Here is a 71,054-nt window from a genome sequence, read left to right as displayed (position 1 = left end):
TCCTCACCTGGACAGAGAGACGGAGGCCGTCCTCACCTGGACAGAGACGGAGGCCGTCCTCACCTGGACAGAGAGACGGAGGCCGTCCTCACCTGGACAGAGACGGAGGCGTCCTCACCTGGACCGAGACGGAGGCCGTCCTCACCTGGACAGAGACGGAGGCCGTCCTCACCCGGACAGAGACGGAGGCGTCCTCACCTGGACCGAGACGGAGGCCGTCCTCACCTGGACAGAGACGGAGGCGTCCTCACCTGGACCGAGACGGAGGCCGTCCTCACCTGGACAGAGACGGAGGCCGTCCTCACCTGGAGAGAGACGGAGGCCGTCCTCACCTGGACAGAGACGGAGGCGTCCTCCAGCTGGGTGGACTGGTGCCACTGAAACACCTGGGATCCACACGTCTCTCTGCTCGGTGGGAGACAATGGGGAGGAAATTGCCTCTGAAGCTGCGTCTCAAGCTGCTTCACACTGACTCTCTCTTTCACTGGAGGAGTCAGGGCGCCACAAAGACATCAAAAAAACGTCCAGATCTTCTTCTCAGCTTCACTTAAACGCTCAAAACATGAAAAGCAATCTTCAAAAGCTATCTTTATCCCCCTGCAGTTTGAAGTGCTGAAATTAAAGTTGCATATGGATGGCATGGAGACGCGAGCCACTCGGGGAGATTAGCGGCACGGCGAGGCATCTGGGCGCTCCGGAGCGTGAGCGTGGCGCTCCAGCAGCTGACAGGCCGACAGCCGCTCTGATCGGGACGCGATAATCTGAAATTGGCTCTTTTCACAGACCTCTAAATCCAGACCGGGCTGCTGTGGTCAGTCTGCAAAGTCCTAATCTGCATGTTTAATAATGCGTCAACGCGGCGTAGATTAACAAAGAGATAAGTGATGAGGCTTTACCGCCTTAAATCTGTGTCAGGCTGCAGGGGAAGGAGGTTATTTCATGCATGGAGGCCAGTTTACATCCATAATTTCTCTTATTAGTTCTTACTAGTACTGATGGAGCTTCTCTTGAAGCAGCTGCTCTGACGGTTTAATGCTGTTCAATATGACATGAGCTGTAATTTAAAATGTGAGAGAAAGTGATGTGATGTTTTCCGGACGTTATCGTCCGAGTTCACATGTTTTCATGAACTTCAGAAATACAATCTGACTTTTATTTTGTTGATCATGATGGGCTCTCCCGCTTTATTGCAATTATTTACTTTTTTATTTAATTTCACTCAAACATTGCGTTTTAAAGAAATGTTGGTTAACCTTTTCTTAATCGTCACAATCAGCTGCCCCCTAGTGGAGGTTTATAAACGTACTGATTTAGGTTGTTTGACCCGCGTCACCTTATATTAATGTTTCCCATAGTTAAGAATCCTAAATCACCAATACAAGTTTTTTTTGTGTAGCTTGTAACTTTTAACACCTAAATGTAAAGATTGTATCTTGACTGCCTGTTTCAGTATAGAAAATATGTTTCATAGGCTGAAGGGATTTTTTTTGCTGTGTTTAACAATTCTGATAATCTGAACGAGAAGAAAGGACCTCCATCAATGTTTACAAACTAAAAGCACAGTTTGTAGCTAAAATGTCGTTTTTGCTTGAGTTTGCGACTAGATGATGTGACGTCTCTGGCTGGCGGTGCATTGTGGGAAGTCTTCAGCCAACCGAAGGAAATATTTCACAATCAGACCCCCGGCGGGGCGACGAGGGCAGGAGGCGAAACAAATGCACCTCTTTTGCAATGTAAACAGGATTTTCATCCAAAGTGTGTACAGAGTTCAGCTGGAGAGCTGCGGCGCTCAGCAGGAATGTGGAGATCACTCACCACGCCAGTAAATACACGCCGCTCCATCTGTCCAAGGTAACAATTGAGGTTGTGTACGATATGATGAAATGTGGCCCCCCCGCTCCACCCCCATTAAACACTACTTCAAATATTTAGATTTCTTTTTGGTATAAATATAACAGAAAGTTTCATTCTTCTCGTATTGTTTGGAGGGCCGAGGAGCGCCGGCCTTATAAATGACGGCGTGTGACAGGTGGCGCTGTGGAGATGAAGAGCGTCCTGCCTGGACGTAAACAGCGCTGGACAATACGGGTTTCACCACAAGGTCAGAGGAACTCCACCTGGCTTCACATGTCCACCCAGGACACATGTCCACTCAAGACACATGTCCACCCAGGACACATCTCCAGTCAGGACACATGTCAACTCAAGACACATGTCCACTCAGGACATATCTCCACTCAGGACACATGTCCACTCAGGACACATGTCCACTCAGGACATATCTCCACTCAGGACACATGTCCACTCAAGACACATGTCCACTCAGGACATATCTCCACTCAGGACACATGTCCACTCAGGACACATGTCTACTCAGGACATATCTCCACTCAGGACACATGTCCACTCAGGACACATGTCCACTCAGGACATATCTCCACTCAGGACACATGTCCACTCAGGACATATCTCCACTCAGGACACATGTCCATTCAGGACACATGTCCACTCGGAAACATGTCCACTCAAGACACATGTCCACTCAAGACACATGTCCACAGGGAAAAGTCTTGTTTTTGGATTTTCGTTTCAGAAAAGTTTGAAAACGATGTCCGTTTGCACAGAAACACTGAAACGTTACTACAGGAAACTTTGTTGTGATTGTCACTACTGAGCATGTGCAGAACGATGAGTTAGCATGGCCGCGCTGCGCGAGTGGCGTCCCGCCGTTTCCGTGGAGAAACGTTTCCAGAAGGTTGCGTTTCCACGGCGACAGATTTTCTAATATTTGAATGCTTAAATTGTGTAACTGTTCAAAGTACTTCCTGCTTCATCCACTGAACTGACGCCACAAACATTTGTGTGAATTGGTTGTGAATGTCTCTCTGAGGTTTTCACGCTCGCAGCTGAACGTCGTCGTCGTGACGATGACATTGTTCTTCTTCCCCCTGAGATCAATGGAAGGAGGTTTTGCTTCATGAGACTGTCTCCGACCACATCAGAGGCCGGCGGCTGTGCGGAGCGTCTCCTCCTGGTAAACACGTGCTGATTGGCTGCAAGACGAGACCAACGAGGTTCCAAAGCCTGTTAATTTGCCCGTCTGAGGAAAGTGTCAGCTTTTAGGAAGCATAAAGGAGGAGGACAGTGTTGATTTAAATACGACGTGATGCGTCCGAGAGCCATGACCGAGCCGCCGCCTGCACCTCACAAATGAGGTTTTTGTTGGCGGAGCGCAGCAGATCTCTTTCATCGGCTCACATTTCTGTGGAATTGTCAAAAAAAAGCGGAGAGATTTTGTGTGAATGGAGCCACATGAAGGTTTGATGCCACTGGATAATCAGCCTTCATAATAAAAGCAGAGCTGGTAAACACGAGTCGTCGGGGGACGTTGGATTTGCGATGCTAAACTTGAAGACGGCGACGGCGGAGGCTTGACATGTGGAGGTGTCATGTCAGCCATCGATTGATGGGGTGTCGGTGTCAGAGCACATTGACATTCTCTCATCTTACTGACGAGGAACTTGTTGGATCTGTTTCCTGAGCCGGGAACCTCCTTCTTCTTCTTCCCTGCTTTCTGGGAAAAGGTAACGGATCTCACAGCGCCAGCGGCTGCTGACGTGGAAGCGGCTTCATTTGAGCTGCCGGTGAAACAGCTTCACAGTTTTGAAGCAGTAGTTTGTGCATCAACCCTTTTAAAAATGGAAAAACGTAATAAGCATGTCTCATAACTAGCTTTGTGCCAATCAGTCTCTTTATCCAACACTACAAAATGTTTAGGATCATTTTGCGTCCCACTGAGAACAAAAGTCTAAAAACAATAGTAATGTTAAATAGAAAATTGAAATTAAAGTACGTTTATTCATGTACAAATTTCAACAGGCAAAGAAAGCAGTGCAGCAATGAACAAACAAGGATTCTGTTACGTGTGATATTCAGGTAGCGTGAATAACGTAGTATTTCCTCATGACACAGAAACAGAACAAGTTCATGTTGCTGGCCTCTGTTGAAACAATGCAGTTCCTGAGAGTATTCCATGGATTCCAACACAAACTACAGAGAACGTTGGAGGAAAACACAGCAGAACCAGGATCGTCGTTCATTTGAGCAGAAGAAAGAAGAAAAAGGTCCAGAACCAGAGGTCATGTGACTTGTTGACTCACCCAGTCAATGAAACATGGTGGTGATGTATTGATATCTAGAACACAGTCATTTAAAAACGTGTAAAACCTCAGAATTAGTCTGCTTCCCTCTGACCTGTGACCTCTGACCTGTGACCTCTGACCTGTGACCTCAGCCACGCCTGCACACGGTACATTCTCCTAAAAAAAACCTCCACGAGTGGGAGAGGTGACAAGTCAGCGCCGCCTCTCTCCTTCCCCTGCCGCCTCGTCTGTACCAAAATAAAAGCGGGGGTGGGGGGGGGGTAGGAGGTAAACCCCTCCTGCCCCCCCCCACCCTGTCGCTCTTAGCGGGGGTTATCGATTGTGACTTTGGCTCGCAGTGCACCTTCCCAGTCGCCTGTCAGCCAGATGCATGCTGGCAGGTCCCCCCCCCCCCCCCCCCCCGACAGCAGGGAGGGTGTGGGGGGGGTCGTTTGTCAGCTGGCGGGGCCGTGGCCCCCCGTGCTGCCCCCGTCGCTGCCTGCAGAAGGTGAAGCCCCGCCCCCGATGTTGCCACAAGGTGAGAGCGGCTGGCGGCGGCGGCCCCCCCGGTGTGAGGACACTCAGGTCTGTCACTCTCCATCTCTTCTGTTTTCAGCCCAAACAGCCCCCCAGGACTCGCCACACTCTGCATCGCCGCCACGTTTACTGTGACAGCCCCCCCCCCCCCCCGCTCGCCACCCGCGCAGCTTGTTTAGCGCCGGCGCCTCCAGAAGGTGCATCCGGCGCCGGCCGGCAGCTCGCTCAGGTAATGACTTGCTCGAGGGAGGCCGACTTGACTGCACGCGTGTGAGAGTGTGAAATTACCTGCCGCAGCCTCGCCGGCGCAAGGTGCCCCCCCCGTCTGGGCGCCGCCGCCGCCGTGGGATCCTCACACATGTTGCAGCGTGGAGGCGGGAGCAGGCGACATATGCCGTTTGAAGACGGCTTTAATCGGAAGAAGCTGGTGGCGCCGCCGCTTCGCCGCCATCACATGAACGGCACAACATGCAGAGCGCCGCATTTTTTTTCACGCCGTAAAAACACAAAGCTGTGAGGTCGGCCACACGCCGCAGACCTGCACCGTCAATCACACCTGGACACGCCCCTTTCTAACGGCGGCTCCTGAAGCTAATGTCTGGTTTCACCTCTGGAACAGGAAGACAAGTGCTTCTTCTTTGAGCTCAGGAACACTGAGCACAACCTTCACTTCACTTCGCTCTGTCTCCAGCCTGACGTGAGCCAGAGGAGAGATTACATTCTGAGTTACTTTCATACTCAGTTACTAAGTGGACGTCTCTTCACTCGCCATCACAGTGACTCTCACTCTGGTTGTGTCCACTTCCTGTCATTGATGGTAGAAAACCTGGAAGTCCAGTCCAGCACGTCCTGCAGGACATCAGTTTGTCTGGAGGAGGAGGTGGAGGAGGAGGTGGAGGAGGAGGTGTTTCACTGGTTCAGTCTGGAGGAGGAGGAGGAGGAGGAGGAGGAGGAGGAGGAGGTGGAGGAGGAGGTGGAGGAGGAGGTGTTTCACTGGTTCAGTCTAGAGGAGGAGGAGGAGGAGGAGGAGGTGGAGGAGGAGGTGTTTCACTGGTTCAGTCTGGAGGAGGAGGAGGAGGAGGAGGAGGAGGAGGAGGTGTTTCACCACGGTTTGCAGAATCATAACCAGGAAATGTTCCTTGCTGATCCAAGGTGAAAGTCCGGAGTTGAACTTTTCCGTGTTTTAGTCACATTGGCATTGAGCCAACGATGGAATCTGGAGACGCTTCACATCTTCAGTGATCTTCTTTCTGTCCTCAGCTTCATTTGTTATAAAAGAATGTGACTGTTCAGGATCTGCTACTTTTGACCTTCATGTTTTCACCTCATTGGAAAAGTGCGCCTGGTGGAATTCCCCTGATAAAGCGTGTGGACTTGAAGTTGTGTAACTGGAGCGTCCTGAAGTCTCTGCTGACCTTTAGTGACCTGCAGACGATGACGCCGGCCCTGTGGGACCAGGAGCCCGAGGTTTGTGAAGATGGACGGAGAGTAATAACCAGCATGTTCCAGGACAGGCCTGAAATACTAAATGGGTCATAAGTAATCATCAGCCCGGGGTTGCAGACAAGAACCCCCCTCTTCCTCTCCGTCCTCTCTGCTGCGTATCTCCATCCATTCGTCTTGGAAAAGGAAATTACTAAATCCAATACAGTTTGATAACAATCTGGCCCGTCTGGATCGCTGCTGCAGGATCATGCAGCCTGATAACGCCGCTGGTTTCCGGGCGCTCGCCATCCGTCATCCGGGGGTCGCCCTCCTGGTCAAGCTGTCTGCTGCTCCACGGATCACTGCAGCCTCGCTCGCCCCTCTCTCCTCTCTCACCTCTCTCGCCCCTCTCACCTCTCTCACCCGTCTCGCCTCTCTCTCCTCTCTCACCTTTCTTGGTCCTCTCGCCCCTCTCGCCCCTCTCACCTCTCTCACCTCTCTCGCCCCTCTCACCCCTCTCGCCTCTCTCACCTCTCTCACCTCTCTCGCCCCTCTCACCTCTCTCACCTCTCTCACCCCTCTCTCCTCTCTCACCTCTCTCACCTCTCTCACCCCTCTCTCCTCTCTCACCTCTCTCACCTTTCTTGGTCCTCTCGCCCCTCTCACCTCTCTCACCCCTCTCACCTCTCTCACCTCTCTCACCCCTCTCTCCTCTCTCACCTCTCTCACCTCTCTCACCCCTCTCACCCCTCTCTCCTCTCTCACCTCTCTCACCTTTCTTGGTCCTCTCGCCCCTCTCGCCCCTCTCACCTCTCTCACCCCTCTCGCCTCTCTCACCTCTCTCACCCCTCTCGCCTCTCTCACCTCTCTCACCTCTCTCACCCCTCTCTCCTCTCTCACCTCTCTCACCCCTCTCTCCTCTCTCACCTCTCTCACCTTTCTTGGTCCTCTCGCCCCTCTCGCCCCTCTCACCTCTCTCACCCCTCTCGCCTCTCTCACCTCTCTCACCTCTCTCGCCCCTCTCACCCCTCTCGCCCCTCTCACCTCTCTCACCTCTCTCGCCCCTCTCGCCCCTCTCACCTCTCTCACCTCTCTCGCCCCTCTCACCTCTCTCGCCCCTCTCACCTCTCTCGCCCCTCTCACCTCTCTCACCTCTCTCGCCCCTCTCACCTCTCTCACCTCTCTCGCCCCTCTCGCCCCTCTCACCTCTCTCACCTCTCTCGCCCCTCTCACCTCTCTCGCCCCTCTCACCTCTCTCACCTCTCTCGCCCCTCTCGCCCCTCTCACCTCTCTCGCCCCTCTCGCCCCTCTCACCTCTCTCACCTCTCTCGCCTCTCTCACCCCTCTCGCCCCTCTCGCCCCTCTCGCCTCTCTCACCCCTCTCGCCCCTCTCACCTCTCTCGCCCCTCTCACCTCTCTCGCCCCTCTCACCTCTCTCGCCCCTCTCACCTCTCTCACCTCTCTCGCCCCTCTCGCCCCTCTCGCCTCTCTCACCTCTCTCACCTCTCTCGCCCCTCTCGCCCCTCTCACCTCTCTCGCCTCTCTCGCCCCTCTCGCCTCTCTCGCCCCTCTCGCCCCTCACCTCTCTCGCCTCTCTCGCCTCTCTCACCTCTCTCACCTCTCTCGCCCCTCTCGCCCCTCTCGCCTCTCTCGCCTCTCTCGCCCCTCTCGCCCCTCTCGCCCCTCTCACCTCTCTCGCCCCTCTCACCTCTCTCACCTCTCTCGCCCCTCTCGCCCCTCTCGCCCCTCTCACCTCTCTCGCCCCTCTCGCCCCTCTCGCCCCTCTCACCTCTCTCACCTCTCTCGCCCCTCTCGCCCCTCTCGCCTCTCTCGCCCCTCTCACCTCTCTCGCCCCTCTCACCTCTCTCGCCCCTCTCGCCCCTCTCGCTAACTGCAGTTGCTTGTTGTGGACACTCGGCTCGGCGCTGATCAGAGCTTTGCTTTTTGTTCTTAATGTGTGTTTTTACGTATGAATACACTTTAATTTTTATTAGAACTCATTATCTTTGTTACATTCCTTCAGTACTGATTCTTTATTGTTTGAAATGATTGAATCTTAATGCTTCACTGGTGAATGTGAGTGTGTTTGTCCTGCTCTGTCCAACATGTCCAGGTAAACCCCCCCCAGCCTCACCTGTCCAGATAACCCCCCCCCAGCCTCACCTGTCCAGGTAAACCCCCCCCATCCTCGCCTGTCCAGGTGTGACCTTTGTACATTAAATAATCTACAATATTCTATATAATCATCTGTTCTGATATTTTAGTCTCCGTGTTTCATTTAAAAGAACTTAAGAGCAAATTTATTTGAACAAAATCTTGTGATGAACATTTTCAACAGGATCAGTTGATGTTTCACTAAACGGTTCAGCCTGCAGGGGGCAGTAATGAGCTGCAGGGTGTGTGTGTGTGTGTGTGTGTGTGTGTGTGTGTGTGTGTGTGTGTGTGTGTGTGTGTGTGTGTGTGTGTGTGTGTGTGTGTGTGTGTGTGTGTGTGTGTGTGTGTGTGTGTGTGTGTGTGTGTGTGTGTGTGTGTGTGTGTGTGTGTTCAGAGAGGAGAGGTAGAGGAGGATGGCGAGGCTCAGCAGGTGAACATGTCCACATTGGGATGAAAGCAGTAAAAAGAAGAAGAGTGAGTTCAGCAGGAGGATTTTATCGGAGATTTACCAGCAGATTCATGGTTTTCTATGAGTTTTCAAAGTAAAAGAGGAGGACTTTGGACTTGACCTTGTGAATCGTGTGTGTTGAGGTTCAGCAGGACGGAGGTGAAGTCCAACATTTAGAGGACAGACTGGTCCACATGGATCAATGTTCACAAACAACATTTGTTCTTCATGGAGGACAAACATGTGATGAGACGTACTGAAGGACTTTTAATTACAAATAAATGAAACCAGTCAAGGTGGAAATACTGGGACTCTTCTGAGAGCTCCGCCTCCTCCTGCTCCTACTCCTCCTTCTCCTCCTGCTCTTCGTCCTCCGCATCCTCCTCCTCCTGCTCCTCCTCCTTCTTCTGCTTTCCTCTCCCATCACCTCCTCTCTCACTGCCGTGTGTTTGCAGCCATGTTGGAGTCAAGTTGACACACACACACACACACACACACACACACACACACACACACACACACACACACACACACACACACACACACACACACACACACACACACACACACACAGAGCGGAGGAGGAACTCCACCTTCTCTCTTCTGCTTCTCACCTGTAATGCAGCTTGTCTTCCTCTCCAGCCTTTCCCTCCTCCGTCACCTCTGATGGAGACCATCAGCCTCTCCACCTCCACCTGCTGCTGCCTGGTCATCGCCATGGAGACCTGGGAAAGTTCTGCAAGTCTAAAACACAATTTCCAGGCCCTGGAAAAGTCATGCACTTTTTTTGATTAAAAGTTTTGTAAACGTCCTGGAATGCAGATGTGACATATATTGGAATTGAATATATTTATTTATTGCTGTCAACCGTCACCTTGATTTGCAGGATTGTGCTGAAGAGTCGCAGCACGTGTTCATCTTTTTCCTCCTCTCAGTTCAAATGATTTCTTTGAAGGGGAAAATCAGCCTGAAACGTAAAAAACAAAGAAACTCACATGTGATGAGAATTAGAATATTTGTGACAAGATTGCTTTTATTCACAGATGAAGAATATACAGACAATCTGTAGCGTCATTACAAGGTGAGGCTGAGTTGAAGTCAGAGTTCATAGGTCAAACTGGGGTTTGGCCTCTGTTTCCTGATCCTGCACTGCCCTCTGCTGGCGGCTCAGGGGAAGTGCTGCTCTGCAGCTGCTGCTCAACTTCCTCTGCTGAGCATCAAGTCCAAATTTGACTTCTCACAATGTTGATTGACTGAAGCTGCTCCACCCTGGTCCTGGTCCGGGTTCTGGTCCTGGTCCTGGTCCTGGTCTGGGTCCTGGTCCCAGACCAGCCTGAAGGCTGCTATCAGAGCTACCTGAGCAGGTTGACGGCCTCATAGACACCCAATACTTTTCAAAAGTCTGACATTTTTGTTTCAAATATTCGTTTTCTGAGACACTGAATTCTCTCTAAGTCATCATTTTCAACACTTCAAGAATTAAAGGCTTGAAATATTTCACTCTGTCATGACACGATATCATGTATGGCTTTGACTTTCTGAATTGAGTGACAAAAAATATTGAACATTTTCATGTACCTGTATTTGTAATTTAACACGTCTGCAAAGGGAGAGGAAGAAGTAGAATTGATTTAAATGTGAAACATTAAGCAAACACATTTTATATCATCCTGCTTCCTGAGTCCAAATACATTTTCTTGTCTTTCATTCTGTCTTCACGGTTGTGAAAACGTCATTTTTGTTTTTTAATCCAAAGTTTTCAATATGCAACGTGCAGTAAAGAAATGGAAAAAGAATGTGAACACATCTCAACAATTTGATTATTTATTCATTGTTCAATTGGCCACCATGTTTTCTGCCTATATTTTTTTATGTATTTATTTCTACAAGCTTCGTGAAACAAAAGATGTTTTTCCTCCACAGTCACTTGGGAACTTTCCAAACGGCTGCAGGCTTTCAGGTAAGGTAGGGGCGGAGCCTCAAACAGGTAAGGGACGGGTGGAGCCTCACCAAGTAAGAGAGGGGCGGAGCCTCAAACAGGTAAGGGAGGGGCAGAGTCTCAGCAGGTGAGGCAGCAGCTCACTGAGTGAAGATTCAGATGGTGAACAAAGCCAAGTGGAGCACAGTGACCTGTGTGTCCGTCCACCGTCCTCCAGACCGTCTGCAGGGGCTCCATGATGGGATCCAGACCCACTGGGTTCAGTGCAGCGCTCCATCACGTAACGTAACCATCCAGAAACTCCACTGCTGCCTCCCGTCCTCCACCTTTCCTCCACCTTTCACTTCAGCAGTTCGGCCTCCATATGCTCTCTGTGAGGATCGTCTCGCTCTTTGTTTGCTTGTAAATTGTGACCATATTGATGCTTTCATGCCAAAAACAGGCCGGCTGCCAGAATCTACATGACCTGCCTTGTTTGTGTTTTCATGGCGTCCACACTACTAATGCTGAATATCAGCCTTGTTCATCACGTCATTCATGTGTTTTCATGGCGTCCACACTACTAATGCTGAATATCAGCCTTGTTCATCACGTCATTCATGTGTTTTCATGGCGTCCACACTACTAATGCTGAATATCAGCCTTGTTCATCACGTTATTCATGTGTTTTCATGGCGTCCACACTACTAATGCTGAATATCAGCCTTGTTCATCACGTTATTCATGTGTTTTCATGGCGTCCACACTACTAATGCTGAATATCAGCCTTGTTCATCACGTTATTCATGTGTTTTCATGGCGTCCACACTACTAATGCTGAATATCAGCTGCAGGAAGTGAAGGATTTTCTCCTCAGTAAGAGTTCGAGTACTTTGTTCTGCTCAATGTGGAAATGAGACATTGAGCTGAAAGAAACGGCGATCGTGTTCGTTTCCTTGTTACCTTGTTTTCTTGGATCCACATTCTGTTGGACCATGTTCATCAAAAGACGAATATTAACAGGAAGTGATTCCGTATTGTTTTGGATTTCTGTCGGCTGCTGTCAAATCCCGTTTAAGATAATTTTCCTTATATTAAACAGTGTATATATACATTCCCCTGTCAGTACAGTTTTTATGATGTGATTGTGTTCACAATCACAACTAAAAGTTAGTGACTATGACGTAGCTCACCGTGCATTCTTGTTATTATTGACTATGTTCAAAATAAAGGAAATATTGTCAATCAGTCATAGTGATTTTTTTTTTTGTTTCACAATTATGTGGGTTTAGTGAAGTCCATTAGACACTTGACAAGCATGGCGAACTTGATATTTATAAAAGCTGAACAGCAGAAGTCCCACGACAGGCCGTGCTCCTGGCAGCTGCGCTGTTTTTAGATAACGATAACGTCACTACGCGCACGCGCCTGGCAGAGAGCCTCATAAAGTATAGATATAAAACCTAGATCTAAAACTCGATGCCGCGCGGCCTCGCGCCGCCATATTGGAGAGGTCTCCCACTTGTGATCAACATAAAGATCAAGGCTAGCAAATGTACAAAAACATTAGTAAGAGTAATTGGAAGCGTCTTCTACGAGATAGAGCTTTTCTTCAGGTTTAAAATGAGGTATTATTTGTGTTGCTACGTGGGCTAACAAGCGAGCAACGAATGTTTTTTGTGGAATTTGTAACCTGGGATCTTGATGTTTTGCGTTAGCAGGTGACCTCTCCAAGATGGCGGCGCTGTAAACACACCACAAGCGGCGCATATTGCCATCTGTGTTTAATATCTATGCTCATGTTAGCTTCCGGAGCTAGAAACGGCTATTAGCTCGAGCGGCGCGGTGTCGCGACCAGATCTGTCGGGGGGGGGGGGGTCACACCACGTTTCGCATTATTACTGGCTGTAAGTTTCTCCTGTCACAGTGTGAAGCTAACGTTAGCTTTCACAGTTAGCTTCGTAGCTCCGTGGAAAGCTACCATGGCTGTGTCACGTGAACGGGATGCTGCGACTGGTTTTATTCCTCTGAATGTCCCGAATATGTCTTATCTATCATCACGTATTGTAGTTGGTCCATGTAGACTTGCCGCAGTTTATATTGTGTGTGACGTTTTCGGCAGCACAAGCCCCGCCCCGGACAGATCTGGAACCTGCACTGGTTCCTCGCGCTCAAACTGCAGTTACCAGGTTTGTCCACCAGAGCCATGACCAGCAGTAACACACTGTGACCACTAGGGGGAGCCAGACTAGCAGTAACACACTGTGGCCACTAAGGGGAGCCAGACTAGCAGTAACACACTGTGGCCACTAGGGGGAGCCAGACTAGCAGTAACACACTGTGGCCACTAGAGGGAGCCAGACTAGCAGTAACACACTGTGGCCACTAAGGGGAGCCAGACTAGCAGTAACACACTGTGGCCACTAGGGGGAGCCATACTAGCAGTAACACACTGTGGCCACTAGAGGGAGCCAGACTAGCAGTAACACACTGTGACCACTAGGGAGAGCCAGACTAGCAGTAACACACTGTGGCCACTAGGGAGAGCCAGACTAGCAGTAACACACTGTGGCCACTAGGGAGAGCCAGACTAGCAGTAACACACTGTGACCACCAGGGAGAGTTAGACTAGCAGTAACACACCCTGACCACTAGAGGGAGCCATACGAGCAGTAACACACTAACCACCAGGGAAAGCCAGACCAGCAGTAACACACTCTAACCACCAGGGAAAGCCAGACCAGCAGTAACACACTCTAACCACCAGAGGGAACCAGATCAGCAGTAACAGACTAAAAGGCCATCAGAACCGCAGTCCCAGTATAATATAATACAGGCTCCCGCGGCGCTGAAGATACAGCCGCCATCTTGGGCCGGTCGTCAAGCCCACAGACACAATGTACAGAGACGCCTCTGACTGGTGCGGCTTATCGAAGCTGACGTCACAGCGCGACGCCATCTTGGATGAGGCACCCTGTGCCTCGAGTCCATGTATTTCAACTGAGGAAGGTGCAGTCCAACTGTAATAATTACTTGCTGAATTTTCACGCACAAAAAGTACGGGCTTTCATGCTGAAATTATTTGTAAAACATTAGTATTTAAATGTGACATTTTTTTATTCTTATTTATTTATTTATTTTACTGACCAGGTGACCACGGAGTTGATCCTAGAGTTGACCCTGGTGGAGCTGGTGACCCCGGTGGAGCTGGTGACCCCGGTGGAGCTGGTGACCCTGGAGTCGACTCTGGAGGTGACACATCTTCTCTCTTTGCTTTCTGACTCATGTGCTCACACTGGGCCCGGTGACCTGATGGGTCACCCTGGCTACGTCAGGTCAACAAAGTCACCTCAGTGGACAAGCCCCAGGTCAGAGGTCACCTCAGTGGACACGCCCTTTGTTTTGGTTAGTTTCGGGTTGGTTTGGTTCCGACTCCTGTATGTTTCTTTGGTTCTCCTTTGTCTTTCTTTCTAATTTTACCATCTGATTTTACTGGGGAGCCCTTTGGTCACCTTGGTGCTGTAGAGCTGCATTGATTGATTGATTGATTGAGTGATTGATTGATTGATCTGGAGGAGACTCCTGATATGTAGAAGTTTCACGGCTGACCTCTCCTCTCTGGGATCTCCTGTTATCTAAACTGCTGTTTTGGTTCTGAGGGTTTTTCCACATAAAGACGTTAAAAGTTATTTAATCTGACCTCAATTAAACTCCTGTTCATTAACGTTGGCTGCAGAGCTTTATTTTCCTGTTTATCCTCTTGTAAAGTGAGTTGGAGAGCTCCCTTCACATGATTCCTGCTCTCAATTCAATTCTGCTAATCTATTGGCTGCTGCCACACTGGACTCTTTGTCCACGACTTACCTGTCACTCCATCTGCAGCCTCCTGCAGCTACTAACAGCTCATTGGGGTCATACTTCATTTATAATTCATCCTGTGTGAGGACGGACAAACACGTAACTCTGAAGGGCAGCTGTCTGGGCTTTAAAGTCAGATTGACAATATTCAGGAGATAGAACCTGGCTCCACCTCCGTCAGGTGACGTGGTTACAGGATCTCTGTAAAGAACATGAGGGTCATATGGTCTGGAAACCAGCAGGTCACTTGATGTGAGCCACAGTGTCCACTAATCCAATCAGTTTATGCTTTTTCCTGCACATCGAATTTTCTGGAATTTCCAGCGAGCTCGGAGTCAATAGAGTCAATAGAGTCAATAGACTCAGTAGAGTCACTCGAGTCACTCGACTGACTCGAGTGACTCGAGTCAGTCGAGTAAGAAGAAAGTGCTTGAGGCGTCTGGCTGCTTTTCCAGTGGAGCTTCACTCCACGTCAGCCGGACTGAACTCCAACCTACAGAAGTCCAGCTTTCAAAGCAGATTCCGGTCCTGGTCTTCATTCCTACTGCAGGATTCATCAGCTTCTAGTGTAGAAAATGAAATGAAAGTTTTGTTTGAACACAATGTAGTGACGACTAATTCAAATGGTAGAATGAGCTGAAGGTGACGGAATTGATTCTTCGAAAGTCACCAGGAGTCATGACCAATAATGATCCTTAAAGATCCACAATGATCCTTAAAGATCCTTAAAGATCCATAATGACCCATAAAGATACATAATGATCCTTCAAGATCCTTAAACATCCTTAAAGATCCATATTAATCCTTAAAGATCCTTCAAGATCCATAATGACCCATAATGGTCCCTTATGATCCATAAAGATCTTTAAAGACCCATGAAGATCTTTAAAGTTCCATAAAGACCAGTGACTCATCACAATGAAGACTTGAAGAGATTGAACTCCACATGAGTTGCTGGTGAGTCGAGAGGCTCGTTGTCCCACTTTGAAACCAAAGAATCTCCATTTAGTTCAGAGATCAGAGTTTGTACGTTTGGCTGTAAATAATTTTGAATAACGTAGAATGTGTGCTGTGATTTGACACGAGTCTGTTTGATGACCCATGAATGAAGTCACTGGAGAGGAAAGTGAATTTACTCTTGTAAATGTCTCACATGGATTTCTGTGAATCCTAAGTGTTTTGATGTGATTAATGTGAAGCGTCCTGCCCACTGCGTCACGCCACCTTCCTCCACTCGGCTTCTATAAAGGACAAGTCCACACCAACCCTGGACTCTCTCTGCCGCCTCGCTGCTCCGGTAAGTCTTCATTCTTCTTGGCCGTCACACATCCTGTCCAGGCTTCTTCTTCATTCAGGGTTTTCACATGCAGAAGTTTCTGCTGGAGCCTCGTCACTTTGTCCTGGAAAACACAGGAAGTGACAGGAAGCAGGAAGACTTACTGTCTGACATGCTGCCAACATTCTACATCTTTGTATTGCAAACATGGTGGAGGAGGCTGGGTGGAGGGGGCTGGGTGGAGGAGGCTGGGTGGAGAATCTGGGTTCTCCATCAGGTCACATGACCTAAAGCTTCACCAGTTTGATCTCCAGTTTCCGAACACAGGAAATGTGTCCCTCCACTCACACTTCTTCAGTGACGACCTTTGACCTCCCCAGACGACCCCTGCTCACAGCTGAAGACCAGGAACCCTTGTGCTCCTGCAGTTGGGGGACGTGTGCACTACTTTGTTTTATCAGGGTTTTCACTTTGATAGTTTAACGTTTAGTTAGGGTTCTGGTCAGGGCTGGTTAGGGCTGGTCAGGGCTGGTGATAGCTGGTCAGGGCTTGTTGGAGCTGGTCGGAGCTGGTCAGGGCTGGTTGGAGCTGGTCAGGGCTGGTTGGAGCTGGTCAGGGCTGGTCAGGGCTGGTCAGGGCTGGTGATAGCTGGTCAGGGCTTGTTGGAGCTGGTCAGAGCTGGTCAGAGCTGGTTAGGGCTGGTCAGGGCTGGTCAGGGCTGGTCAGAGCTGGTCAGAGCTGGTTAGAGCTGGTTAGGGCTGGTTAGGGCTGGTTAGGGCTGGTTAGGGCTGGTTAGGGCTGGTCAGGGCTGGTCAGAGCTGGTCAGAGCTGGTCAGAGCTGGTCAGGGCTGGTTAGGGCTGGTTGGAGCTGGTCAGGGCTGGTTAGGGCTGGTCAGGGCTGGTTAGAGCTGGTTAGGGCTGGTCGGAGCTGGTCAGAGCTGGTTAGGGCTGGCCAGGGCTGGTCAGGGCTGGTCAGACGGAAAACGTTTCACTGGCCTTATCTTCTCTGGTCCTGCAGACGGATTCCAGCTCTTCTACTTTACAGCTTATTTTCATTAGATGTTCCTCTCAGAAGAAGAAACTCAATTTCAGAGTCACATCGTGTCCATTAATGAAGAGGAATTTACTCTGTAGTCTAAAACATTCCTCTCTAATTGGTTGAAGGCAGGAATCAATTAAGTTCCTCAAGTAGATTAAAGAGGCTGCTGTTCATGAGGAACCGCGGTTTTACTCTTACTCAGCAGCGTCACTCTACTAACACTGATCTTCTAACTGATCTAACTCTGTTCTACTAACGCTGATCTACTAACTGATCCAACTCTGTTCTACTAATGCTGATCTACTAACTCTGATCTACTAACGCTGATCTACTAACACTGATCTACTAACACTGATCTACTAACGCTGATCTACTAACGCTGATCTACTAACGCTGATCTACTAACTGATCCAACTCTGTTCTACTAATGCTGATCTACTAACACTGATCTACTAACTGATCTACTAACTGATCCAACTCTGTTCTGCTAATGCTGATCTACTAACTCTGATCTACTAACTGATCTACTAACTGATCTACTAACACTGATCTACTAACACTGATCTACTAACTCTGATCTACTAACTCTGATCTACTAACTCTGTTCTACTAATGCTGATCTACTAACGCTGATCTACTAACTCTGATCTACTAACTCTGATCTACTAACTCTGATCTACTAACTCTGATCTACTAACGCTGATCTACTAACGCTGATCTACTAACGCTGATCTACTAACTCTGATCTACTAATGCTGATCTACTAACGCTGATCTACTAACTGATGTACTAACTCTGGTCTACTAACGCTGATCTACTAATGCTGATCTACTAACGCTGATCTACTAACTGTGATCTACTAATGCTGATCTACTAACACTGATCTACTAACTGATGTACTAACTCTGATCTACTAACGCTGATCTACTAATGCTGATCTACTAACGCTGATCTACTAACTGATCTACTAACTCTGATCTACTAATGCTGATCTACTAACACTGATCTACTAACTGATGTACTAACTCTGGTCTACTAATGCTGATCTACAAACTGTGATACTGTGTGGCTGCAGGAACTCCACCATGACGGAGTCCTACGACTGCACCCAGTGTGCACAAAGCCTCTATGGCCACAAGTACATCCTGAAGGAGGGCGCCCCCTACTGCCTGGCCTGCTACGAGCAGCTCTTCTGCCACCACTGTGAGGACTGCCACAAGCTGATTGGCTGCACCAGCAAGGTGAGGGCTGTGGTCCTCTGTGGCTCCTCCTCCTTCAGGAGCTTCTACACCTCTTCTCCATCTCCTCTCCACTTCTTCCTGGTCTCCACAGATGCCATCCTGATGTTTAGAAAAGAACAGAGAGGATCTGCTTGTCTTTTCTCTTCATTGTGGTTGAAGGCGGATGTTGTTCAGTTGAATGCTTTTTCTTGTGGTTCAGAGGAAAAGACCCTTCATGACTCGTAGACGTACTTTGTACCTCAGTAGGTGTTTGTGTCTGCAGGACTTGTCATACAAGGAGCGCCACTGGCACAGCGAGTGCTTCCTGTGCAGTAAGTGCTCTCGCTCGCTGGTGGAGCGGCCGTTCGCCGCCCGGGACGACCTGCTGCTCTGCACTGAGTGCTACAGCAACGAGTTCTCCGCCAAGTGTCACGCCTGTGTCAAGACCATCATGCCAGGTGAGGCAGTACATGGAATACATTGACAGTGTCAAGAACACCAAAATGTTCTTACAAACAAATGCATTGCTAAAAGACAAGTACAGGAAATACAATAAAAGTACCGACACAGAGAGCTCATGTCACATGACTGAAAAATGTCTTTTATCCAGTAAAACATCGAAATAGTCAGTGATGTTTTTACTGCAGCGACTTGTTTTGGACACTTTCTACATTCCTCCGAGGAGAAACTCAGCAGAACATCCTCATTACATCATTAGCTCAGCATGACGTCATCGGCTGATCCTGACATCAGCACTACGTGCAGCTTGAACCGACGTCATATTTACAGTCACTCTGTCACTTCCTCCTCCAGGCTCCAAGAAGATGGAGCACAAGGGCAACAGCTGGCATGAGAACTGCTTCAGCTGCACCCGCTGCCAGCAGCCCATTGGCACCAGGAGCTTCGTGCTGAAGGACGCCAACAACTACTGCCTGCCCTGCTACGAGAAGCAGTTTGCTCTGCAGTGTGTCCACTGCAAGAAGGTACGCCACCTCCTCTCTGCAGGACGCTCTACAGGACAGCTGTCACTGAGTGCAGAGGCTTGCCTTGGTTCATGGTTCATGGTTCTTGGTTCATGGTGAGGACAGGAACAGGATGGACACTCCAGTTAAACACTGAGACACCCAGTGGGAACAGGAGGACGCTCATATCCACTGCTGCTCACTTTCTCCAGAGGGACCCAGGATTGTTCAGCGTTGCACATTAGACCAAACCTTGTTACCTGATGGAGGCCAACAGTCAAGCGGGAGCCTAGGAGCCAGGAGCCTAGGAGCCAGGAGCCAGGAGCCAGGAGCCAGGAACTAGGAGCTAGGAGCTCTGCCAAGATCACGTTTAAAAATAGAGTTTTATTGAGGGATGCTTTTCTTTATAATGTTGGGTGCTCTATAATGTGATGTGTGAGGAGGAAGATGCTCTATCATGTGAATGTATTTCCAGCCCATCACCACCGGGGGGGTGAACTACCGCGACCAGCCGTGGCATAAGGAGTGCTTCGTCTGCATCAGCTGCAAGCAGCAGCTGGCCGGCCAGCGCTTCACCTCCCGGGACGACTTCGCCTACTGCCTGGACTGTTTCTGCAACCTGTTCGCCAAGAAATGTGCCTCCTGCACCACCCCGATCAGCGGTACAGTCTCTCTGACCCTGGAAACACACTGTTCTCTTCTATTGACAGCTGGTGGTCTGGGAAATCCTCCTGCTTTCATTTGTACAGTGACATTCTGTCTCCAATGAAGGAATGAACATTATTGATGATTCATGCCCTTCATGTAGGCTAATGCAAGGGTTCCAAAAGTCATCAAGTAACAACAAGAAAATGTTAACACAAGACAAGAAACGACAAAAAAAGGTGATCTAAGAGCAACAAATACTTAAAATATCTACAGAAGTATAATGAACCTAAACATTTGGATCAAATTCCTTCAGCTTCATCCTCTTCAATTGAGTAGTGGAGGAATAAAAAGGTTTTTTCAAAGAACTCCTGCGACACGCTGGGAAGTTGCTTCCTACAGTTCTCATCATGTTGCTTGGTTTTGTCTTTGTAAGGTCACAACATCACGACTTGTATTTGTGATACATTTACTGGACTCCAGGAAAACTAACTGACAGTAGGAATAGGAACTCCCATGAACTGTAACCTTAACCAAAAACAAGTCCGTCCAGTCTAAACAGGTCCAACAGGAAGTGAAGTGTCCAGTCTAAACAGGTCCAACAGGAAGTGGGGCGTCCAGTCTAAACAGGTCCAACAGGAAGTGGAGTGTACAGGTCATGTGTTCCCTCACTGTGCAGTGTCCCGTGATTCCAGGCTTGTTGCACGTTGTCACCAGGCCGGTCTCTGTGTCTGCTGCTCTCAGGTCTCGGGGGAAGTAAGTACATCTCCTTTGAGCAGCGCCAGTGGCACAACGACTGCTTCAACTGCAAGCGCTGCTGCGTGTCTCTGGTGGGCCGAGGCTTCCTCACCTGCAAGGACGACATCCTCTGTCCCGACTGTGGCAAAGACGTCTGAGCATCTGACTGCGGTTCCACTTCACCTTTGACCTGTGCTCCATATCAACCTTCTGCTCTGTCGCTTGCATGTGCTGATCAAGCTGTTTGTCATGAAAAGGCTTTAACAGCAGAAACCTCCAGTGGATCTGAGAAACTGGGTTGAATTGTTGTGTGGTAAAGCTACAAACATTCTACTTTGAACTGAATTTTCAGTGATATCAGAATAACAGGTTTTCTGTGATGTTACTAATGCGCTTCGCCTCCACTTACTGGCTCAATAACAGTTTATTGTCTTCACTCTGAGGACGCTGTAACCTTTGACCTGTGGAGAAAACAGGAGCTCAACATGCTTTGAAACCACAATGTTGTGAACATTAATTCCAGCTTGTTGCTGAATTTCAATTTAACCCGTTGCACTATTACTAACTCACAAATCATGTGTTGGCATGTGGCGATCCTTCCCTTGTAAATGCAGCTAATCAATCTATAAGGTGTTCCACTAACGGTTACTTTACATCAATGTTCAAAATGTCTAGAATTCAATAAAAGTTGTATTTATCTGTATGATGTTTACAGTTGTGGTTGTAAATGAGTGTTTTGGATTCTAAAACTTCTTCAGAAGAAGCTAAATAACCTTCAAATGACAAACGGATGAAAGCAGCAGTGATAAATCCAGTGTGTGCAGGTTTTCCTGCCTCAGCAAATCCGGTGGTGAAAAAGAAAATGCTCAGGAAGGAGGAAGGAGCCTGAGATCTGTGTGTTTCTCTGTTTGTACTGTGAAATATAACCACACCGTTTGTAATGATGTAAATGTTCCATTTACCAACCAAAGTGTTATCACACACGGAGACGAAATACCAACTTTTACTAAGTGAAACTGATATAACTGATGACCTACAAATAGTTTCATAGATACAAATTCATAATCACAATGGTGTTTCTCTAATATTTAATACCTAATATTTTATGCATTGTGATGGTATTGTATTTTGTTCTTGTGTGTTTATTGCCGCCACAGAGAGTTGTCACTGCATTTCACTGCTGCTAACACTGTTTTAATATTGCCTTCAGAGTGACAAAACATCATTCTATTGTAATCTAATCTAATCTAATCTAGTTTTTACCTCAAAACACAAAGTATATATTCAAATAGTGGGAAATGATGGTTTATGTACAAAAACAAACCAAGCATTAACTATTCAAGCAAGATTAAATAACACATTTGATAAAAAAAAAAAAAAAGACACTTTGTTGGAGCCCCATTCTGTCACTGGAAGTCAAACCAAAGTGTCTCTACTGCCCCGGGGGCAGATTGGCTCTGGTTCATTCCAAAACAACTTTTTCATGGCTTCATTCCAAAACAAAACACAATCTGTTGAGTCTTATAGCAATGACCGCAGCACGGGACCGACGGACCTCCCACTCCGTTCCAGATTTCTCCAACTTGATTCACGATGGCTGACGTGACGTCACCTGGAGAAAGACACCATCTTTGTTTGGCGTACCAGAAGTGGGTCAAGGATTTTTTTCCAAGTGGGAGATTGAAACAAGTGAAAATACGAAATAAATATTGTAGGACAGGGGTGTCCAGCCCTGGTCCTCCAGGACACCTGTCCTGCAGGGTTTAGCTCCTCCCAGTTTAACACACCTGATTGCAATGAGGGCCAATTATTGGGGTTTTTCACAACCTTGGTGATGACATCATCATTAGATTCAGGAGGTGCTGAAGCAGGGTGATGACATCATCATTAGATCCATGTCTGCTGAAGCAGGGAGAGAGTAAAACATGCAGGACAGGTTCCTGCAGGACCGGAGTTGGACACCTCTGTTGTGGGAAAATGGTGATTGAAAATGGAGAACCTGAAGGGAGCATAGTGAGTCCACTGTTGTTCTTTATAATGATAAATACATATTGATGGTTATAGAAAATTAAATGGGGGTGTCACTCTTTGCTGATGATGGGACTGTGTGGAAGAGGGGAGGGAATGTGGGAGTTTTCATTAAAAGTGTACAAAGCACAATCACAAAAATGGAGGAGTGGTCCTTTAAATTGGCTTTTACATTGTCAGTGGACAAGACAGAGGTGATAGTTTTTAAAAAGAAAAGAATTGGCACTGCAGGTGGAAATGGGAGAAATGCCACTAGAGATCAGGAGGTTGCAGGTATCACTGCGAGATTGGGTGAATCAACAGGGGCATCGTCAAATCATACAACAAAAAGCAGTTTAGAACCGTGTTGGGAAAAAGGGAAAAGAGACATAAAAAGTTTTGGACAATGACAAAGAACACACAAGACATTGAAATAGCACATGTACGTATCAGTCCTACAGTACCACTCCCAATTGTACCACCATGGATTGTGCCAAGTCCTACAGTCGACCTCACTGTCAGCAAAAAGAGTCAAGACACAAAATCTGTCTGTAATCCTGAGACAATACAATGATACATCAATGAATACAACAGTTCCATCCAGATATATACTGACGCATCAAAGAACTCAGCCAAGTCAGGGGGAGCTTTTATTGTACCAGAGGTTCAGGGATATCACTTGATGTTTGACTTTCTTCTGGAGAGTAAGTTAGTGGAGAGGATATCATTTTATTGATTTGTCGAGGTTTTTTCTTTTTTGTATGTTTTTTGAGTGAGGGTGTGGACGGCATGATCCACACTCCAAACCAGTAGGTGGCGGTCATGCACCGAGACGTCGTTGGCCAACCATCATAAAACAATAAGAAGAAGGCGTACCGGGTCACAGCGCAGACAAGACTTGTTATTTTAGGTAAATGTCAAAACATTCAGAGGCTAAGGAACAGGGAGCAGAAATATTTTTTTGTGTGGGTTCCTGAGCATGTTGGCATAACTGGGAATGAGAAGGCTGACAGGCTGGCAAAGAAAGCAACAATCACAACAAACACTGGCATAAACATCATGTTGGCGAGAACAGAAGGGAAATCTATAACAAGGAGAGAAACACAACAAATATGACAAGAACAGTGGGACAAGGAGGAAAGAGGACATCTTCAGTATTTAAAATGGAGTGGGAGGGATGAGGAGAGGAGGAGGCAGTAGGGAAGAGGAGACCACGCATACTAGATTAACAATTGGCCATACTTATCTGAAAAGCAACAAACACATAATGGGGAAACATCCAACAGGCCGTTGCAGTTTATGTCAAGCACCAGAGACAGTGGAGCATGTGCCAGCGACCTGTAGGAAGTCTGGGCAAGAAAGAAGGAATATAAGATAAGATAAGATAAGATAAGATAAGATAAGATAAGATAAGATAAGATAAGATAAGATAAGATACGCCTTTATTGATCTCACAGTGGAGAAATTTACTCGTACATTCAGCTCTTAAGGACACACATGAGGAAAGGAAAGACAAGGAATGTGCAAACAGTTAGTAGAATAGAGGTATCTCATATACAATGACTATCAAATAGGACTAAAAAGAAGATAAAAAGCACAACCTATAATAAAGTATAATAAGTTCCAAAACAAAATATACAATAGGATGGGGGGGGGGGGGGGGGGGCGGCAAAGTGTAGAATAAGTACAATAGACATACTATAGTAAGAAAAAGAAAAAAATATCAGTGTTGGCAGTGCAGGGTCAGCCCTAAGTGGTCAATTAAGTGACGAATAGATAAGGTGACTTAGATAAAGTGGCACTGATAAAGTGTCATAGATGCAGGGGTTGTTGCACAGAATATGATGGAGGGATTGAGGAGAGAAGGACTGGAAAGAGGAGGAGTGAAGGAGATACTGGTGTGGGGAGAAAGTGGAAGGGCAGGAAATGTCCTAAAAGCAGCGGGTTTATTGGGGAACTATGGAGCGCTGGGTCGTGATATGGAGAGGTAGAACCAGCAGATGGCGGTAATGCAACATACATGGATAGTAACTGCGATGAAACCAAGCAGAAGAAGAAGAAGGCGTACCGGAAGTAGGCTGCAGGTGCAACCGGAAGTGCCCCAACCCGTCTGAAGAGCTGAAGCTGACGGCGTTTATCTGCAGCGTCGCTCTGAAGAAAAACCAAGAAGAAGCAGGAAACCGCCACCCGGAGAGTAAGCACCTGGTGTCTCGCCGGTTCCCGGACCCTCGGTTGTTTGATGAAGACTAACATTGTGGCGCTGAACGTTTTTCTCCGGATGCTGCGGTTCGCGAGGCGGCTAACGTTAGCAGGGCATTGTTAGCCTCCCTGCTGCCTGAATAAACGGTGAAAACATCCGGGAGGACGTTAGAAAAGGCTGGAGAACAGGGTTCAAACTCCGCGGGGAGCTTCTCTCAACACTTTAAACCACAGACCAACATCCAAGGGAGAAATGAGCTCGAATGTCCCTTAACCCAGGGATCCGTTACTCGTTACTTTCTCAATATAATAACGGTGAACTGTACGTAAAATCAGTTCTGTTGACATCAGGAATATTCGAGTATTATTGGGGATATCGGAGTAGTATTGGGAGTATCGGGTTTGTTTTAACTGTTGAAGGTTTTATGAAGCCTCATACTGACCAGGTTTCCAAAACAGACGACGGAGAATTATGACATTACAAAGTCAGCTAAGCAGATTTTAACTTTTTCTTCTTCTCGGAAACTTCAGAATTTATTTCCATCTGTTCCTTTGTTCTTCCTATAATGAGTGGATGTGTACATGTTTGTAAATCCTGAGTGTTTCGTGGACATCAGCGGCCACAGTGGTACTGCAGACCTGCAGCTGTGCCTTGTTTTCTGACTTGTTACTGTACAATGCAGGAGTCTTCAGTTCCAGGCACCTTTTAGCTCCCCGGAACTGAAGACCCGTGCACACTTCTAACACTTGTCCTTCTTTGTTTGGATTGTCATTTGTCTTCAGCTGAAATGAGTGCTGCTGTACCCAACCATCGACGGACCAAGCCTGGAGGTAAAAGTGACAATCACAGTATTCTCACGACATCTTTCTGCAGCAGAATACACATGCAATGAAACGTTCACAGTTCTTTTCCTCAGAACCAGTAGTAGAGCTGAATACTCTAATACTTCTTTTCAACCACAGCTGTGTCGTAACACAAGGCACATATCCAGAGGTGTTTGTTTATTCATTTGTACTTTTAGTACTGTATGAGGCGAGAGCGCTAATCAGTCTGCCACCTCGTGGTTAGCAGGCATGAAGCCACATGTCCAGAGGTGTAATAAACCATTTGCCTGCAGGCATTAAGCCTGGAGCTGCCAGCAGCGGTGTGACCGGGCCGACCTCCCAGATCCCCGGCTTGTCGCAGACCGCCACTGAGACGGCTCCAGCAGAGAGGACCAGCGGCCGGCGGGTCGGAATCTTCGAGTCGGACTCCGACTATGTCAAGCTGGCTAAAGGAGGGGGGCACAAAGGTAAAGGAGGGGGGCACGGAGGTAAAGGAGGGGGGCACAGAGGGAAAGGAGGGGGTCCACACAAAGGAAGAACATGAGTTCCTGTGGATGATCTCACTGGAGTTGGTGTTCAGTCTCAGCTCATGCTCTGATGTTGGGTGACCCAGCTTTAGAATTACTGGCAGTACTTTTATTTTGAAACGTGGTTTCCTGTGGTGCAGGACTCCTGAGCCACGACCTGGACGATGCGGACGACGCACCAATGAAAAACTACGAGCCTGCCAACTGGTTTGGAGACGAGGATTCCAACAGGTAAGAGTCCTCTGCTCCGTCAGCTCCTCCACCCTCTGCTGGTCCTGGGCAGGTCCATTGCTGGGCTGCAGTGTGAGCAGCTTGACGGTTCCAGAGGAGGAGGCTGTCAGGGCGTAGGCGGAGAACGGGCTCAGCTCTCTCTCCTCAGCCCTGATCTCACATGGCGTGTCCCCGTGGTTTTGTGCTTTCAGTGGAAGCAAAGCTGTGTCTCCTGACAGCCAGATGAAGGGCGGCAGGCAGCCTCTGACTGCTCCGTTTGGCACTGATAACGGTTCGTCCTGGGAGAAAGACTCTGATAGCTATTCCCCTAATAAGGAGAAGGTGAATGGACCCAACCAGTCGCTCCGGCACAGCTCCATGCTGCTGTCTCATCTTCTCATGATTGATCTCATTTGGCCTCAAGCGTTCCTTATGTTCACCTTGTTTTGCCTCATCCTCACGTTGTACTTTGGTTACAATTCATTTGTGTTTGAGTTCCTGTGAATGCTTGGTGCCCATGTGATTTTCTTTCCAAGATAGAGGAGTTCAGAACAGACTCATTTCCCTCTGAGTCACAATCCGGGCCACGTAACTGTGAGCTGCTCGGAACGACAAGCGTTTCCACAATATGTTCAACTCTTCATTTCTATTGTTGCTGTTTGGGTTGAAAGCAGTTCAGTCCTTTTCCATTGCATGACTAATCATTCCAGGCTCCTCCCCTCATCCCACCTTTCATTTGCCTGGGTTCCTCCAGTGTGGGCTGATCGTCCTCCACTGTGACGGAGTGAAGCTAACGTGTGAAGCCCTGTCCCTCCTGCAGGTGTCTCCTGATGGTGTGTCCTCCCCCTTGGAGCAGCTGTCCTTAACCAGCAAGTACAAGAGAACGTAAGCCACTGCTTCACTCCTTCACTCCTTCACTCCTTCACTCCACAGTGAGTGGAAGCAGGTCTAAGAGCTGCTGTGTTCCACAGGTCCTATGAGAAGAAAGCTCCTCCTGTCAGCATGACCAAACTGCTGAGTCATGGTTACATGGAGGACAAGAAGAAGTCTCCCAACGATGACGACACATCAAGTATGAACTGAGACCTGTCCCCTACTGTCCTCTACCGTCCTCTACCGTCCTCTACTGTCCCCTACTGTCCCTACCGTCCCCTACTGTCTTCTACCATCCCCTACTGTCTCCTACCGTCCCCTACTGTCCTCTACTGTGTCCTACCGTCCCCTACCATCCCCTACTGTCCCCTACTGTCTCCTACCATCCCCTACTGTGACTGGACATTCCAGCTCCAGCCTTTCGTCAGCACTGTGGATCATTATTTAGCAGGAATAATGAACCCTGAGCTCAGCTCCAGAGTCGTCACATTTCAAGTTTGGTCATTAGAAGATTTGAAAAGTTTATTTCTGACATGTTGGAACAACCACAACAAAGCAGAATATAAGTACATACAAACAAAAACAGATACAAAATAAATAATGGCTCAAAAAGGAGCAAAGCTTATTGACTCCTCCCCTTTTCCTCCTCCACCATCAGTCATGTAGTTATTATGACATTTACCATAAACTCTATATATCCATATTTACAGGAGTAAAAACAAAACCAGACATGTAAATATGAATCAACAATAAAGTAATTTGAAAGTAGTGGTCAGATATACTCAGACAAGTCTCAGCTCAGATGTGAGTGTAAATGATTGGACAAGTGTGGTCCTCCATGTCGTCCTCTCCCCAGGTGTCACCTCTGAACAGACCAGCACCATGGCCACGGAGGACGGAGACGATCTGGAGTAGTGTGGCGTCGTGGCCTGGAGGTGGCGTCGTAGCTCCTTCCTCCAGGATCTCTTGTTTCTTGTACATCCACTGACTGTTAGGTTTTGTACTCATGTTAATGCAATGCTACCGTCCTCTATTTATTTGCTTCAGTTGGTTGTGAGTAGGCGTGTCTGTGACTTTAAGTTCTTGTTTCTCCATTTAAAGACGAGTTGGGGCTGGAAAGCAGCCAGCTGATGAATTGACACAGGTTCTAGGTCTTTGTGTGCAGCCTGAGGGCTCTCTGGAGGGCAGGCTTTTTGGAAGGGGTCCATTTCCATTGTTGCTCTTGTCTCTCAGACGTCCAGCGTGGTCTTTAACGCTCCAGCTTCTTCTCTACTAACGTCAGTGTTGGAGCATCAGCACTGCCAACAATGTCCTCTTCATCACAGTGGCTGGAAGTCCCTTCAGCCACCTTCAAGCTGAAAGCACAGGACTGCTTCCTGCTGAGTAGACGTCAGGACAAGTTGGACAGCTCCGCTGGGCCCCGTGGAGGGACACCACCAGTTCCACCAGTTCCACTGCTGCTCTGTACTCAGTCAGCGTGACGGCATGAATCATGTTGAACAACCACACCATCAGTCCATTGTCCCCAAACGCCAGCAGACAATGACACTCCACTGCTTTGTCCACTGTCCACCACAGGGTGGAGTGGTGTGTCTGTCCTCCACCGTCCACCAGAGGGCGCAGTAGTGTGTTGTCCTCCACCGTCCACCAGAGGGCGGAGTGGTGTGTTTGTCCTCCACCGTCCACCACAAGGTGGAGTGGTGTGTCTGTCCTCCACCGTCCACCAGAGGGCGCAGTGGTGTGTTGTCCACCACAGGGCGCAGTGGTGTGGTGTGTTGTCCACTACAGGGCGCAGTGGTGTGGTGTGTTGTCCTCCACCGTCCACCACAGGGTGGAGTGGTGTGGTGTGTTGTCCTCCACCGTCCACCACAGGGTGGAGTGGTGTGGTGTGTTGTCCTCCACCGTCCACCACAGGGTGGAGTGGTGTGGTGTGTTGTCCTCCACCGTCCACCACAGGGTGGAGTGGAGTGGTGTGGTGTGTTGTCCTCCACCGTCCACCACAGGGTGGAGTGGTGTGGTGTGTTGTCCACCACAGGACGCAGTGGTGTGTTGTCCTCCACCGTCCACCACAGGGTGGAGTGGTGTGTTGTGGTGTCCTCCACCATCCACCACAGGGCGCAGTGGTGTGTTGTCCTCCACCGTCCACCACAGGGTGGGGTGGTGTGGTGTGTTGTCCACCACAGGACGCAGTGGTGTGTTGTCCTCCACCGTCCACCACAGGGTGGAGTGGTGTGTTGTGGTGTCCTCCACCATCCACCACAGGACGCAGTGGTGTGTTGTCCTCCACCGTCCACCACAGGGTGGAGTGGTGTGTTGTGGTGTCCTCCACCATCCACCAGAGGGCGTAGTGTTACATCCTGAGCTCTGCTATGAACACCAGATCATGTGGTGAGATGGAGTTCAGTTGGCTTCATTGCAGCCAGTGTACTGCAGTGTACCTGTCCAGTGTACTACAGTGTACCTGTCTAGTGTACCTGTCTAGTGTACTACAGTGTACCTGTCCAGTGTACTGCAGTGTACCTGTCTAGTGTACTACAGTGTACCTGTCCAGTGTACTACAGTGTACCTGTCTAGTGTACTACAGTGTACCTGTCTAGTGTACCTGTCTAGTGTACTACAGTGTACCTGTCCAGTGTACTGCGGTGTACCTGTCCAGTGTACTGCAGTGTACCTGTCCAGTGTACTGCAGTGTACCTGTCTAGTGTACTGCAGTGTACCTGTCCAGTGTACTACAGTGTACCTGTCTAGTGTACTACAGTGTACCTGTCCAGTGTACTGCAGTGTACCTGTCCAGTGTACTGCAGTGTACCTGTCTAGTGTACTGCAGTGTACCTGTCCAGTGTACTACAGTGTACCTGTCCAGTGTACTACAGTGTACCTGTCCAGTGTACTGCAGTGTACCTGTCTAGTGTACTGCAGTGTACCTGTCCAGTGTACCTTTCCACCCGTTGGTACAGTCAGTTACAGTCCAGGTGTATTCAGTACAGGCAGGGAGTACTCGGTGAGGAATACAGTGGTGTGTTTTTTCAGGGTACTCAACAGGAAGTGGAAACTGGTTGTTTTCCTTTCCAGTCATGTTCAGTGTTTAATTAGAAATGTTAGTTCTCCAGAGACTGAGGCTCATGTTTACCACTGCTCTGACTCGTCTTCACAATAAATGGGCATGTGCATGTACCCTGGCTGCTGTCATCCTTTCTGTCCTGCAGCGGGACGCTCCTGCTGCTCCTGCTGCTCCTGCTGCTCCTCCTGCTCCTCCTGCTCCTCCCTGTGGATACCTGTAACTACACTGAACAAGAATATAAATGCAACACTTTCATTTTTGCTCCCATTTTCATGAGCTGAACTGAACTCAAAGATGTAAAACTTTCTATAGATGCCAAAGTCTGCAATGTGGTTCTACACTTTTATTTTGGTAGGATTCCAAATCCAGACCTCCAGGGGAAAATCGAGTTGATTTAATTCATCATTTTAACTTACTTTGTTCTCAACACACTCTACTTTACGTTGAATAAAGCCTTTCAACTGCAATATTTCATTTGCGATCTAGGATGTTATTTGAGTGGTCCCTTTATTTTTTCAGCAGCATATGTTGAGAAAGACCTCAAGAGCATCTTCAGGGTCATTTCAGTCCCAACAGGAAAACTCTTCTCCTCAGGGCCCATGACGCTTCTGAGCCTTTTCACAAGAAAAACTATGACAAGTCAAATGTTTACTACATTTTTAGAGTACAATCAAATGGCAACAACTTGTGTAAAGAGGACCATGGTCTGAGTTTGAAGAGCCATCTGCTGATTGGTCAGTGATTCAAAACACGCCCTCAATATTTTTACATGTCAGCTGTATGAATCCCCTGTTGACATATTCAGCTTTGCACTGGTTGGTTGTTTTTTTAGGAAGAAGATGCTCTATAATCTGGTGTTAGAGGAGGAAGATGCTCTATACCAGCGGTGGGGAACCCTGGTCCTCACACCGACACAGCTGACAGCGATCAGTGGCTCGTTATCAAGCTTCTGGAGCCTCATGGTGAGAACTCAGGTGTGTTTGAGCAGGGAAACATCGAGAATCTGCAGGACTGCAGCTCTCGAGGACCAGGGTTCCCCACCCCTGCTCTATAATCTGGATTAGAGGGAGACTGCAGCAGCTCCACAACAGTTCCTTCAAATTAAACTGACTTCATTTCCCAATAAAAATCAGTCACCGGAGCAGGACTCAAAACAAAACAACCGTTTTTCTGTTGTTTGGGTAGGGTAGGGTAGGGGTAGGGGCAGGTTGGGAGGGGGCGGGGCTCAGGCCCACAGCCGTTCGTGCACGAGAGGAAACACGCACGCGCGCTGCAGCTGCTCCTGCTCCGCATCGATCCTCTCCTGCAGCTGCTCCCGGATCGATTCCTGTATCGGAGGGTGATCCATCACCGCATGATGACGTCACGTTGCTGATCGGTAGCCGTGGCTGGCTGGGCAGGTTGCTGGTTGCTGGTTGCTGGTTGTCGGGTGCCCTTCGGATCAGGCTGGACGCTGCATCAAGACCCGCTTCGGATTAAATCAAGGAAAAACGGAGCACCGGGAGACTGAGGACGTGAAGGAAAGCGCCTGTGTCTGACGGGCATGTAGGAGTGTCACGGTCTCCTGCAGCACCGGGATGGAGGCGTAGCAGCACGGACCCAGCTGTGGCCTGCTTCCAACATCTGGCGGGTGAGTCGCTCTGACAGCCGCCGCCCGACCGGAGCCCAGGGCACCGGTCCGGATCCTTGGTGTCCGGTCCTGGTGCCTGGGTCTCCGGTTCGGTGTGACGTCATCTTTGTCCGGGTGCAGGTCGTTAATGTGTAGCAGCTACGGGACGGAGGCTCGCTGTCTGGAAACACTGGCGGTATCCCGAGGCTCTCCGGTGCACCGGGTACCGGGTGTCTCTACCTGCAGGCTCCTGCTCTCCGGTGCACCGGGTACCGGGTGTCTCTACCTGCAGGCTCCTGCTCTCCGGTGCACCGGGTACCGGGTGTCTCTACCTGCAGGCTCCTGCTCTCCGGTGCACCGGGTACTGGGTGTCTCTACCTGCAGGCTCCTGCTCTCCGGTGCACCGGGTACCGGGTGTCTCTACCTGCAGGCTCCTGCTCTCCGGTGCACCGGGTACCGGGTGTCTCTACCTGCAGTACCGGGTGTCTCTACCTCCTGCTCTCCGGTGCACCGGTACCGGGTGTCTCTAGGCTCCTGGTCTCCAGGGAAACGAGGACAGATGATCAGTAGATCGATACAGATTTTAGATTATATGATTAATATAAGCTTCTTATTGAGCCTCATTATCCAGACTGTTGTTGTAGGTCCTCCTCCACCCACTGAGTCTATACAGGAAACCTCAACCCACTGAGTCTATACAGGAAACCTCAACCCACTGAGTCTATACAGGAAACCTCAACCCACTGAGTCTATACAGGAAACATCCACCCACTGAGTCTATACAGGAAACCTCAACCCACTGAGTCTATACAGGAAACATCCACACACTGAGTCTATACAGGAAACCTCAACCCACTGAGTCTATACAGGAAACCTCAACCCACTGAGCCTATACAGGAAACATCCACCCACTGAGTCTATACAGGAAACCTCAACCCACTGAGCCTATACAGGGAACCTCCACCCACTGAGTCTATACAGGAAACCTCCACCCACTGAGTCTATACAGGAAACCTCAACCCACTGAGTCTATACAGGAAACATCCACCCACCGAGTCTATACAGGGAACCTCCACCCACTGAGCCTATACAGGAAACCTCCACCCACTGAGCCTATACAGGAAACCTCCACCCACTGAGTCTATACAGGAAACCTCCACCCACTGAGCCTATACAGGAAACCTCCACCCACTGAGCCTATACAGGAAACCTCCACCCACTGAGTCTATACAGGAAACCTCCACACACTGAGCCTATACAGGAAACCTCCACCCACTGAGTCTATACAGGAAACCTCCACCCACTGAGCCTATACAGGGAACCTCCACCCACTGAGCCTATACAGGGAACCTCCACCCAGTCAGTGTAGAGGTGGAGCATGGTGGTGGTGTTGTATAAAGGTTCACAGGGACAGGATGGGTCCTGGAGGATCAGTAGAACAGGGTCAGACTTGGAGGACTCAGGAAACTAGTATCCTAATCCTGCTCCATGTGGATCTTCCTGGTCCAGATGGTCCAGATCCTGACCAGCTGTAGTCCTTCTGCAGGGCCAGAGGGGACCTCAGGACCGGCTGTGGACCACCACCAGTAGGTGGAGGAGATGGAGGAGGGAGACCCTGAGGAGGGACCTATACTGGTCCCAGACCGACCGAGGGGTGCTGGTCTGCCACTGGACTCCACCACCACCCCCACCTCCACCACCACCTCCACCCTGCTGGCTTCTGTCAAAGAGCAGGTAGGACACACCTCCACCTCCACCTCCACCTCCACCACATTCACAGTGCTGTTTCAGAGCTCAGCTTCCTGTCAGCTCCAATACATACTGAGGAGGGAGATGCTCTATAACCTGACGTTAGAGGAGGAAGATGCTCTATAACCTGACGTTAGAGGAGGAAGATGCTCTATAATCTGACGTTAGGGGAGGAGGATGCTCTATAATCTGACGTTAGGGGAGGAAGATGCTCTATAATCTGACGTTAGGGGAGGAAGATGCTCTGTAATCTGATGTTAGAGGAGGAAGATGCTCTATAATCTGACGTTAGAGGAGGAAGATGCTCTATAATCTGACGTTAGGGGAGGAAGATGCTCTGTAATCTGATGTTAGAGGAGGAAGATGCTCTATAATCTGGTGTTAGAGGAGGAAGATGCTCTATAGTCGGACCTGTACGATCAGCCGGTCTGCCTGGAGGGACGTCCATCAGCCGGTCTTCCTGGGGGGACGCCAATCAGCCGGTCTGCCTGGGGGGACGTCCATCAGCCGGTCTGCCTTGGGGGACGTCCATCAGCCGGTCTTCCTGGGGGGACGCCAATCAGCCGGTCTGCCTGGGGGAACGTCCATCAGCCGGTCTTCCTGGGGGGACGCCAATCAGCCGGTCTGCTTTGGGGGACGTCCATCAGCCGGTCTGCCTGGGGGGACGTCCATCAGCCGGTCTGCCTGGGGGGACGTCCATCAGCCGGTCTGCCTGGGGGGACGTCCATCAGCCGGTCTGCCTGGGGGGACGTCCATCAGCCGGTCTGCTTTGGGGGACGTCCATCAGCCGGTCTGCCTGGGGGGACGTCCATCAGCCGGTCTGCCTTGGGGGACGTCCATCAGCCGGTCTTCCTGGGGGGACGTCCATCAGCCGGTCTGCTTGGGGGACGTCCATCAGCCGGTCTGCCTTGGGGGACGTCCATCAGCCGGTCTGCTTGGGGGACGTCCATCAGCCGGTCTGCTTGGGGGACGTCCATCAGCCGGTCTTCCTGGGGGGACGTCCATCAGCCGGTCTTCCTGGGGGGACGTCCATCAGCCGGTCTGCTTGGGGGGACGTCCATCAGCCCAACGTGACGCATGGCGCTGCTGGAAAAGAAGATGCACACTCGGCTCTCAGCATGCTGGGATTGATTTGTGGCGCCGAGTCAGCAGAGCAGCTGGAAATCAGGTTCTGGAAGAGGTTTGACTGGTACCAGCTGCAGGTCCTGGTTCTCTTGCTGAACCGCCTGTAGTCCAGTTCTGGAACCACCTGATACTCTTCTTCACCTGTCTGTCTGTCCCTCGGAAAACTGTCTGTCTGCTCAGCAAACTGCCTGTCTGCTCAGGAAACTGCCTGTCTGCTCAGGAAACTGCCTGTCTGCTCAGGAAACTGTCTGTCTGCTCAGGAAACTTCCTGTCTGTCTGCTCAGGAAACTGCCTGTCTGCTCAGGAAACTGCCTGTCTGCTCAGGAAACTGCCTGTCTGCTCAGGAAACTGTCTGTCTGCTCAGGAAACTTCCTGTCTGTCTGCTCAGGAAACTGCCTGTCTGCTCAGGAAACTGCCTGTCTGTCTGCTCAGGAAACTGCCTGTCTGCTCAGCAAACTGCCTGTCTGCTCAGGAAACTGTCTGTCTGCTCAGGAAACTGCCTGTCTGTCTGCTCAGGAAACTGCCTGTCTGTCTGCTCAGGAAACTGCCTGTCTGCTCAGGAAACTGCCTGTCTGCTCAGGAAACAGAGAAATAGTTCTGGTACAGGAGGGCCTGTGACAGCATGCTGTCTTGTCACCAGAACCCGGTGAACCAGAACCTAATGAACCAGAACCAGGTGAATCAGTCTGTGCTTCACTGCCGCTTGTTTTCTAGTCCAAATGGTTGCTTAGGAGGAGAAAATTCTTTAAATGTTGGAATCACTGGAGGAGGACAAACCAGGGACAGAACAATCACTGACAAACCAGTGACGGAACCATCAGTGAGGACCAACCAAGGACAGAACCATCAGTGAGGACCAACCAAGGACAGAACCATCAGTGAGAACCAACCAGGGACAGAACCATCACTGAAGACAAACCAGTGACGGAACCATCAGTGAGGACTAACCAGGGACAGAACCATCAGTGAGGACCAACCAAGGACAGAACCATCAGTGAGAACCAACCAGGGACAGAACCATCACTGAAGACAAACCAGGGACAGAACCATCAGTGAGGACCAACCAAGGACAGAACCATCAGTGAGAACCAACCAGGGACAGAACCATCACTGAAGACAAACCAGGGACAGAACCATCAGTGAGGACCAACCAGGGACAGAACCATCAGTGAGGACCAACAAAGGACAGAACCATCAGTGAGGACAGGACCAACGGACAGGACCCTGAGTGAGGACAGGACTCTGAGTGAGGACAGGACCATGAGAGAGGACAGGACCCTGAGTGAGGACAGGACTGGGGACATGATCATCAGTGAGGACAGGACCAGGTGGCTGGAGGAACAGTCCAACATGAAGACTTCACTGATGGAACCATGTTGTGTGTTGGTAGGAGAGAGACATTCTGTCCCTGGAGCTAAACAGGTCCTGCATTGTTAATCACAGCCTTTCAGAATAAAAGCTTATTTCAGACGAGAGCAGAGCAGCAAAAGTAGGACTACATTATCAGATGCAGTAATAAAAACCTCACTGCTGGCAGCGACTGGACAAGACGCAGGGCCGTGGGGGGCGTGGCTTGTTAAGGGGGGGGGGGCAATACTCCAATCTCATTGGTTCAGTGCCCCAGCTGGTGCCAGATGGCCCCTGGCCCTGCGGCTGGAACCTCTGGAACAACAAGCCCTGTCTCCTCCACCCCTCTGTCCAGCTCGTCTCGTCCTGTCATGTCCCGTCGATCACATCTTGTCTCATCCCATCACATCTTGTCTCGTCCTGTCCAATCACGTATTGTCACTTCATGTCTTGTCCTGTCCCATCACGTCCCGTCACGTCTTGTCTTGACATGTCCCGACACAGCTCCTCCTGCCTCATTCACATCTTGTCCAGTCCTGTCTCGTCACGTCCTGTCTCATCACGCCTTGTCTTGTTCACGACCATCCCGTCCTCTTGCCTCGTCCTGTCCAATCACGTATTGTCACTTCATGTCTTGTCCTGTCCCATCACGTCCCGTCACGTCTTGTCTTGACATGTCCTGACACAGCTCCTCCTGCCTCGTTCACATCTTGTCCAGTCCTGTCTCGCCACTTCCTGTCTCATCACGTCCTGTCTCGTTCACGACCATCACGTCCTGTCCTATCATGTCTCGTCCTGTCACATCTTGTCTCACCCCATCATGTCTTGTCTCATTATGTCTCACCCTTTCTCGTCCTGTCCAATCATGTTTTGCCCTGTCACATCTTGTCTCACCCCATCATGTCTTGTCTCATGAGGTCTCGTCCTTTCTCGTCCTGCCAAATCACATCTCATCCCGTCACATCTTGTCTCACCCCGTCACGTCTTGTACCATCTCGTCCTGTCCCATCACGTCTCATCCCATCATGTCTCATCCTGTCTTGCCCTATCACATCTCGTCCTATCACACCACATCTTGTCCTGTCCTGTCTCCTTATGTCCCATCACATCTCGTCCTGTCTCTTCCTGTCCCATCTTGTCTCATCCCATCCCATCTCGTCTCGTCCTATCACATCTTGTCTTGTCCTGTCTTGTCTCATCTGCTCATCTCATCCAGTCTAATCTTGCCTCATCACGTCCCGTGGGATGCTGGTCTCATTTATAACGATATAATGCTGGGTCTGGGAAGTTAGTATCGTTTATAAAGATATGGATATTTCTTCTGGTAGTTTTTCAGTGTATCTACAAATATAAGCATGGTGAGCAGACAAGCTGATCCACTGCACCGCCACAATAAGAGGCTCCGAGCGTCACATGACCATCCTGACCCAAATACAATGAGCTTTTATCAACAGACCAAACACATGAAAACCTGCCTGCCATTAAATGTCTTTTATTGTCTTGAAAGGATTAGTTTAAACCACTTTCACTGAACTGCACTGGATTGGAGGGGAGGGAGGGAGGGAGGGAGGGAGGGAGGGAGGGAGGGAGGGAGGGATGATTGACAAGGCTGAGGCTGATGAAGATGAGTTGGAGGTGACAAGATGAAGAGTTTACTGCTAGTAGAGTCTCAGGTTGTAGTCGGGTTCAATCTGTTCTAATCAGCAGGTAACATCCAGAATCTTAATGGAACTCATCAATAACTAGTTGACAATAAAAACATGGAGTTAACAGTGATTTATTTTCATGTTATCAGCGCGCTATCATTTTAACATCACATTATAGAGCATCTTCCCCCTCTTACGTCAGATTATAGAGCATCTTCCTCCTCTAACGTCAGATTACAGAGCATCGTCCTGCTCAAACGTCAGATTATAGAGCATCTTCCTCCTCTTACGTCAGATTATAGAGCATATTCCTCCTCTTACGTCAGATTATAGAGCATCTTCCTCCTCTAACGTCAGATTATAGAGCATCGTCCTGCTCTAACGTCAGATTATAGAGCATCGTCCTGCTCAAACGTCAGATTATAGAGCATCTTTCTCCTCTTACGTCAGATTATAGAGCATCTTCCTCCTCTAACGTCAGATTATAGAGCATCGTCCTCCTCTAACGTCAGATTATAGAGCATCGTCCTGCTCAAACGTCAGCTTATAGAGCATCTTCCTCCTCTTACGCCAGATTATAGAGCATCTTCCTCCTCTTACGTCAGATTATAGAGCATCTTCCTCATTTTACGTCAGATTATAGAGCATCTTCCTCCTCTAACGTCAGATTATAGAGCATCGTCCTGCTCTAACATCAGATTATAGAGCATCTTCCTCTAACGTCAGATTATAGAGCATCTTTGTTCGGTATAAAACCTGGAAGAATGAGAGAAAGAGACAAACCCCAGTATCGAGAGTAATGACAATCAAAAGAATTGATGTTCTTGCAAGGGCAGAGAAATGAAATCACCTCACAGCTTGTTCATTGATCTGCAAAGTTCCTTCCCTCTGTTGCCCAATTTTATTCACACAGTTGAAGTAGGCGTTTCCATTTTCATTCAGAGATACAACAAAGCAGGTGAACACTGGTTCTCGGGCGTGTGTGTAAGTACACTTCTATTTGAGCTGAGAAGGCAAGAATGCCCTAAGATGAGATGTTCCTCCGGCCCGGCGGCCAGAGACCTTGAAGACGTCTCACAGTGGACAGTCCAAGTCTCTTCCTGTGAGCGCGGCTCGTAACCTTGCAGTCGTGAGCAGTGTTCAACACAAACATGCATGAATCAACGATAACTTGCAAAGAATTAATTCTCATTATATCAAGTACTAATAATTAACATCAAGTACAAATTTACTTAACATCCTCCTCTAATGTCAGGTTATAGAGCATCTTCCTCCTCTAACATCAGATTATGTAGATTAACTGGGTAACCTTGAACTGATTTCCCAGAGTTTCTGACCTCTGGAGTCAATCCAATCCCCCGGAGGTCAGAGTACCTGAGATCAGAGGTCAAAGTACCTGGAGGTCAGAGGTCAAATTACATGAGGTCAGAGATCAAAATACATAAGGTCAAAGGTCAAAGTACCTGGAGGTTACTGACCTCCAGGTACTTTGAGTACCTGGAGGTCAGAGGTTAGAGTACCTGGAGGTCAGTAGGTCAGAGTACCTGGAGGTCAGAGTACCTGAGGTCAGAGGTCAGAGTACCTGGAGGTCAGAGTACCTGAGATCAGAGGTCAGACTACCTGGAGGTCAGAGTACCTGAGGTCAGAGGTCAGAGTACCTGGAGGTCAGAGTACCTCGAGGTCAGAGGTCAGACTACCTGGAGGTCAGAGTACCTGGAGGTCAGAGGTCAAAGTACCTGGAGGTCAGTAGGTCAGAGTACCTGGAGGTCAGCGGACAGAGTACCTGGAAGTCAGAAGTTAGAATACCTGGAGGTCAGTAGGTCAGAGTACCTGAGGTCAGAGGTCAGAGTACCTGGAGGTTAGAGGTCAGAGTACCTGAGGTCAGAGTACCTGAGGTCAGAGGTCAGAGTACCTGGAGGTTAGAGGTCAGAGTACCTGGAGGTCAGAGTACCTGGAGGTCAGAGTACCTGGAGGTCACAGAACCTGAGGTCAGAGATCAGAGTACCTGGATGCCAGTAGGTCAGAGTACCTGGAGGACAGAGGTCAGAGTACCTGGAGATCAGAGGTCAGAGTACCTGGAGGTCAGAGGTCAGGGTACCTGAGGTCAGTAGGTCTGGTTTATCCTCTAATTGGTTTATATTCTAACTGGTTTATCTTCTAACTGGTTTAAATTCTAACCTGTTTATCTTCTAACTGGTTTATCGTGTAACTGGTTTATCTTGTAACTGGTATATCTTCACTCTAAATGGCGTTAAAGAGATTTTAAAGTGGCTCATTTAATTCACAATACTAACGTCTCCACAGGAACTACAGTTCGAGCGTCTGACTCGCGAGCTGGAGGAGGAACGGCAGATTGTGGCGAGCCAGCTGGAGAGGTGCATGCTGGGAGCGGAGTCACCTGGGGGAGACAGCAGCAGGTAGGGTTCACCACACTGAAAGCTTTTTATATCAGACACTTTAATGTGTGAACATCCATGGCCGGTCCCTGCTTTATCTGTCTCTGTAACAGATGTACCATGATGACGACTCTGTAACGTACTGTGACATCTCTGTAACGTACTGTGACATCTCTGTAACGTACTGTGACATCTCTGTAACGTACCATGACATCTCTGTAACAGATGTACATGATGATGTCTCTGTAACGTACCATGACGACTCTGTAACCTACCATGACGACTCTGTAACGTACTGTGACATCTCTGTAACAGATGTACCATGACATCTCTGTAACAGATGTACCATGATGATGTCTCTGTAACGTACCATGACATCTCTGTAACGTACCATGACGACTCTGTAACCTACCATGATGACTCTGTAACGTACTGTGACATCTCTGTAACGTACCATGACGACTCTGTAACGTACCATGACGACTCTGTAACGTACTGTGACATCTCTGTAACGTACTGTGACATCTCTGTAACGTACCATGACGACTCTGTAACGTACTGTGACATCTCTGTAACGTACCGTGACATCTCTGTAACGTACCATGACGACTCTGTAACGTACCGTGACATCTCTGTAACGTACCATGACGACTCTGTAACGTACCGTGACATCTCTGTAACGTACCATGACGACTCTGTAGCGTACTGTGACATCTCTGTAACGTACCGTGACATCTCTGTAACGTACCGTGACATCTCTGTAACGTACCATGACGACTCTGTAACGTACTGTGACATCTCTGTAACGTACCGTGACATCTCTGTAACGTACCATGACGACTCTGTAACGTACCGTGACATCTCTGTAACGTACCATGACGACTCTGTAGCGTACTGTGACATCTCTGTAACGTACCGTGACATCTCTGTAACGTACCATGACGACTCTGTAACGTACCGTGACATCTCTGTAACGTACCATGACGACTCTGTAACGTACCGTGACATCTCTGTAACGTACCATGACGACTCTGTAACGTACTGTGACATCTCTGTAACGTACCGTGACATCTCTGTAACGTACCATGACGACTCTGTAACGTACTGTGACATCTCTGTAACGTACCGTGGCATCTCTGTAACGTACCATGACGACTCTGTAACGTACTGTGACATCTCTGTAACGTACCATGACATCTCTGTAACGTACCATGACGACTCTGTAACGTACCATGACATGTCTGTAACGTACCATGATGACTCTGTAACGTACTGTGACATCTCTGTAACGTACCATGACGACTCTGTAACGTACCATGACATGTCTGTAACGTACCATGACGACTCTGTTACGTACTGTAACATCTCTGTAATGTACCATGACATCTCTGTAACAGATGTACCATGATGACGTCTCTGTAACGTACCATGACGACACTGTAATGTACCGTGACGTCTCTGTAACGTACCATGATGACATCTCTGTAACGTACCATGATGTCTCTGTAACAGATGTACCATGATGACGTCTCTGTAACGTACCATGATGTCTCTGTAACAGATGTACCATGATGACGTCTCTGTAACGTACCATGATGTCTCTGTAACGTACCAAGACATCTCTGTAACATACCGTGACGTCTCTGTAACGTACCATGAAGGATCAGGCTCAGATTAGAGATTGTGCTCAGATTATGGATCAGGCTCAGATAAAGGATCAAGCTCAGATTAGAGATTGTGCTCAGATTAAGGGTCAGGCCTAGATTAGAGATTGTCCTCAGATTAAGGATTAGGCTCAAATTAGGCTCAGATTAAGGATCAGGCTCATATTAGAGATTGTGCTCAGATTAAGGATCAGGCTCCAATTAGAGATTGTGCTCAGATTAAGTATCAGGCTCAGATTATGGATCAGGCTCAGATTATGGATCAGGCTCCGATGAGAGATTGTGCTCAGATTAAGGATCAGGCTCAGATTAAGGATCAGGCTCAGATTAGAAATTGTGCTCAGATTAAGGATCAGGCTCCGATTAGAGATTGTGCTCAGATTAAGGATTATGCTCAGATTAGAGATTGTGCTCAGATTAAGGATCAGGCTCAGATTAAGGATCAGGCTCAGATTAGTAGAACCTGCAGTAAATCTCCTTGAATTTGATCATCGTCTCTCTATTTGCTTGTATTGCACTGCTGCTCTTTCTGCTGAGGCTGTCAAATGTTGAACTCTGATGTGTTCTTCACTTCCTATTCTTCCTCTCTTCTGTGTTCTTCATCTCCTCTTCTTCCTCTCTTCTGTGTTCTTCACCTCCTCTTCTTCCTCTCTTCTGTGTTCTTCACCTCCTCTTCTTCCTCTCTTCTGTGTTCTTCACCGCCACTTCTTCCTCTCTTCTGTCTCCTTCACCTCCTCTTCTTCCTCTCTTCTGTGTTCTTCACCTCCACTTCTTCCTCTCTTCTGTCTCCTTCATCTCCTCCTCTTCCTCCCTGCACCTGAAGCTCTTCTGAGAAGTCGTTTGCATGGAGAACTGCAGGTACGATGCGTCTTCAACCTTTAATGTTCACTTTGTCAAAGTTTTGCTGAAAGGTTTCAAAGTGAGCTGATTAAAGATCAAAGCACCATGAAGAAAGGCTCATAAGGCTTCAGTCTCACTGCCAGTGTGTTGAAACAAGTAACAATTACATGTAGCCTTGTGATTTGATAATCAATGGAAGCAGGATGTTAGGTGATGTGAACCCCAACCCAACCTAACCCACACCCTCACCCTAACCCTAACCCTAACCCTTACCCTTACCCTAACCCCAACCCAACCTCACCCTAACCCTAACCCCAACCTAGCCCTCACCCTAACCCTTACCCTAACCCCTACCCAACCTCACCCTCACCCTAACCCAACCCAACACTAACACTAACCCCAACCTCACCCTAACTCCAACCCAACCTCACCCTCACCCTAACCCAACCCAACACTAACCCCAACCTCACCCTAACTCCAACCCAACCTCACCCTCACCCTAACCCAACCCAACATTAACACTAACACTAACACTAAACCCAACCCAACCTCACCCTAACCCTAATCCAACCTAACCTCACCCTAGCCCTAACCCAACCCAACACTAACACTAACCCCAACCTAACCCTAACTCAACCTCACCCTAACCCTAACCCTAACCCAACCTCACCCTAACGCAACGCAACCCAACCCAACTTGACCCTAACCTCAACCCAACGCGACACTAACACTAACCCCAAACCAACCCCAACCTAACCTAACCCAATGCAACGCACCCCAACCTAACGCTAACCCAATCCAACCCTAAACCAAACCCAACCAAATTGAATTGGATCAAATCGAATCAAACCAAACTGAATTCAATTCAATTCAATTCAATTGAACCCAATCAAACTAAATTTAATAGAATCTAATCAATTGAATTGAATCGAGCCGAGCCGAAGCTCATGGAGCCTCTTGACTCTTGTGTTTGTTTGACAGGAGAGACTCAGGGTGGAGCCATGGACATGTCATCTGGAGGTCCTGGGCGCCACCTGGAGGCCGAGGATGGACTGTACCTGCCGGAGCCGGACCGGGCTTCGCTGCATGACAGTGAGGGTCTGTTAGATGTTAGCTGATTGAATAGACTGTGGTCGGGATGATAGAGAGATAATGAAACTGCAGCTTTATACATTGTCTTAAAGTATTATTAAAGTTGTTACAGTGCATTTACTGTTAGAAACTGATAGTATCAGTTCTCCTCCTCCTCCTCTTCTAGAGAAAGTAGGCCGGCAGATTGTTCCAGGAACACCATAAAGGGTGAATTCAGTCATCAGTGTGTGTGTGTGTGTGTGTATTTATTGACATTGAACACATGTGACCTCTGACCCCTCCAGGCTCCGGAGGTCACTCAGCCCAGATGACCTCTTACACTGACAGCGGCTACCAGGACAGTTACTACAGCAACCACACTGTGGTGCGTTCAGAGCCACGGGCCTCGTTGTCCCGAAGCCCCAGAGCCGAGGGTCAAGCTTCTGGGCAGGTAGGCCTTTTGCCCACACTCCTACACCCTCAGCAGGGGGCAAAGGTCACTGACTCACCCTCAGCAGGGGGCAAAGGTCAGCGACTGGGGCTTTTGGCAGTAAGACTGTAAAACATCTGACTCAGATGATTGAGAATCACTTCAATGTCTTCAGGTTGTAGAGGAGCTCCTTCTCACCTCACTGTCGCCAGAACAGGATTAATGCTGATCGGCCTGTAGGGGGGGGTCAATCTGTCCTGTAATGAGGGATTAATGCTGACCGGCCTGTGGGGGGGGGGGGGGGGGGGTTAATCTGTCCTGTAATGAGGGATTAATGCTGACCGGCCTGTGGGGGGGGGGTCAATCTGTCCTGTAATGAGGGATTAATGCTGATCGGCCTGTAGGGGGGGGGTCAGTCTGTCCTGTAATGAGGGATTAATGCTGACCGGCCTGTGGGGGGGGGGGGGTCAATCTGTCCTGTAATGAGGGATTAATGCTGATCGGCCTGTAGGGGGCGTCAGTCTGTCCTGTAATGAGGGATTAATGCTGACCGGCCTGTGGGGGGGGGGTCAATCTGTCCTGTAATGAGGGATTAATGCTGACTGGCCTGTGGGGGGGGGTCAATCTGTCCTGTAATGAGGGATTAATGCTGATCGCCCTGTAGGGGGGGGGTCAATCTGTCCTGTAATGAGGGATTAATGCTGACCGGCCTGTGGGGGGGGGGGTCAATCTGTCCTGTAATGAGGGATTAATGCTGATCGGCCTGTAGGGGGGGGGTCAATCTGTCCTGTAATGAGGGATTAATGCGGACCGGCCTGTAGGGGGTGTCAGTCTGTCCTGTAATGAGGGATTAATGCTGACCAGCCTGTGGGGGGGGTCAGTCTGTCTTGTAATGAGGGATTAATGCTGATCGGCCTGTAGGGGGGGGTCAGTCTGTCCTGTAATGAGGGATTAATGCTGATCGGCCTGTAGGGGGGGGTCAGTCTGTCCTGTAATGAGGGATTAATGCTGATCGGCCTGTAGGGGGGGGTCAGTCTGTCCTGTAATGAGGGATTAATGCTGATCGGCCTGTAGGGGGGGGGGTCAGTCTGTCCTGTAATGAGGGATTAATGCTGATCGGCCTGTAGGGGGGGGTCAGTCTGTCCTGTAATGAGGGATTAATGCTGATCGGCCTGTAGGGGGGGGGGGTCAGTCTGTCCTGTAATGAGGGATTAATGCTGATCGGCCTGTAGGGGGCGTCAGTCTGTCCTGTAATGAGGGATTAATGCTGACCGGCCTGTGGGGGGGGTCATTGTTTTTATTTCGGCTCCAAAGGTGGAAAGATTCTTCATTCTTCATCACAATCCCATCCCGCAAAGACTCTCGGAGGCGGAGCCTGTTACTGACCATACTCATACCCCCCCCCCCATTGCCAGTGTTAGGATTACCCTAACCCTGGAAACCCTAACCCAGGTCACATGACCCAGGGTCCTCTTGGGTCCTCCAGGGTCACATGGCTGATCCCAGACTGTTCTGGAAGACACTCAGGTTGTACTCAGGAGTTTATTCATGTGTTGATTAATTACAGGTTGTTATAGAGAATAAACTTGACATTTCTGTTGTCTGAGAGACAGGAAACAAATCAAGTTCAGCTTTATTCTTATGAGTGAAATTCAATGTCTTATTGTGAATAAGCACAGATTCTAAGTTGAAGAGATCCTGATACATTCAGCGTGTTGAGTCCTTGTGTGAGGTGAAGTCCAGAGTTTTCTGACGTATGCAGTCGCAGTGTGTACTTCCTGATGAGTTACTGAATTGAAGCAGCATAGTGTGAAGTATTTATTGACCTCTGACCTCAGCATAGGCGAGAGCAGGATGTGACGGTAACAGGTCGTGTGTTTGACTCCTCCCCAGTCGTCCAGCCGGGTGTTACGCAGGATGACATCCCTCCCCTCGCGGAGCCAGTCTCCAGGCGCCGGCACCGCCGGCACCGTCTCTCCCTCCCGCATCTCTCTGCGGACGTCTCAAGGCAGTACGTACGACTCGCCCATCTTGTCGGAGCCCAGGCCGCTGGCCACCGTGTTCCCCGCCACCGGCATGCCACCAGCCTGCCCGTCTCCCAGCTCACCGCTCGGCCAGGCCCCGGGTAACGGGGAGGGCCGGATGGGCTCCACTGTATCCCTGATGGAGGTCGGGGCTCTGTCCGGCTCGCCACTGCGTTCAGGCATGACGGCAGTGCCGCAGCACTACGGTTCCACGATGCCTCGACAGAGCCATCCACTGGCCTACGGCGCCGACCCCTATGGACTGTACCAGAGGAGCGCCCTGCCCCGGCCCGACAGCCTGATAGGTCAGTGTGACCCTTCACCCGGTCCAGGCTCAGACCCCACAACTCCACAACCCCCTGACCCCATGACCCCCCTGCCCCATGAGCCCCCTGCCCCCCTGCCCCATGACCCCACAACCCCTTGGCCCCATGAAGCCACAACCCCATGACCCCACAACCCCACGACTCCACGACTCGAAACCCTTCGGCCCCATGACGCCACAACCCCTTGGCCCCATGACGCCACAACCCCATGACCCCACGACTCCACGACTCCACGACTCGAAACCCCTTGGCCCCATGACCCCACAACCCCACAACTCAACAACCCCTCTGCCCCATGACCCCACAACCCCACAACTCAACAACCCCTCTGCCCCATGACCCCACAATCCCACAATCCCACAACCCCACGAACCCACGACCCGACAACCCCTCGACCCCACAAGCCCACGGCTACATGACTCGACAACCCCTCGGCCCCATGACCCCACAACCCCACAAGCCCCCTGCTACATGACTCGACAACCCCTCGACCCCACAATCCCACAACCCCACGACTCAACAACCCCTTGGCCCCATGACCCCACGAACCCATGACTCGACAACCCCTCGGCCCCATGACCCCACAACCCACCGACCCCACAAGCCCCTGGCTAATGACTCGACAATCCCTCGGCCCCACAAGCCCACGGCTACATGACTCGACAATCCCTCGGCCCCACGACCCCAAATTGAAGAACGTTTTGTCGATAAACTGGTAAAGGAGGCCTGATAGTAAAGTCTGGTTTTACTGCACAGCTTCCTCTGAGCTCATGTGAGCTGCATTGCTGCCGGAGGGCTTACGGTCGAAATGGTGTTGATGCTGCAGCGACACAGATTCACTCCTCCATCCTGACCTAAGCTCCACCCACTGACCCATATAGGGGTGTTCCCATCTCAAAGCCCTGTGGAGCTCCAGCACGTGATTATCAGCTGATGGAGCTGGAACGTTTCCTTATGCCGCTCTTTTCCTTTCTACAAGCTCCATCAACCGTGTGTGTGTGTGTGTGTGTGTGTGTGTGTGTGTGTGTGTGTGTGTGTGTGTGTGTGTGTGTGTGTGTGTGTGTGTGTGTGTGTGTGCGTGTGCGTGTGCGTGTGCGTGTGCGTGTGCGTGTGCGTGTGCGTGCGTGCGTGCGTGCGTGCGTGCGCGTGCTAAGTGGCCTGATCTGTCTCCTCAGTCCTGACTCCCAAGAATCCTGCTCATCCATAATCCCAGATTACAGGAGTAGATGAGCAGCAGATTAGGTTGTTAGTTTATCTGGTGAGCAGCCAGAACCTGACATCTTCTCACTGAAAGCGCTTTAAAAAAATGAAACTCATCCACTTCCTGTTTGGAGCAAAACAAACAAACAGAAACAGAAAACGACATCAGAATGTTGTTGAACAGTAAAGGTTCCAATAATAATAATACCGTTAAAACTCCTAGTGAATTAATCAACTGATCAACTGCTGATGTGTTGACAGTGGGTCAATAAATCGGATGGATGGATGGACAGACACTTTATTTCAAGGTGTTTGAGTGTGAACTATAATGACGGTAAGTTTGATTGTTCCAGGTCTACACAGCTCGTACGCAGGTCACGGAGGTCAGGTGGACCCTGAGCTGAGAGCAGCCTTGTCTCCAGACTGTCACATGACACCAGTGTTCCACAGCCCCATGTACCACAGCCCCACCCACGATCCCCAGGGCTCCCTCTACAGGACCAACACAGGTACTGCACCTCCACCAGGATGATAGAGTGATTGATTCAGCTGTGATCAGAGCAGTGAACAAGGTCACTTTATCTTCATGATGCTTCAATATTCATTTCACTTAAAAAGACTGAAACCTGAACATCTGGCTTGAATATCTGTGCTGCTAAAACTGTGACAGGAGTTGTGACAGCAGTATATGAGGAACATTTACCTGAGGAGACATTTTCAATCGTAACACCAGGGGTCTGGAGGGCCGCAGCCCTGCATGTTCTCCACGTCTCCCTGCTTCAACACCGCTCATTCCCCTCTGTTTCCACATTATGCCCTCCTTCCCTGAGGTGGAAGTTAATTAGGCAGAAATCCTTCATCTGTTCAGTACTTTGTTAATTGAGTCTTTCCAAGATGGTTTGAAGCTGAAAGCTTGGAGGAGGTTGATCCTGAAGGATCTCAAGAAACGTTTGACTTTGCTTTAGTTAAGGTTTCAATGTTGTGAGCCTTTAAGGCTCCTCTGAAACACTTGGTAGGAAGGTCTTAACCCGTCTGACTTTGAATTCATGTGTTCATTCTCTGAGGGATGGCAACCCTCCCGAGGACCACAAGCCATTGCGGCACACTGCCGTACCAAAGAAGCAACTACGGACTGAGCTCCTCCGCCGTGTACGTGGACTCATTCTCCCACCGCCATTCGGGTCTGGTGGAGCGAGCCATCAGTCCAACGCCATCCATTGAGAGCATCCACAAGGACCCCAGGTTGGTTCATCTGGTTCATCTGGTTCATCTGGTTCATCTGGTTTATCTGGTTAATCCGCTTCATCTGGCTCATCTGGTTCATCTGATTCATCCGGTTAATCCGGTTCATCTGGTTCATCTGGTTCATCCGGTTCATCTGGTTCATCTGGTTCATCCGCTTCATCTGGCTCATCTGGTTCATCTGATTCATCTGGTTAATCCGGTTCATCCAGTTCATCTGGTTCATCTGGTTCATCCGCTTCATCTGATTCATCTGGTTAATCCGGTTCATCCAGTTCATCTGGTTCATCTGGTTCATCCGCTTCATCTGATTCATCTAGTTAATCCGGTTCATCCAGTTCATCTGGTTCATCCGCTTCATCTGATTCATCTAGTTAATCCGGTTCATCCAGTTCATCTGGTTCATCCGCTTCATCTGATTCATCTAGTTAATCCGGTTCATCTGGTTCATCTGGTTCATCTGATTCATCTAGTTAATCCAGTTCATCCAGTTCATCTGGTTCATCCGCTTCATCTGATTCATCTAGTTAATCCGGTTCATCCAGTTCATCTGGTTCATCCGCTTCATCTGCTTCATCTGGTTTATACGGTTCATCGGGTTCATCTGGTTTATCTGGTTAATCCGCTTCATCCAGTTCATCTGGTTCATCCAGTTCATCTGGTTCATCCGCTTCATCCGCTTCATCTGATTCATCTGGTTAATCCGGTTCATCCAGTTCATCTGGTTCATCCACTTCATCTGCTTCATCTGGTTTATACGGTTCATCTGGTTTATCTGGTTCATCTGGTTCATCCGCTTCATCTGCTTCATCTGGTTTATACGGTTCATCTGGTTCATCTGGTTCATCTGGTTTATCTGGTTCATCCGCTTCATCTGCTTCATACGGTTCATCTGGTTCATCCGCTTCATCTGCTTCATCTGGTTTATACGGTTCATCTGATTCATCTGGTTCATCTGGTTAATCCGGTTAATCCGGTTCATCCACTTCATCTGGCTCATTTGGTTCATCTGGTTCATCCGCTTCATCTGGTTTATACGGTTCATCTGATCCATCTGGTTCATCTGGTTAATCCAGTTCATCTGGTTCATCTGGTTCATCCGCTTCATCTGCTTCATCTGGTTTATACGGTTCATCTGGTTCACCCGGTTCATATAGTTCATCTGGTTCGCCTGGTTCATATGGTTCACCTGGTTCATCTGGTTAACCTGGTTCATATGGTTCATCTGGTTCAACTGGTTCATCTGGTTCACCTGGTGCATCTGGTTCACCTGGTTCATCTGGTTCACCCGGTTCATATGGTTCACCCGGTTCATCTGGTTCATCTGGTTTATACGGTTCATCTGGTTCATCTGGTTCATATGGTTTATACGGTTCATCTGGTTCATCTGGTTCATCTGGTTTATACGGTTCATATGGTTCATATGGTTCATCTGGTTCATATGGTTCATCTGCTTCATCTGCTTCATATGGTTTATACGGTTCATCTGGTTCATCTGGTTTATCTGGTTTATACGGTTCATCTGGTTCATATGGTTCATCTGGTTCATCTGGTTCACCTGGTTCATCTAGTTAGGTTCTTAGGGAGTACAGTATGTAATCAGGAAAAAAACCCACCATAGAACAAAGCACACGTGGGATTTTTGGGGGAAGGGGGGTTTCAGCCAGCCATTGGGGGAAGTGGGGGGGCGCACAGCTCATCTTCTCCAGCTGCCTCTGCTTGTGAGGAGTGGGGGGGGGGGGGGGGCAGAGGCAGTGAAGTAGTACTGTTGCTTATCTCTGCACAGTCAGTCTGGCGTCTGATGTCGTGTGACGACCTTGGATGGTTCTGGTCAGAAACAAGTTTCCAGTGGGGTGGGTGTGAGACGATATCAGGGAAAGGGTGCCTCTGTTTTACCATCAACATCCAAGAGAACCAACCTTCAGCTTCTGGTTGTCTGGGTGCATTCCAATGTAGATACCATTTGTTTTCAGTCAAGGCGACTTCAACTTTCTCTCGTCTTTCAGTGTCTCTGGTCTTCATGCTGCTCTACATCGGTGACCATTTTTTAGCGTTCCTGCCGAGCTCTGCAATTCTTCAAGTTGGATTCAGTTCCATGTAAACATTAAAAAGTCACAGCCTGTGTACTCTGGACTTCATTTATCACGAGTCTGAGCATTCAAAGCCCTGCACAGTCCCTGAGTGATGCCTGGCAGCCTTCCCAATGCAGCTGCCAGCGTCTTGTCAACTTTCCCACAGATCACAAAACCAGCGGCTCTAATCGGCAACATACCTGCTATCATGAATCCAATTGTGTAGAGGGCTTCCTCGTCCTCAATGGAAAGAATTGACAGGTGTACGAACCTCCACTTCTCGGAAGTCCAATGTTTACCCAGCAGCTAAAGTTCTGTGAGGACGTGTGGCCTCTCCCTTGTTCAATCGCCTTGTCGTAAACATTTGGTCAGTTGCATTGAGGGACCAGCTCAATTCCAGGTTCCAGCTGAGAATTAAAACTAAACTGTTACTGTATGCCAATTTTGTACTATTACAATAATTAGATTACTGTCAGTGGCCATTATAGAGCATCTTCCTGCTCTAACATCAGATTATAGAGCACCTTCCTCCTCTAACACCAGATTATGGAGCATCTTCCTGCTCTAACATCAGATTATAGAGCATCTCCTCCTCCAACACCAGATTCTAGAGCTGACCTTTGTCTTGTCCTCAGAGAGTTTGCGTGGCGTGACCCTGAGCTGCCGGAGGTCATCCACATGCTGCAGCATCACTTCCCGTCCGTTCAGGCCAATGCCGCCGCCTACCTGCAGCACCTGTGCTACGGAGACAACCGGGTGAAGCTGGAGGTGAGGGGTGTCTGGAGGGACAACAGGACCAGACCACACCACTGACTGTCACCATGACGACACTCTCCTGTGTCAGACAATAGGTTTCTCAGCAATGTCACTGAGAACAATTGACAGGATGTTTTCCAGAGTGATGTTCTGGAGGTGTCAGTTTCCTGAGTTAATGAAGCTGCTTGTTTCTGTCATCATGTAGAAGTGAAGCGACAGAACCAGGGTTGGGATGAAACAGTCTGTCAGTCGTCGTCAGGGTTTGATCACCGTTACTGCTTTAGGACACGCAGCCAGAGTGAAACATGTTGCTCTGTCTTTGGTGAGGAGCTGGAGGAACGTTGTCATTTGTTAATGTTGGTCACCGCGATGAGGAGTTGGTTCATGAAGAGTTAGTCCAGGAGTAGACAGTCCAGGAGTAGACAGTCCATGACGAGTTGGTCCAGGAGTAGACAGTCCACGAGGAGTTAGTCCAGGAGTAGACAGTCCATGAGGAGTTAGTCCAGGAGTAGACAGTCCATGACGAGTTGGTCCAGGAGAAGACCGTCCATGAGGAGTTAGTCCAGGAGTAGACAGTCCATGATGAGTTAGTCCAGGAGAAGACAGTCCACGAGGAGTTAGTCCAGGAGTAGACAGTCCATGAAGAGTTAGTCCAGGAGTAGACAGTCCAGGAGTAGACAGTCCATGACGAGTTGGTCCAGGAGTAGACAGTCCACGAGGAGTTAGTCCAGGAGTAGACAGTCCATGAGGAGTTAGTCCAGGAGTAGACAGTCCATGACGAGTTGGTCCAGGAGAAGACCGTCCATGAGGAGTTAGTCCAGGAGTAGACAGTCCATGATGAGTTAGTCCAGGAGAAGACAGTCCACGAGGAGTTAGTCCAGGAGTAGACAGTCCATGAAGAGTTGGTCCAGGAGAAGACCGTCCACGAGGAGTTAGTCCAGGAGTAGACAGTCCATGATGAGTTAGTCCAGGAGAAGACAGTCCACGAGGAGTTAGTCCAGGAGTAGACAGTCCATGACGAGTTGGTCCAGGAGAAGACCGTCCACGAGGAGTTAGTCCAGGAGTAGACAGTCCATGATGAGTTAGTCCAGGAGATGACAGTCCACCAGGAGTTAGTCCAGGAGTAGACAGTCCATGAGGAGTTAGTCCAGGAGAAGACCGTCCACGTGGAGTTAGTCCAGGAGTAGACAGTCCACGAGGAGTTAGTCCAGGAGTAGACAGTCCACGTGGAGTTAGTCCAGGAGTAGACAGTCCACGAGGAGTTAGTCCAGGAGTAGACAGTCCATGACGAGTTGGTCCAGGAGAAGACCGTCCACGAGGAGTTAGTCCAGGAGTAGAAAGTCCATGATGAGTTAGTCCAGGAGAAGACAGTCCACGAGGAGTTAGTCCAGGAGTAGACAGTCCATGACGAGTTGGTCCAGGAGAAGACCGTCCACGAGGAGTTAGTCCAGGAGTAGACCGTCCATGATGAGTTAGTCCAGGAGATGACAGTCCACCAGGAGTTAGTCCAGGAGCAGACAGTCCATGAGGAGTTAGTCCAGGAGTAGACAGTCCATGACGAGTTAGTCCAGGAGAAGACAGTCCACGAGGAGTTAGTCCAGGAGTAGACAGTCCACGAGGAGTTAGTCCAGGAGAAGACAGTCCACGAGGAGTTAGTCCAGGAGAAGACAGTCCATGAAGAGTTAGTCCAGGAGAAGACGGTTCATGAGGAGTTAGTCCAGGAGTAGACAGTCTGTGAGGAGTTAGTCCAGGAGTAGACAGTCCACGTGGAGTTAGTCCAGGAGTAGACAGTCCGTGAGGAGTTAGTCCAGGAGTAGACCGTCCACGAGGAGTTAGTCCAGGAGTAGACACATGGAGACGACAGTCCACGGGGAGTTAGTCCAGGAGTAGACAGTCCGTGAGGAGTTAGTCCAGGAGTAGACAGTCCACAAGGAGTTAGTCCAGGAGTAGACACATGGAGACGACAGTCCACGGGGAGTTAGTCCAGGAGTAGACAGTCCGTGAGGAGTTAGTCCAGGAGTAGACAGTCCACAAGGAGTTAGTCCAGGAGTAGACACATGGAGACGACAGTCCATGGGGTGTTAGTCCAGGAGTAGACAGTCCGTGAGGAGTTAGTCCAGGAGTAGACAGTACACGAGGAGTTAGTCCAGGAGTAGACACATGGAGACGACAGTCCACGGGGAGTTAGTCCAGGAGTAGACAGTCCGTGAGGAGTTAGTCCAGGAGTGGACAGTCCACAAGGAGTTAGTCCAGGAGTAGACACATGGAGACGACAGTCCATGGGGTGTTAGTCCAGGAGTAGACAGTCCGTGAGGAGTTAGTCCAGGAATAGACAGTCCACGAGGAGTTAGTCCAGGAGTAGACACATGGAGACGACAGTCCACGGGGAGTTAGTCCAGGAGTAGACAGTCCGTGAGGAGTTAGTCCAGGAGTAGACACATGGAGACGACAGTCCACGGGGTGTTAGTCCAGGAGTAGACAGTCCACGTGGAGTTAGTCCAGGAGTAGACAGTCCGTGAGGAGTTAGTCCAGGAGTAGACACATGGAGACGACAGTCCACGGGGTGTTAGTCCAGGAGTAGACAGTCCACGTGGAGTTAGTCCAGGAGTAGACAGTCCGTGAGGAGTTAGTCCAGGAGTAGACACATGGAGACGACAGTCCACGGGTGTTAGTCCAGGAGTAGACAGTCCGTGAGGAGTTAGTCCAGGAGTAGACAGTCCACGAGGAGTTAGTCCAGGAGTAGACACATGGAGACGACAGTCCACGGGGAGTTAGTCCAGGAGTAGACAGTCCGTGAGGAGTTAGTCCAGGAGTAGACAGTCCACAAGGAGTTAGTCCAGAAGTAGACACATGGAGACGACAGTCCACGGGGTGTTAGTCCAGGAGTAGACAGTCCGTGAGGAGTTAGTCCAGGAGTAGACAGTCCACGAGGAGTTAGTCCAGGAGTAGACACATGGAGACGACAGTCCACAGGGAGTTAGTCCAGGAGTAGACAGTCCGTGAGGAGTTAGTCCATGAGTAGACAGTCCACAAGGAGTTAGTCCAGGAGTAGACACATGGAGACGACAGTCCACGGGGTGTTAGTCCAGGAGTAGACAGTCCGTGAGGAGTTAGTCCATGAGTAGACAGTCCACAAGGAGTTAGTCCAGGAGTAGACACATGGAGACGACAGTCCACGGGGTGTTAGTCCAGGAGTAGACAGTCCACGAGGAGTTAGTCCAGGAGTAGACACATGGAGACGACAGTCCACGGGGAGTTAGTCCAGGAGTAGACAGTCCGTGAGGAGTTAGTCCAGGAGTAGACAGTCCACAAGGAGTTAGTCCAGGAGTAGACGCATGGAGACGACAGTCCACGGGGTGTTAGTCCAGGAGTAGACAGTCCGTGAGGAGTTAGTCCAGGAGTAGACAGCCCACAAGGAGTTAGTCCAGGAGTAGACAGTCCACGGGGAGTTAGTCCAGGAGTAGACAGTCCGTGAGGAGTTAGTCCAGGAGTAGACAGTCCACGGGTGTTAGTCCAGGAGTAGACAGTCCACGTGGAGTTAGTCCAGGAGTAGACAGTCCGTGAGGAGTTAGTCCAGGAGTAGACACATGGAGACAACAGTCCACAGGTGTTAGTCCAGGAGTAGACAGTCCGTGAGGAGTTAGTCCAGGAGTAGACAGTCCACGAGGAGTTAGTCCAGGAGTAGACACATGGAGACGACAGTCCACGGGGAGTTAGTCCAGGAGTAGACAGTCCGTGAGGAGTTAGTCCAGGAGTAGACAGTCCACAAGGAGTTAGTCCAGGAGTAGACAGTCCACGGGGAGTTAGTCCAGGAGTAGACAGTCCGTGAGGAGTGAGTCCAGGAGTAGACAGTCCACGAGGAGTTAGTCCAGGAGTAGACACATGGAGACGACAGTCCACGGGGTGTTAGTCCAGGAGTAGACAGTCCGTGAGGAGTTAGTCCAGGAGTAGACAGTCCACAAGGAGTTAGTCCAGGAGTAGACACATGGAGACGACAGTCCACGGGGAGTTAGTCCAGGAGTAGACAGTCCGTGAGGAGTTAGTCCAGGAGTAGACACATGGAGACGACAGTCCACGGGGAGTTAGTTCCTGGGCCTCACACTGTGTCTTGGTGTCCAGGTGAGTCACCTGGGAGGGATCCAGCACCTGGTGGATCTGCTGGACCACAAGGTGTCAGAGGTCCAGAAGAGTTCCTGTGGAGCCCTGAGGAACCTAGTCTACGGCAAAGCCACTGATAACAACAAGGTGGCGCTGAGGAACTGCGGTGGCGTGCCGGCTTTGCTCCGCCTCCTCCGCAAGACCACCGACAATGATGTCCGGGAACTCGTCACTGGTTGGTTGTGTCTGCTGCATTGTAATCCGACTAATCCTAGTAATCCTGTAATCTAGTAATCCTGTAATCCTGTAATCCTACTAGTCCTAGTAATCCCAGTAATCGTGTAATCCTTTTAATCATGTAATCCTACTAATCCTGTAATCCTAATTGAACTGTTCTGTAACAATGCTCTGTAACACAGTAGTTCAATTAGAGGCATGACTCTGCCATCGCCCATTCAATTATCTCCTTCCCTCACTTGGTTCACTTCAGGGAACGAATTATCTCCTTCCCTCACTTTATCAACTGCTACGTTGTCCCTGTACAGGCGTCCTGTGTTGGCTGATACGTTGTCCCTGTACAGGCGTCCTGTGTTGGCTGATACGTTGTCCCTGTACAGGCGTCCTGTGGAACCTGTCGTCCTGCGACGCGGTGAAGATGACCATCATCAGAGACGCTCTGAGCACGCTCACCAACACCGTGGTCATCCCTCACTCTGGCTGGAGCAGCTTGACACATCGAGATGAGCACAAGGTCAAGTTCCAGTCGTCACTTCTGCTGCGCAACACCACCGGCTGTCTCAGGTGAGTCACCTGTACACCACCTGTATAACACCACCTGAAAATCACCACCTATGTAATATATGTACACCAGCTGTATCACAACAGTTACGTCATATTAACACAGAAACTGTCTCAATACTTACAACCGGTTATCATAGAATAATCACACCCACACACACACACACACACACACACTCTGATGTAGTGATGCATTGTGGGAGTGTCTCCTCTTGTCAGCGCTGCATTCGCAGCGGAAGCATCCTATTGGACGACGGCTCCTCCTTTACTGTATCCAGGCAGGTTTGTAGCCCCCATGTGGTGAAATCCAGGTACTGCAGTCCAAACTCATGCTCATTCTCTGTGTGTGTGTGTGTGTGTGTGTGTGTGTGTGTGTGTGTGTGTGTGTGTGTGTGTGTGTGTGTGTGTGTGTGTGTGTGTGTGTGTGTGTGTGTGTGTGTGTGTGTGTGTGTGTGTGTGTGTGTGTGTGTGTGTGTGTGTGTGTGTGTGTGTGTGTGTGTGTGTGTGTGTGTGTGTGTGTGTGTGTAGGAACCTGAGCTCAGCGGGAGAGGAGGCGAGGAGTCAGCTGCGATGTTGTGAAGGTCTGGTGGACTCGCTGCTCCACGTCCTCCGGGCCTGCGTCAACACCGCCGACTACGACAGCAAGGTACGACCAAGTACTATCAGTAGTACTACTGACATGAAATGTACTACTGACATGAGGCGTACTACTGACATAAGTCTGACAATCATGCCAGTAGTACTCCTCACCTCTGCAGCCTCCACCCTGCAGGAGGATCATGTAGGGTATAGGAGCCTCCACCCTGCAGGGGGATGATCCAGAGGAAGATTAGAAGTTTCCTCATCTTCAATCACACTGGTCACTGTGTTTTGTTTTCTCTCCTTCTCAAACTGTTAGGTGGAGGCAGAGCTACTGTCTGATAAACTCCTCCTGCAGGTGGCGTGACTGTTGATAAACTCTGCCTGGAAGTGGAGCTACTGTCTGATAGACTCCGCCTGGAGGTGGAGCTACTGTCTGATAGACTCCGCCTGGAGGTGGAGCTACTATCTGATAGACTCCGCCTGGAGGTGGAGCTACTATCTGATATACTCCGCCTGGAGGTGGAGCTACTGTCTGATAGACTACGCCTGGAGGTGGAGCTACTATCTGATAGACTCCGCCTGGAGGTGGAGCTACTATCTGATAGACTCCGCCTGGAGGTGGAGCTACTATCTGATATACTCCGCCTGGAGGTGGAGCTACTGTCTGATAGACTACGCCTGGAGGTGGAGCTACTATCTGATAGACTCCGCCTGGAGGTGGAGCTACTATCTGATAGACTCCGCCTGGAGGTGGAGCTACTATCTGATATACTCCGCCTGGAGGTGGAGCTACTATCTGATATACTCCGCCTGGAGGTGGAGCTACTGTCTGATAGACTCCGCCTGGAGGTGGAGCTACTATCTGATAGACTCCGCCTGGAGGTGGAGCTACTGTCTGATAGACTCCGCCTGGAGGTGGAGCTACTATCTGATAGACTCCGCCTGGAGGTGGAGCGACTGTACACTCTTGTAGTCTGTTCTCCCCGTGGCGTCTCTGACATCACTGTGGTCTGTTGTCTGTGACATCACTGTGGTCCGTCCCCCGTGGCGTTGGGCAGATCGTGGAGAACAGCGTATGCACCTTGAGGAACCTGTCGTACCGGCTGGAGGTGGAGATGCCCTCCTCCCGTCTCCTTGGCAACCAGGAACTAGACACCCTGCTGGGCTTCTCGTCGCCGGGCAAGGAGCTGGACTACTTGTGCTGGGGCAAGAGGAGGCGGGTCCGGAAGAGAGGGGGCTGGCCTGATGGCAAGGTACTGAGGGGGGGGATGGGTCCTGGAGGGTTTTACCCTACCCCACCAATCTATAGTTATGTACATGATGGTGTGTGTGTGTCTGTCTGTCAGTGGGATGGTGGGGGTCCGGTCCCAGGGCTGTCCCAGTCCCTCCGGGGGGCGGAGCTTCTGTGGCACCCCATGGTAGTGAAGCCGTACCTTAACCTGCTGGCTGAGAGCTCCAACCCCGCGACACTAGAGGGCGCCGCAGGCTCACTGCAGAACCTCTCCGCTGGAAACTGGAAGGTAGGATGGACTGCTGGGTGACAGGGTCCGGAGGGAGTGGACGCCAGGAGGTACGCCTGCAACTGAAGGCGTTCGTGTGTGTGTGTGTGTGTGTGTGTGTGTGTGTGTGTGTGTGTGTGTGTGTGTGTGTGTGTGTGTGTGTGTGTGTGTGTGTGTGTGTGTGTGTGTGTGTGTGTGTGTGTGTGTGTGTGTGTGTGTGTGTGTGTGTGTGTGTGTGTGTGTGTGTGTGTGTGTAGTTCTCAGCCTACACCCGGGCAGCAGTAAGGAAGGAGAAAGGTCTCCCCATCCTGGTGGAGCTGCTCAGGATGGACAACGACCGGGTCGTCTGCTCCGTCGCCACGGCGCTGAGGAACATGGCTCTGGACAGCCGCAACAAGGAGCTCATAGGTACACACACACACTTCATTTTATATATATATATATATATATATATATATATATATATATATATATATATATACCCCCTCAAAGTAAATCAAATAAATAAAGACAGTAGTGTCAGTGTATCCGCTCTACACACCTTTGTTACCAGTACGATAAAGAAAAGTACCATTTCACAAAAAAATCAAAGGGTCAATTTTCTCTAACCAATCACCATCATTTGAGGATGGGCGGGTCATTTTACAAGAGCTCTGATTGGTCAGGAGGCAGAGCTTTACACTCACTGAGAAAACCAGAGTTAATCCTGAAGTTACCTGGATTGGACAAAACCAGAGTTAATCCTGAAGTTATCTGGATTAGAGAAAAACCAGAGTTAATCCTGAAGTTACCTGGATTAGACAAAACCAGACTTTATCCTGAAGTTACCTGGATTAGACAAAACCAGACTTTATCCTGAAGTTACCTAGATTAGACAAAACCAGGCTTTATCCTGAAGTTCCCTGGATTAGAGAGAAACCAGCATGGTGGTACAGACCTCAGGTGATGCAGCAGTAAAGAAAGTGGGCGTGGCCTGCATCCTTACAGGAAAGTACGCCATGCGGGACCTGGTGACCCGGCTGCCCGGCGCCAGTCCCTCCGTTCTGTCGGACGACACGGTGGCGTCGGTCTGCTGCACCCTGCATGAGGTCACCAGCCGCAACATGGACAACGCCAAGGCCCTGGCCGACTGCGGTGGCATCCAGAAGCTAGTGGACATCAGCAAGGGACGGGGCAAGGGGTAAGGCAAGTAGGGCTTGGGTAAGGCCAGTAGGACCTGGGGCAGGGAAAGGACCAGTAGAGTAAGGACCAGTAGGACCTGGGTAAAGCCAGTAGGGTAAGAACCAGGGACAGGGTAAGGACCAGTAGGACCAAGGACAGGGCAGGGCCAGTAGGACCCTACTGGTTCTACTTGTTCCAGCTTGTTTCCCTAGTTTTTCCTGGTTGACCCTGGTTGTTGTCCCTAGTCATTGCTGCTTGTCCCTGGGAGTTCCTGGTTGTTGTCCCTGGTTTATGCTGTTTGTCCCTAATTCTTGTCTCTGGTTGTTGTCCCTGGTAGTTCCTCGATGTTGTCCCTGGTAATTCCTAGTTGTTCTCCCTGGTTGTCCCGAGTAGTTCCTGGTTGTTTTCCATGGTTATTCCTAATTGTTCTCCCTGGTTCTCCCTGGTAGTACCTGATTTTCCCTGCTTGCCATTAGTAGTTCTTAATTGTTGTCCCTGGTTGTCTTTAGTAGTTCCTGGTTGTTGTACCTGGAACTTTCTGGTTGTTGTCCATGGTTGTTGTCCCTGGTAGTACCATCACTCCATGTGTCCCTAGTAGTCCCTAGTAGTTCCATCACTCCTCTATGTGTCCCTGGTAGTCCCTGGTAGTCCCTAGTAGTTCCATCACTTCTCCATGTGTCCCTGGTTGTCCCTGGTAGTTCCATCACTCCTCTATTTGTCCCTGGTAGTCCCTGGTTGTCTCTGATTGTCCCTGGTAGTTGTCCCTAGTAGTTCCTGGTTGTTGTCCCTGGTAGTCCCTGGTAGTTCCATCACTCCTCCATTTGTCCCTGGTAGTCCCTGGTTGTCTCTGATTGTCCCTGGTAGTTGTCCCTAGTAGTTCCTGGTTGTTGTCCCTGGTAGTCCCTGGTAGTTCCATCACTCCTCCATTTGTCCCTGGTAGTCCCTGGTTGTCTCTGATTGTCCCTGGTAGTTGTCCCTAGTAGTTCCTGGTTGTTGTCCCTGGTAGTCCCTGGTAGTTCCATCACTCCTCCATGTCTTCCTGGTCCAGGTTCTCCATGAAGGTGGTGAAGGCAGCAGCTCAGGTGTTGAACACACTGTGGCATTACAGGGAGCTGAGGAGTGTCTACAAGCAGGTACACACACACACACACACACACACACACACACACACACACACACACACACACACACACACACACACACACACACACACACACACATTCATTCTTTCACGTTATGTGACCGAAATTGAACTTTGGTAGAAAAACTGCTTACATGAAGGTATGAAGCAGGATCAATACTCCTGTTCCTATCAAATGTTAATGTATCAAATATTATTATGATATTATATAAATCTTATATTTTATGTTTACATCAATGTTCGACTTGGTGATTCACTGAACTGTCAGAGGATGGAGGTTTTATGTCTGCATGTAAAAACTCAAAGCCTCTTTGACCGTGTGCAGTGGTTTTGGTGGAGTTTAGAGGAAATACAAAGGTCTGACCTGAACATGACGTGTTTCACTGCTTCTTCATGAGAACAACTGATATCAACTCAAGTATTACATATAATAAACACATTATTAGGATTCTGACTACTACTACTACACAGTCACGTCCAGTGGAAACAGGAATGAGTCATGCAGAAGTGCTGATGGAGGTGATTTTGCTCCTAAACAGGATGGATGGAACTACACCCACTTCATCACCCCCGTCTCCACCCTGGAGCGAGACCGTTACCGCTCACAGCCCACCCTGCCCACCAGCCCGCTGCAGAGGTCCCCCGTCGTCCAATCAGGTGAGGGGGTGGTCTGTCCAACTGTGGTCAGTCCAGCTGTGGTCAGTCCAGCTGTGGTGTGTCCCACCATGGTCAGTCCAGCTGTGGTCAGTCCAGCTGTGGTGTGTCCCACCATGGTCAGTCCAGCTGTGGTCAGTCCAGCTGTGGTCTGTCCCACTGTGGTCAGTCCAGCTGTGGTCAGTCCCACTGTGGTCTGTCCCACTGTGGTCAGTCCAGCTGTGGTCAGTCCCACTGTGGTCTGTCCCGCTGTGGTCAGTCCAGCGGTGGTCAGTCCAGCTGTGGTCAGTCCAGCTGTGGTCAGTCCAGCGGTGGTCAGTCCAGCTGTGGTCAGTCCCACTGTGGTCTGTCCCGCTGTGGTCAGTCCAGCGGTGGTCAGTCCAGCGGTGGTCAGTCCAGCTGTGGTCAGTCCCACTGTGGTCAGTCCAGCTGTGGTGTGTCCCACCATGGTCAGTCCAGCTGTGGTCAGTCCAGCTGTGGTCTGTCCCACTGTGGTCAGTCCAGCTGTGGTCAGTCCCACTATGGTCAGTCCAGCTGTGGTCAGTCCCACTGTGGTCTGTCCCACTGTGGTCAGTCCAGCGGTGGTCTGTCCCACTGTGGTCAGTCCCACTGTTGTCTGTCCAGCTGTGGTCTGTCCCACTGTGGTCTGTCCCACTGTGGTCAGTCCAGCTGTGGTCAGTCCCACTATGGTCAGTCCAGCTGTGGTCAGTCCCACTGTGGTCTGTCCCGCTGTGGTCAGTCCAGCGGTGGTCAGTCCAGCTGTGGTCAGTCCCACTGTGGTCAGTCCCACTATGGTCAGTCCAGCTGTGGTCAGTCCCACTGTGGTCTGTCCAGCTGTGGTCTGTCCCACTATGGTCAGTCCAGCTGTGGTCTGTCCCACTGTGGTCTGTCCCACTGTGGTCAGTCCAGCGGTGGTCAGTCCCACTGTGGTCTGTCCCACTGTGGTCTGTCCCACTATGGTCAGTCCAGCTGTGGTCTGTCCCACTGTGGTCTGTCCCACTGTGGTCAGTCCCACTATGGTCAGTCCCACTATGGTCAGTCCAGCTGTGGTCAGTCCCACTGTGGTCTGTCCAGCTGTGGTCTGTCCCACTGTGGTCTGTCCCACTGTGGTCAGTCCAGCTGTGGTCAGTCCCACTATGGTCAGTCCAGCTGTGGTCAGTCCAGCTGTGGTCAGTCCCACTGTGGTCTGTCCCGCTGTGGTCAGTCCAGCTGTGGTCAGTCCCACTATGGTCAGTCCCACTATGGTCAGTCCAGCTGTGGTCAGTCCCACTGTGGTCTGTCCAGCTGTGGTCTGTCCCACTGTGGTCTGTCCCACTGTGGTCAGTCCAGCGGTGGTCAGTCCCACTGTGGTCAGTCCAGCTGTGGTCAGTCCAGCTGTGGCCAGTCCAGCTGTGGTCAGTCCCACTATGGTCAGTCCCACTATGGTCAGTCCAGCTGTGGTCAGTCCCACTGTGGTCTGTCCAGCTGTGGTCTGTCCCACTGTGGTCTGTCCCACTGTGGTCAGTCCAGCGGTGGTCAGTCCCACTGTGGTCAGTCCAGCTGTGGTCAGTCCTGCTCCAACATTCCACATTGCTCCTCTGAGCCCCTGGTGTTCTGGTTGTGTCCTGCAGGGGGCAGCGCCACATCATCTCCGGCCATGTTGGGCTTCAGGAGACATAGTTCCAACTACCAGCGGGCGCAGTCGTCTCTGCAGCTGGACTCGTACTACGGAGACGACGCCTTCCTGAAGCACCACTTCACAGGTTTCTACTGTTTCTATTAATACATCCTGAACTTTCTACTGTTTCTATTAACACATCCTGAACTTTCTACTGTTTCTATTAATACATCCTGAACTTTCTACTGTTTCTATTAATACATCCTGAACTTTCTACTGTTTCTATTAATACATCCTGAACTTTCTACTGTTTCTATTAATACATCCTGAACTTTCTACTGTTTCTATTAATACATCCTGGACTTTCTACTGTTTCTATTAATACATCCTGAACTTTCTACTGTTTCTATTAATACATCCTGGACTTTCTACTGTTTCTATTAACACATCCTGAACTTTCTACTGTTTCTATTAATACATCCTGAACTTTCTACTGTTTCTATTAACACATCCTGAACTTTCTACTGTTTCTATTAACACATCCTGAACTTTCTACTGTTTCTGATTATTTCCCTTCAGGGTCTGAGAAGAAAACTCCATATTTCATCAGGACGTATTCGTCTCAGTCAGGAGAGGATCTGAGAAGGTCTCAGGTGAGAGGAGATATTGATCCTTCATCACCTGACTGATCCTTGATCACCTGACTGATCCTTGATCACCTGACTGATCCTTCATCACCTGACTGATCCTTGATCACCTGACTGATCCTTCATCACCTGACTGATCCTTGATCACCTGACTGATCCTTGATCACCTGACTGATCCTTCATCACCTGACTGATCCTTGATCACCTGACTGATCCTTCATCACCTGACTGATCCTTGATCACCTGACTGATCCTTCATCACCTGACTGATCCATGTGTCTTCACTTTCATTGTCCAGTGATTGTTTTTGGGAGTTTAAGTCTCAGTTCTTAGTGCTGAACTGGTTATAAAGTCAGTTTCTTGTGCATTATTATTGTTATTATTATTATGATTATTATTATTATTATTATTATTATTATTATTATTTAAATGTGTATTATTATTATTAATAATAATAATATTGTTGTTATTGTTGTTATGTTATTATTATTAATAATAATATCATTGTTATTGTTATTGTTGTTGTTATTATTCTTGTTGTTGCTGTGAGTCTTTCTGATTGTTGTTGATGTTGTTGTTGTTGCTGTTGTTGTCCCCAGCACCCGGAGCCGTTCTACGACGAGCCCGACATGAAGCCCTACAACAGCTACAGGATGTTCCTGTCTTCGCCTCAAGGCTTCGGCGAGGAGGCGTACGAGGACGAGGCCCTGCACCTCACCCCCCCCTCCCCCTCCCCCGAGGCCTACGCCAGCCAATCACTGCCCTTCAAGGCCAACACCAACTATGTGGACTTCTACTCCACCACCAGGAGGCCCTCCACCCGGGCCAGCAAGTTCAGTGGCTCCCCCGACTCCTGGGTGTAGCCGGGCTCCACCCGGGCTCCACCTGGGCTCCACTATCTTCTGTGTGTGTGTGTGTGTGTGTGTGTGTGTGTGTGTGTGTGTGTGTGTGTGTGTGTGTGTGTGTGTGTGTGTGTGTGTGTGTGTGTGTGTGTGTGTGTGTGTGTGTGTGTGTGTGTGTGTGTGTGTGTGTGTGTGTGTGTGTGTGTGTGTGTGTGTGTGTGTGTGTGTCAGTGTTTGTTGTTTCTCAGTTTTCCACTAAAGTCAGAAGGACAAAAGCATCAAAAAGTCCGATTTTGACTGAAGCTTCATTCAAACAACTAAAGTGTTGATGAAGTTTTTCTCTGTGAACAAAACGTGTTCAGTACACAGTATTGTAGTATTTTCCAGTTAACCTCTGGATGTTTGCAGCTGTAAACTCAAAAATGAACTTTGTTTCTTTACAAACTGCAGTTGAACAAAATCAAGTATTACCTGTAATATTACCTGTAGTATTACCTGTAATACTTGATTCAGAGTAATACCACAGAGTAATACCAGAGAACAATAACAGTGAGTATTACTAGTGAATAACACCACTGAGTGTTAGCAGTACTACGAGATAGTACTACCAGTATTACCAGAGAGTACTAGCAGTATAACAGTACCACCAGAGAGTACTAGCAGAGAGTACTAGCAGTATAACAGTACCACCAGAGAGTACTAGCAGAGAGTAACAGCAGCTCCACGGACTCTGTCTTTCTTCATGTGAGCAGGTTTGATGAACAGGAGTTATACTACCTGTAACTGTCATGTTGCCTAAAGTGCAGTATATCATCAAGTATGTGACAAACTATGTGAAATCTCTTTGTACAGATTGAAGCGTCCTGTTATATTGTTGTACTCAGTATGTAGAACTTTCTATGTGATGGTGTGAAGAAGAGTTTTCTATGATTTAGTGATTTCCTGAACCCAATCTCCCATCATGCATCTGTCTGTTCTGTCCACCATCAATGTTACCCAGGAAGTATTAATGTATAGGATTAAAGAGTATATCCTGAGGAGACGCCGCAGTGTGTGTGTGTAACATTTCAGGAGACATGGCATTAAATACACATTAAAAAAAACATTAAAACATATTAAATAGCTTAGATTATACTTTAGAATTTAAACTATAGAATTTAAAGTTTATACTTTAGAGTTTATACTGTAGAAAGTTTAGAGTGAAAAGTTTCTACGTTATAGTTTATACTTTATTTTAGAAAGTTTAGTTTAGAGCAGGGGTCTCCAACCCCGGTCCTCCAGGGCCACTTTCCTCCAGGTTTTACTCTCTCCCTGCTTCAGCAGACCTGGATCTAATGATGATGTCATCACCCTGCTTCAGCACACCTGAATCTAATGATGATGTCATCACCAAGGTTGTGAAAAAGCCCAATTACAGGCCTTCATTGCAATCAGGTGTGTTGAACTGGGAGGAGCTAAACCTGCAGGACAGGTGTCCTCCAGGACTGAGGGTAGAGACCCCTGGTTGAGAGTTCGTACTTTAGAGTTCAGTCTTTGATCCATTGAGAGAAATGTGTCCTGTTTCTCAGAAGTAAAGTCATCATCAAGGAAGCAGAAGAAGTTTTCATTTATCGTCTGATGATCAAACCAGAGCAGAAATAATCTATGATATGAATGTGACTTCCTGTGACTCCCATATGACTTCCTGTGATTCCCATGTGACTTCCTGTGACTCCCATGTGACTTCCTGGGATTCCCATGTGACTTCCTGTGACTCCCATATGACTTCCTGTGATTTCCATGTGACTTCCTGTGACTCCCATGTGACTTCCTGGGATTCCCATGTGACTTCCTGTGACTCCCATACGACTTCCTGTGAGTCCCATGTGACTTCCTGTGACTCCCATGTGACTTCCTGGGATTCCCATGTGACTTCCTGTGACTCCCATATGACTTCCTGTGATTCCCATGTGACTTCCTGTGACTCCCATATGACTTCCTGTGACTTCCTTGGATTCCCATGTGACTTCCTGTGACTCCAATGTGACTTCCTGTGATTCCCATGTGACTTCCTGTGACTCCCATGTGACTTCCTTTGACTCCCATATGACTTCCTGTGACTCCCATATGACTTCCTGTGATTCCCATGTGACTTCCTGTGACTCCCATATGACTTCCGGTGATTCCCATGTGACTTCCTGCAGCCTGAGCAGGTTAGCAGTGAGTAAATCCACACGGCTTCGTCTCCTCCCCTCTGGTTTGCCACTGAGGAATGCATAACCCCTCACAGGTGAGTCCGGTTTTATTCTGAAAGAGTCCTGATGTTTAAAAAACAAACACAGACTCTCGTTTATCAAGGTTGTGTTGGTATTTAGTCAAGTTGGTTGTGATTCACCAGCACAACTGGAATGGAGGAAACCTGTGACAAAGTGTTTGTCTTAGGTTGTTTACACCGGGTGTTTTATGATAACAGTCTGAAGTTCAAAGACTGTTGGTATTCACACCATGTGTTTCCTGGTTTTTAAAAAATACAAACTCTCATCGAGGACTATAACCAAACCAAACGCTATATATATATATATATATATATATATATATATATATATATATATTCCCCTCTCGCCCTCCGCGGGCGGTCACCTGTTTTTCTATTCCAAGCTGGGGTCCTCTACCAGAGGCCTGGGAGCTTGAGGGTCCTGGTCCTCTACCAGAGGTTGTTCCAGGGATCTGCTGTAGCCACTCCTCCAGTTTGGGGGTTACTGCCCCGAGGGCACTACTGTCACCTTCACCTTCCAAGCCTCTCCAGCTCATCTCTGAGCCCCTGGTACTTCTTCTTTCTGATGTTCCATCACTTGGTATTGCTACATCCACCACCACGGCTTTCCTCTGCCCTTTATCAACCACCACGATGTCTGGTTGGTTCTCCATTACCATCCTGTCTGTCTGTATCTGGAAGTCCCACAGGATCTTGGCTCGGTCACTCTCCACCACCTTTGGGGGGTCTCCCACTGTGACCTTGGGGTTTCCAGACCATACTCCGCACAGATATTTGGGTACACTATGCCAGCCACTTGGTTATGGCGTTCCATGTATGCTTTCCCAGCCAGCATCTTGAACCCTGCAGTTATGTACTGGATTGTCTCAGGTGCCTCTTTGCACAGTCTACACCTTGGGTCTTGTCTGGTGTGGTAGATCTGGGCTTCTATGGCTCTGGTGCTCAGAGCCTATATATATATATATATATATATATATATATATACACACACACACACACACTGAATGACAATATAATCGCAACACTTTAGTTTTTGCTCCTATTTTTCATGAGCTGAACTCAAAAATGTAAAAGATTTTCTATAAACACAATTTCTCTCTAATATTGTTGACAAAGTGTCTAAATGTGTTGTGAGCTAATCCCGCCTCCTCACTGGTGAGGCTGCTCAACGTGCTGATTGGTCAGCAGGACTGCTGCACAGGTGTGTCTCAGGGAGGCCACTGTGAAATGTGCAGTTCTGCTTTATTGGGGGGTCGGGGGGGCTCAGAACAAAGGTTGCTGGTCCCACGGTGGTCACAACAAAGGTTCCTGGTCCCAGGATTCAGGATAATGCATTTCTTTGATATTCATACAAAGTGCAGTTCTAATTTTACACAAGATGTTCAAAGCTTTTAAAGTTTACATTTAATAATTTTGGAGCTTTTCCGTGATCTACAGGATGTTTAACACGTGCTGAATGTTTTATTCACTGCTTCACGAATCCAAGAAATCGCCTTTCTTCGTTTTATTGATCTTTTCTCATCGGTATTCAGGTTCTGCTTGGTCGCCTCATTGCTGGTTTCTCTCGCGAGATTCAGGTTCTGCTTGGTCGCCTCATTGCTGGTTTCTCTCGCGAGATTCAGGTTCTGCTTGGTCGCCTCATTGCTGGTTTCTCTCGCGAGATTCAGGTTCTGCTTGGCCGCCTCATTGCTGGTTTCTCTCGCGGGACTTGGTCACGCCAGTAGGCACCGCTCAGGGTTGCCAGGTCCGCTGTTTTCCGGCAGTTTGGACTTTAGCAGAGAAACGATACGATTGATATCCGAGTGAAGAGCGTATTCTGGTTAGTTTATGGGACGCTCGTATTTAATCTCACACTAATCGAGCAATATGTGAGGCTGTATGAAAGAGAATATAAGAGAAAATGATCCAATCTTCACTTTGAAACAATCTGTCCTGCCACACCAGAGGTAGAGCTTCCGGAAGTGATTGAAAAGGCTTCATTTCAAAACACTGTGTGTTCTTGTGACGCGGAACTTCTCGGGAGTGTCAGAAGTCAAATGTTTGATTCTTCTCCGACACTGAAAGACCCACATCTCTACCCGGAGCAGTGTGTGCCGCAGCAGCGCCACTGTAGCTCCTAGGTCCGTGTAAAATCCGCCGTCCGCCGTTTCAACTAGAATGCCTGTTTACATCGCATATTACGGTAAAACTGTCAAGCCGGCCGGGGCTTCATGGTGCGTTCAAGGACACCTCAGTTGCAAGGTGAAACCACACCAACAGTACTGTACAGGCGTATTGTACCAAAAGTTAATTGAAAATCAAATCGTTTTCAGCAAATTGCATAATCTTATTCTCCAGGCTCCCAGGTACCTCTTCGTCAATTTTCAGCGAGAATTACTGTTACATTTTCTCACAATTACACAATGAATTCACATCAATACACATGTTACTGTACATCCAGAAATTCATTAAAAAAAATCTAATTGTTTTCAGCAAACTGCACCACATTCTTGTTCTACAGGCCCACAGGTACCTCTTTGTCATTGTCCTCCTTTAGATTTTCGATCAGTTTTTGGTGCAATAAGCTTGTACAGTACTGTGTGTATTAGGTGTGTTTATTTTACAATTGTGAGAAAATGCTTCAGTAATTCTAGTTGGAAAATCACACATTATCTGGGAACCTGTAGAACAAGAATGTAGTAGAGTTTGCTGAAAACAATTTCACTTCTATGAATTGCTGGTACAATAAACTTTAAACAATACACACAGTACTACAGTACTGTGTGTATTGTTTTGTTTTTTTGCAATTGTGAGAAAATTGTTATCAGAGTGTGGGTGTGTGGCCCCTTTAACAGAGTGGGAGATGTCTTTTTTTATGTTGGACGAGCGTGCGGAGGGGAGCGAGCGGCTGATGTGGAAATGTGCAAAAATAAGCTGTATGTATCTGAAAAGTAACAGGCAAATAAAGAAATCAAGTGTGCATCTCGTAAACGGAGTCCCGTGCCCTGTTCTTCACCGGCTGCAAGGGAAGGGAGTTAACTCCGAAGCTTGGGACAGCTTCCGCCCTGGAGTGAAGTTGGTCTCCCCTGCTCTCCCGACCACGGTGTGACCGAAGCAGGAAAAGTTAACAAAATGCTACAGTTATTCTTGTAGGAAATTGGTTCAGAGGTACTTGGGAGTCTGTCAAACGTGGTGCAGTTTGCTGAAAACAATTTTCTTTAACTTCATGGATGTACAGTACCGTTTATAGGTTGATGTGAATTCATTGTGTAATTGTGAGACAATGCTACAGTAATTCTAGTTGGAAATTGACCCACAGGTACCTGGAATCCTGTAGAACAAGAATGTGGTGCAGTTTACAGAAAACAATTATATTTTGATGAATTTTTATTTCAATACGCCTGTACATAACTGTTGTGATTTTTTCTTGGACCTGAGGTGTACCTGGAACGCACCATGAAGATCCCGTCGGCTTCTGACTGCTTTACCGTAATACGTGGTGTAAACAGGCATTTAGTTTGAACCGCGGTTGGTGTTACTCCAATGAATCCGCGGACCTGGCAACCCGCAGTCCGCTCAGCCTCAGTCCAGCAGCGTCAGATGGAGGAAGATCCGCGCTAAAGTGCACTTTTCTGCTCCGAGCGGCCTTTTACGCTCCGTTGCCGCGCCGCTGGGGAGTTCTGCGTGTTGACGGTCAGTCAGAGCGTCAACGGCGGCGGAGGAGAGCCGCGGGGAGCCGCGACAAGTTTGTTTGTTTGTCTGTGTGTGTGTGTGTGTGTGTGTGTGTGTGTGTGTGTGTGTGTGTGTGTGTGTGTGTGTGTGTGTGTGTGTGTGTGTGGAGTGAAGGTCAGCTGCACATTAATGCACGAGAGATATGATGACGCTATAGAGGAGGAAGAGGACCTGCTGTTATCAGGCCTCCATCTTCATCCGTCTATCATCTGTTTATCCCAGTTATAACGTTAAATAACATTTGTAACATTAAACAATAAAGGCCATGTAAGGAAAAGTAGCAGGTGACAGGAAGTGAAGGCAGCAGGTGACAGGAAGTGAAGACAGCAGGTGACAGGAAGTGAAGGCAGCAGGTGACAGGAAGTAAAGACAGCAGCTGACAGGAAGTAAAAGCAGCAGGTGACAGATTTTGATCTTCTACTACGTTTGTTTTAAAAACATGATCATTAACATCTACCAGCTGCTGCTTTATCTTCCTGTCTGCTGCTGGTTTTACTTCCTGTCATCTG

General features: G+C 49.1%; 4 protein-coding genes and 1 long non-coding RNA gene across 5 annotated transcripts in view; all 5 read left to right on the top strand.

Moving 5' to 3' along the window:
- The window catches only part of LOC308147441, a 35,722-nt gene extending 26,286 nt beyond the window's left edge, over positions 1-9,436 (top strand). Inside the window, exon 3 of the long non-coding RNA XR_013937154.1 lies at positions 9,349-9,436. This is a non-coding gene — a long non-coding RNA (uncharacterized lncRNA). The remainder of the gene's footprint in view (positions 1-9,348) is intronic.
- Positions 9,437-17,882: 8,446 nt separating this feature from the next.
- On the top strand, positions 17,883-20,984 carry LOC308147411 (four and a half LIM domains protein 2-like; the record flags this gene model as incomplete). Its single annotated transcript, XM_080519542.1, has 5 exons — positions 17,883-18,038; positions 18,301-18,475; positions 18,831-19,000; positions 19,455-19,641; positions 20,369-20,984. 5 exons carry the CDS (start codon positions 17,883-17,885, stop codon positions 20,518-20,520), a joined length of 840 nt encoding a protein of 279 aa, XP_080375668.1. The 3' UTR covers positions 20,521-20,984.
- Positions 20,985-24,436: 3,452 nt separating this feature from the next.
- On the top strand, positions 24,437-30,177 carry cUnh7orf57 (chromosome Un C7orf57 homolog). The gene is made up of 8 exons (XM_080520071.1): positions 24,437-24,563; positions 25,352-25,399; positions 25,687-25,860; positions 26,061-26,151; positions 26,343-26,472; positions 26,951-27,015; positions 27,102-27,202; positions 27,860-30,177. The coding sequence occupies exons 2-8, from the start codon at positions 25,357-25,359 to the stop codon at positions 27,916-27,918; spliced, it is 663 nt and encodes a 220-aa protein (XP_080376197.1). The 5' UTR covers positions 24,437-24,563; positions 25,352-25,356; the 3' UTR covers positions 27,919-30,177.
- Positions 30,178-33,387: 3,210 nt separating this feature from the next.
- LOC308147688 (plakophilin-4-like) lies at positions 33,388-64,601 on the top strand (the record flags this gene model as incomplete). Its single annotated transcript, XM_080519984.1, has 20 exons — positions 33,388-33,407; positions 39,845-39,957; positions 43,422-43,532; positions 43,817-43,962; positions 45,835-46,270; positions 47,845-48,000; positions 48,556-48,733; positions 51,441-51,573; positions 55,681-55,894; positions 56,277-56,460; positions 56,986-57,103; positions 58,098-58,292; positions 58,386-58,559; positions 58,796-58,946; positions 59,526-59,718; positions 60,748-60,832; positions 61,380-61,497; positions 63,105-63,236; positions 63,671-63,744; positions 64,338-64,601. Exons 3-20 carry the CDS (start codon positions 43,442-43,444, stop codon positions 64,599-64,601), a joined length of 3,042 nt encoding a protein of 1,013 aa, XP_080376110.1. The 5' UTR covers positions 33,388-33,407; positions 39,845-39,957; positions 43,422-43,441.
- A 5,782-nt stretch (positions 64,602-70,383) lies between these two features.
- The window catches only part of LOC308147612 (inositol polyphosphate-4-phosphatase type I A-like), a 34,394-nt gene continuing 33,723 nt past the window's right edge, over positions 70,384-71,054 (top strand). The window contains 1 exon segment of the mRNA XM_080519862.1: positions 70,384-70,506. The gene's annotated coding sequence lies outside the window, so the exon portion shown is untranslated.

The sequence above is a fragment of the Blennius ocellaris genome (assembly GCF_963422515.1).
Source record: "Blennius ocellaris genome assembly, chromosome: 24".
Classification (NCBI taxonomy): Eukaryota; Metazoa; Chordata; class Actinopteri; order Blenniiformes; family Blenniidae; genus Blennius; species Blennius ocellaris.
This window is presented reverse-complemented; position numbering and strand designations above follow the sequence as displayed.

Coding starts and splice junctions, on each gene's coding strand:
- cUnh7orf57 (XM_080520071.1), top strand. CDS start 25,357: ATGAGTGCTGCTGTACCCAACCATCGACGGACCAAGCCTGGAG. Junction 25,400..25,686: donor TCGACGGACCAAGCCTGGAG/GTAAAAGTGACA, acceptor ATTTGCCTGCAG/GCATTAAGCCTGGAGCTGCC. Junction 25,861..26,060: donor TAAAGGAGGGGGGCACAAAG/GTAAAGGAGGGG, acceptor CCTGTGGTGCAG/GACTCCTGAGCCACGACCTG.